Source organism: Oreochromis aureus, linkage group 3 (assembly GCF_013358895.1).
Source record: "Oreochromis aureus strain Israel breed Guangdong linkage group 3, ZZ_aureus, whole genome shotgun sequence".
NCBI classification, from domain to species: domain Eukaryota; kingdom Metazoa; phylum Chordata; class Actinopteri; order Cichliformes; family Cichlidae; genus Oreochromis; species Oreochromis aureus.
Window position 1 is genome coordinate 33,156,196 of NC_052944.1, and position 72,089 is coordinate 33,228,284.

Sequence of the window (72,089 nt, forward strand, 5' to 3'; positions counted from 1 at the left end):
ATATTAATGTTAATAATGACAATTTAAATCATTGGTTGAAACAATAAAGGGAAAGGAGACTCTTCTAGTATGACAATCATTTTATCAATTGTTCATCCAAACACTTTTTTTCTGTTGCCAAAAAACAAACACACTCATCTAAAAAAAATTCATTGGACTAAAGTTTTAATGCTCATGCAACATGTTTATTAAGATTGTCTCATGTCTGCGACGGTATCTTCTCCCACGTCTGCGGACACCGGAGGCCTTGTGGGGTCTCCTGCGAACGGGGCGAGTAGACCTCGCATGTTTGCATCTATACCTGCGTGGTGGCATTGTCCAAAACAGCGGTACCTGCTCCGTCTCATGGGTTCTATTTATGGACACCTGACAACATTAGTGATGTCACTGATGTTGTCACTATTGGTGATGCTATACCTTGCTTATAGCATAATGTCTGAACTGTCATGTCATTGTGAAGTCACCCTGCAATGTGATTTCTCACCCTTGGTCTCAGACTCTCGGGGCTCCACTGCATGTCAGAAAAGATGTCATACCTTTTCCTTTCAGCACACTGATCTGACAAGTTCAGCTGATGTTTCATCAGAAAGAGTCTTTCTACAATAAAAACCTCCAGGAAGTATCAGATCAGTATTTAAAATCAGCTTAACATCATGGAAGCAGTAAAGCAGAGGAATGAGAATGAATGGCACGTGACAAGAGAGGAGATGCTTCATCTGTAAACTATTACAGCCAACAAGGCAGCTTAACACAGCACTGCTTTTCAAATGAAGTGAAAGGCTTTCCAAGAAGGTCAAGGTTCATTCATTACTGAATCATTAAATACTACACATTAGTCAGAATCAAAACACTTTATTAATCCCTAAGAAAATTTGTCATGTAGCCACTTTAAAGTTACTTACACTGGAAACAACATCAGCAAGAAGAGATATAAGACTGTGTGTAACTGTAAAATAAAATTACTGATTTATGTGCAATAAAATATAATATAGGGGTGGCTGTAGCTCAGGTGGCAGAGCAGGTCAGCCAATAATCAGAAGGTCGGTGGTTCGATCCTAGGCTGCCTCCTGGCTGCATACCAAATATCCTCGGGCAAGATACTAACCCCACGTTTGCCTACTGGTGGTGGTCAGAGGGCCCGGTGGCGCCAGTGTCCGGCAGCCTCGCCTCTGTCAGTGCGCGCCAGGGCAGCTGTGGCTACAATGTAGCTTGCCATTGCCAGTGTGTGAATGACTGAATGTAGTGTAAAGCGCTTTGGGGTCCTTAGGGACTGAGTAAAGCGCTATACAAATGCAGGTCATTTACCATTTAAAATAATATAAATCACACACCAAAGTACACACAGGACGTTTTATTAGTAAGTTACAATGCAGACACATGCGCTGCCAAGGACATTTCAAAAATAATGCAGACATTTCATCATGTTTCATTTAAACAAGTTAAGAATCAAGCAGTGAATTGAGAAAACATTTGTTCTGTTTATAACAATTACAAAATGTATGATTGAACACCGATGATGCACTTTACTGCACATAGAAAATGATCCTAGCTGTAGAAAAACACATCCTTTTAATTTGACAAACACTTGATGCTATAAATGTGTTTGCAGTGACTGACTCGCCTGAGTTTGTTCCGGAAGCCACAGGTTAAAAGGTTAAATGAGGTTTATCGTCTCACACAGCATGCTCTTTGGAAACTGTTTCAGCGCAGCAGTTTGAGAAAATGTTTACGTGTTGCTTCCCTTTGCCTTGATGGAGTCACAGCACAGATGATGACAGGGAAGTGTTGCTGTGGGTGAAGACTCAGAGCAAGGGTTTCCCTGTGTGCAGCGTGTAGAGGTCTGTCTGTTGTGGATGTTAAAGACTAAAGCCTCACCGGCTCTTTAATCAGGCTGCCATATTGGAAGCATTGTTTCTACTTCTTCTGCTTTGAGGGATTAATAAAAGCAATACACACACGCACACACACACACACACACACACACGCACACGCTCGCCGCTTTTATTATTAATGAAAACAGAGAAAAAGAAAAACCTTCCATCATTCTGATGGATTTCCACTTGCCTCTTAGTTATCTTTAAGCAGGTTTCACCCGAAGAGCATTTAACCAGCTCCACCAAGCAAACATGGCTCATTAGCATTATATAAACAAACACTACGATTCATATATCTTACATTTTCTTAAATCAGCAGGAATAATGTTTGTTTGTTTGAAACAATGACTTCGCCTAAACTTGACCTTTAAATCAAGCTGAGCTTGATGTGTCCCGTGTTGAGTGGTTGAGTTTAGATTGACTAAGGCTTTGTGATGCCATGAAAAGAACTAAAGAGGGCATCTTTTTAGATTTAGACCATGAAACCGTGTTTCTGATGTTTGGTGGTGTGTGTTTCACTTGATTGAACCCTGCATTATGTTTAAACATCTCTAATTTTCCCCTCTGATCCTGCAGGGCATCATCCTGGGCTGCACCCTGCTCCCCATACGGGTCTTCCTGGCGTGGATCTTGTTAATCTCTGCTTGGATCGTCGCTGTGCTGCGATTGGCCGGCCTGTCTCAGGAGGAACGCTCCAAACCCTTATCAGGCTGGCGGCGCTGGCTGTTCCACCTGATCCTGTGGCTGCTGGGCCGTGCAGTGTTCTTCTGCGTGGGCTTCCATTGGGTTAAGGTGAAAGGTCGTAAGGCGGACGTGAAGGAGGCGCCGATCCTGGTAGTGGCGCCCCACAGCAGCTTCTTGGACATGGTGATCATGTTTCCAGCCGGGATGCCGGCAGTTGTGTCGCGGTCGGAGAACATAAACCTGCCGGTCATAGGAGGTGAAGAGAGAGAGAGAGAGAGAGAGAGAGAGAGAGAGAGAGAGAGAGAGAGGAATTTGTTTACTTTGCCATTGTTTATACACCTGGAAGCACCTGTTGGATCGCTAAAGAGTTTTTTTTTTTTTTTAAAGTATCCTGATGGGAGCTGTTGGTGTTTTTTTTTTTTGCTGACTGAGACAGTTCACATTTTACAGGCTGAGCTATCACTTTAGTCATTTATATCACACCTTAGGCCAGTGGTTCCCAAACTTGTTTTGCTGGGCCCCCCTTTGTTTTACAAGAAAAATGTTCACGCCCCCCTCTCTCGCGCGCGCACACACACGCACGCACGAACACATCCTCCAACCACACACACCCATATTTTGCTCCACTGCAGTTTATTTCACACCTCAAACATTTAGTAAACAATTAAGCAAATACATGTAATCTGCAATAAATTACAGGTAGTAATAAAATACACTACTAACTCTTTTACGCTCGTCCGCACCTACACACGGTATTTTTGAAAACGCAGCTGTTTCTGTGCATTTGGGCTTTTCGTCCAAACGTAAACAGCCACGTTATTGTTTACATGAGATGAATTGCTTTTCATGTTTAAAGAATTCAATCCACCAGAGGCCTCAACACAAAACTCTGGTGTACTGTGAAGTGCAGAGAGACACCTCCTGCTCATAGGCTTAATCATCACAGTAGAATCTCTTTAGTCAAGAGACTAGAAGCATTAACTGTTTATTTTATATGTAAAAATCTGTGATTCAACCCCAACATGAATTCGATCTTAAAGGCTGTAAAAAATTATGCATCTACAGGTTTCAGCTGGCGAACCAGTGCAGCCATAAAAGGTGAATATTTCAGTCAAAGTGCAAGTGGTCAGACCCGGTAATGTAATTGAAGCAGTGCTTAAAAGGATGACCTTAAAGGGAGATCAGCTGGATTTAAATCCAGTATAGCTTGTTTTATTCTCTCTTTCTTTCCTTCTTTCTTGGAAGATCATTTCAGCAAACTTAAAGCTACTTAAGAAGAAATGAGGGAGACGTTCTGGGTTTTTGTGCGTACCATCTCCACTACTTCCACCTCAGCATCGATGCGTAGCTGATAGGTGAAGGTTAACAAATCCTTCTTCATCTGGATGGAATTATCCTCCATCTGGGCCACTGTGAAGATTCGCATTAAACACTTGCGCCACACCTGGGCAGAGACAGAGCAGAGGGTTCAGCGGAAACTTTAAAGGCTTTGTTAGAGTTTAAGATCAACACTTTGTTTTCTTGCCTTGTGTTGTCACAGGAGTCTGGAGCAGATTCTATCTGGACCTGCTGCCTTCCTTTCCTTTGTCCTCTTGGGCTGTCGATGTGGGGCTGGGGTGAGGGATCCCCCCCGCCCCCGCCCCCCACCAGGTGGGATGGTGGGGGGCAGAAATGAAAATCCATGTGAGAGATTATCTAAAGTTTGTTTGGAGTGGGGTGGGGTGAGGGATGGGGCTGACTCTGGTCTTGGTCTCTTTTTAAAGAGATGCATAGTCCTGTAAGAGATCAGGATGTTTGCTCAGCCGTGACACTGATGAGTGACGAGCAGCAGTTTAATGGAAAGGCAGATTATATGGTAATAACAAAATTTTAAGAAATTAGTCAAAATGAAAGGTTGTAACTTAAGCCTGTAAGCACACAAAATGTATTTCTTAACCTTTTTTTGGTACTTTTTGATTTATTTGCAACATATTAAAAAAAAAAAAAAAAAAAAAAAAAAATCTTGCTTCCCTTATAATTCTGTCCAAAAGCTGTGACCACAAAAAAACAAAAAAAAACAACAAAAACTGAACGTGAGTCGATCGCATTCCCGCTGCTAGTGCTGGGCGATATGGAAAAAATATTTATCATGATATGAATTATTTTATATCACGATAACGATATATATCACGATATACCACCTGACCTGTGGTCATCTGGAAAGTACGCAGTTTGTAAACAGCGAGTGGAGAGGGTGCAGTCTTTGTTTTGAGTTACCGTAAAGCATGTCGCAAAAATCCGGGCGCACGATAGCAGCACCAGGTCGCAAAACCACAAGACAGTTTCTTTGCGAAAAATATTTTTTTATACTTTTAACTTTATGCAAGAGAAAATGGAGCATGTATAGTGAGAAGACAACACTAATATATTTGCCACAGGCTATTTAACCCTTTAAGATCTACCATAGAACCAAGTCCGCCAGAGCTTATCTTTACATTTTACATGCTGTAGTGCCATTTGTGGGAGCATTTCAAGTTTCCATACATCAATACAAGTGTTATAGCCCAAATTTTAATAATATGTATGCATTAAGTCCATAGTAACTACATAAATTGCAAAAAAGTGCAATAAACTAGAAAAAAATTGAAAATCGTTTTTGTTTTGTTTTTTTACAAATATTTCTAGTTAGAGAAATTTAAGAGGTGTATCCTTCAAAACTGTAAATACAAAAAAATTGCACAAAATACTTTCCAACCACGAGAAATTTATTTTGAGTGTCTTCATAGTTTTATTTTTGAGATGCACTAATTTTTATATACACTACAGGAAAATGAAAATAAATATTATAATGCAAATTTGCAAAAAAAACAAAACAGCATGTGCATCAAAATAAACTATTTCCAACAGTGTAATTTGACTCCTAAGCATCCCAGAAACGATACAGAAAAGCATAAAGTCAAACATGACTTTTAAAAACACCAATATAGGCTTTGAAGGTAAAAACTACATTTTCTGCGAAAATGACGCGTCTTCCGGTTTCGGACAGGTAATGGCGGACATGCGATAGTTCGCGCTGACTTAGATTCCAAAGTAGGAAGTGTTATGAACAGCTGATCGGATCGGCAAAGCGTGTTTCTGGAATATTTTGTTTTTGTTGCTGGAAGTGCTTCTTATGTAATTTTTGCAAAGCTATATGTGGAAGGAAACTGTGACCTAGGGCAGGCTAATGGCATTAGATGTAAGTACAACTCCTCCGGTTTCATATGCAAAAAAAAATTATTGCGCTACCTTACGTGGTTCCAGTTCTACAGGGATTTAAAAATAGTTAGGCAAAACGGAGTGTGCCTGCTCCGACCGGTTGTAAAGGGTTAGTGATATATTTTATGTAATAATTTATAAAATTAGGGTTAGAAACGATAGAAGACAAATGGCACGATAGACACTTTTCTATCGTCCACACGATATATATCGTCATATCGCCCAGCACTACCCGCTGCAATAGCGCCGCCAACGACATGCTGCAACTCGTTCCATAACAGCATCCTCTGCTGCAATGTACATACGAGTCTAGTTTGACAGGAGGCGAAGACCAGAAATGTAATTTTTCCTCCCACTACCAGGCAGGGTTTGTGAGCTATTTTAGCCCAGATGGCTGCAGTTAAAGGTTACATCTATCTGCAGCTGTTCAGCAAGCACAGCGAAAGAGTCACAGAGCAGACATCAGTGAGCAGATGTGATTTTAGGCCAAATACAGCACAGAAGGAAAAGGAGGAGCTGGAGTGGATGTAGGCTGCCGAGCCCACCACCAATAACTTTTAAATAGTCCTGCTAAAAGGAAGATGAACACACTGGAGCAATCACTTTGAGCACTTTCTACTATATGCATTGTTCACCTAGTCAAAGAGATTCATATAAGCCCTTTTGGGTTCAGTAGCTCCCCATGGATAAGTAAACATGCAGACTGTGGGAGCAGAGGATCGAAACACTGCCCTTCCAGCGACTATGGCTTTCTCTGGCTCTACCTCCTGACCTCCAAGTATCCAAGAAAGTTTCTTTGTCAGAGCGATGAAACTAAACTGCTCTGCAGACACAGAGTACAGGCTGACCAGAGGTCCTTACACAGAGGAGGACAGTAAAGTTACATAATAAAACAACAAAACAGAATGAAGACAATCGTAGTGATAATCTTAATACTGAAGGAGAGTTAATCCTAGACTGAGAGAGCCAAATCAGCATTATTAATGTCATGTGGGAGTCTTTGATATAGTCACTGACTGATGAGTACTTGTGAGGCCTTATAAAAGGAAACTGTTTGTGGTGCCAGGCACCAGCTGTATTGTGTGTTAGCGCTTCCCCAGCAGTAAATACTTTGTTTGCGTCATGTTTATCTGTCCAAAGATCCGTACGTATGCACACTAACCTACATCAGGCTGCGGCTACATCTTCTAAACAAACTGTGGTGTTTGTCCAGGACACTGTTTACATACTGGGTCCTGTCAGCGTGTGCAAAAGGGGGAAATGAAATACTGTTAAAGTCATACATGCTGTGAGAAAATGCGTCACTCAGACTGATGCTAAACAGTTTAATGCAAGCTTTTCTCTGACTCTCCTCAGGATACTATTCGCTGGACATACAAAGGAAGCAACTGGTGAGTCTGTTCACTTCTCCAGCTCAGAATCTGTGTGTTTTATTGATGACATTATGAGGCAGCAGAATGAATCAGGTAGTAGCCTCATGGACTTTGAACTTATTTTTTTGACTTTGAACCTGCTCACGGACCTGAGAAATGCTGCTCATCAGTTTTAACTGTCACCAATACACAGAAAGTGTTAGCTTCATATCAGTGTTATAAATCCTGAATGGTTAGTTATACAGAGGGCTACTTAACAAATAATGAATTTAACAGACAGTTCAGACAGTTGAAACTGAGACTGAATGTAAGCACAGGTTTTTGCACAGGTCCCGTTTTTAACTGGTGTCAAGCCAGCCTCCAATTCCAGCATTGCAGTCAAGCCAGCCTCCACTTTGAATACACAGGGAACCTAAAACAAAGTATTAAGGGAAGGGATGTGGAAACCGGATTTCAAAATAAAAGCTCCCGAAGCATGATTTCAAAATAAATACCAACTTACAGTAAATTAAGAGCACATTCACAAATATCAATTTCTCTTGTTTGCACACTTTAATGTTGGATACAAATGACATACCCTATTATTCTAGTAGCAACATGTCAATATTGAAATGCACAAGGAGATGGCTTTAAAGTAAAAGCCCTCTGAATGTTAATTTTTGAACTACTCTTTCAATTAATTCAGAATGGAAAATTCACGTTTCCACAGACTAGTTGCAGTCTATATTGACAGTATACAACCACAGTGATACCATGTTAATAACAATCATTCTTATTTTGCCTGTCAAAATAATGGCCCTTTCAATTTGACCATATATCGGTGTGCGTTTTCAATGACATCAGAAAGCTCTAAAATGGAAAATTGCTGTTTCCACAGAATAATTACTGTCTATATTGACAGTATTCCATCCCACAGTGATACCATGTTAATCTCAAGTCATTCTGATTTTGCCTTTCAAAATAATAGCCCTTTCAAATTGCCCATATGGGAAATAATCTTTCAATGAATTCTGATTTCTCTAAAAAGAAAAACTCTTGTTTCCACTGCATAATTTCACTCTAGATCAAGAGTATGCAACCCCACAATGATACCATGTCATTATCAAGTCAGTCTGATTTTGCGTTTCAAATGGCCCGTTGAAATTGCCCATTTAAGACCTACCTTTCAGTGATTTCAGAATGCTCTAAAAATGAAAATTTGTTTCCACAGGATAATTCCACTTTAGATCAACAGTATACAGCCCCACAGTGATACCATATCAAAATCAAGTAAGTCTGATTTTGCCTTCCAAATTAAAAGCCTTTTCAAATTGCCCAGAGACGACCTACTCTTTTAACGATTTCAAAATGCTCTTAAATTGAAATTTGCTGTTTCCACAGGATGAATCCATGTTAGATCAATAGTATCCAACCCCACAGTGATACCATATCAATATCAAGTCAGTCTGATTTTGCTTTCCAAAATAAAAGCCTTTCCAAATTGCCAATATCTGATTACTCTTGGAAGAATTTCAAAATTCTCTAAAAAGAAAAATTCTTGTTTCCACAGGATAATTTCACTCTGTATTGACAGTATGCAGCCCCACACAGTATGTCATGTCAATATCAAGTCAGTCTGATTTTGCCTTTCAAATTAATGGCCCGTTGAATTTGCCCATATGTGATATACTCTTTCAATTACTTCAGAATGTTTTAAAAATGAAAATTTCTGTTTCCACAGGATAATTTCACTCTAGATCGACAGTGTGCAGTGTACACTATCACGGGGATACAAAGTCAATTTCAAGTCGCCTTGATTTTGCCTTTCAAAGTAATGTCCCGTTGAAATTGCCAATATATGACCCACTCTTTCACTGACTTCAGAATCCCTTAAACCCTTAAAAGCAAAGTTGCTGTTTACACAAGATCATTTCACTCTACATTGACAGTATACAACCCCACAGTTTTATCACGTCAATGTCTTGATTATAATTGTTTGTGAGGTACCTTTTATAATTAAACGCAGATGCTGTTAACAGGACAATTACTGTTTCCACTAAGTAATTGGAGTTCATGCAAACCATAACACAACTCTACAGTGGTAACATCTCAATCTCAAATCAATCTCATTTTGCATTTCAGAGTAAAAGCCCTTTGACTTTGTTTATAGGGGCTTCTCTTTCCATAACTTCAGAATGGCATTAAATGGAAAGTTCCAGCTTCCACCCATTAATTCCAGTTCCACTGTCTTTATGCTTCAGTGTTTCTCTAATCAGGAGTAGATGGTGATGACTTCTGTGAGATTATTATATTATCTTATGCAACGTTATACCCTAATTAAAGATTGTGAAATTATTATGTAGTTTTAGTTTGCATTATTCTCCTGACTTAGAAGAAGGGATAACTATTACATTTATTAAACTGATTTGTATTGCATTAGACTGCAGATTTATTGTGAATGAATGATATTGTTTTATGACCCATGATACTGCTGCGTTATAAGAAATACTGTTTTCAGAGAATCACTGCCTTATTTGTCTGATTAGAAAAGAACAGAGCATACTGCACAGGAAGCCAAGGTCATAACTTAGGCACCGTAAGAGAGAAACAATGTGAATGCTTAGTTTGGAGGGGCTGAAGCTATAAGAATGTGAGAAACACTCAGACACTTCGAGATCAGGCGGACACCCTCCTGACCTGTAATAATAAACTACAAAAAAATGAAAATCGTTTTTGATTGTTTTTACATAAATTTCTAGTTAGAAAAATTTAAGAGGTGTATCCTTCAAAACTGTAAATACAAAAAAAGTTGCACAAAATAGTTTCCAACCACGAGAAATTTATTTTGAGTGTCTTCATAGTTTTATTTTTGAGATGCACTAATTTTTATATACTACAGGAAAAATGAAAATAAATAGTATAATTTGAGTTCTAAGCATCCCAGAAACGATGCAGAAAAGCATGAAGTCAAACATGACTTTTAAAAACACCAACATAGGCTTATAAGGCCCTTTTCGCGAAAATGACGTCACTTCCGGTTTCTGGCAGGTAATGGCGGACATGCGATAGTTCGCGCGCTGACGATATGCCAACGTAGGAAGTGTTATGAACATCGGCAAAGCGTGTTTCTGGAATATTATCTTTTGTTGCTGCAAGTGCTTCTTATGTAATTTTGCAAAGCTATATGTGGAAGGAAACCGTGACCTAGGGCAGGCTAATGGCATTAGATGTAAGTACAACTCCTCCGGTTTCATATGCAAAAAAACCATTATTGCGCTACCTTACGTGGTTCCAGTTCTACAGGGATTTAAAAATAGTTAGGGTAAAACGGAGTGTGCCTGCTCCGACCGGTTGTAAAGGGTTAATTATATATTTTATGTAATAATTTATATAAAATTGGGTTAAAACGATAGAAGACAAATGGCACGATAGACACTTTTCTATCGCTCACACGATACATATCGTCATATCGCCCAGCGCTACCTGAAACCTTGTAGCAACGCCTGCCTCTGGCCTACCACTGTTGCTGCTACTGCTAGGGCTCTCCTGGTGAAAGTGGTGAACAAATGCTTGTTAAGACCCAGCTTGCATAAAGTTTCAAACACAACTCCTAATCAACCCTACGCAAACCTACAGGCATTTTTCACACCACACAAAACCCCGCTGTAAGCTTTCCACACCTACCTCTCTGTGCCGATTAGATTTAGACAGTCGCATCTGTCTCAGCATCTGAGACCTTTGCTCCATCATCAGCGTCCTCACAGGTATATGATGTCACTGTCGTGCAGAGAAGAGGTACATGGACATGCTCAGAAGAGGTGAGAAAACAGCTGTTGTAGAGATTAGTGGAAAACAGACTGGAATTTATATTTTATTGAGATCTCAGGTCCACATTTAACCTTATCCGGTCTTTAAGTGATGACGTGATTTAATCCTACTTCCGGCCCTAAAGTAGTCTGCGTTTAATATGGCTTTTGTGTTGTTAACGTGTTTAATGTTTTGTATTTTCTTCTATTTAATCTCAAAAGCTCCTAAAACAGTCAGTGATCACTGTTGACCTCCCTCGGCTTTTATTACTGCTAATCATTTAATTAAGCTCAGTTTTTAAACCTTACGATGCAACTACAGCCCAGCCCGTGCAGCAGTATATGAATGACTAATGTGGATGGATTATCTCAGTTGTTCTCCTGGCTGAAGTTTGGTCCGTTTACGGCATCCTGCCATGCGATTACATTTGTTCCTGACCGCCGAGAATCTTCACGTTAACTTTTATCGAGCGGAAAAAAGTTAGCTTGTTTATATTATGCTCACATAGCTGCGTCGCTAGCGGTCACGTAGCACATAGTTATATACCAGCTGGCCAAACTTCAGTACCCTACAAAAGTCACTGCTGTTTAGTTTTCTGTCTTCATTTATGTCAGAAGTGATAGCAGAGCTGTACGTTTGAATTTGTTTCCAAAACCCTGCAGTCAGGACATGCTATATTGTATTTAGATGGAAGCTAGCGAGCTAACTTCCTGCTAACTTCTAACTCCGTTAAATATCATAAATTCCATTTTCATGGATGCCTGGATGTTAAACTCAATTGCTACACCTGGTAGAGCAGAACACTGATCATTTTATTAAAATGAAAGACTTTAGAAAGTTTTTCAACTCTCAGTAATGCCTCAGTGATCGTTTGATATATGGACCTGCAGCGGAGTTTAAGCCCAGACACGGCTAGTGACGTCAGACTTAAAGACCGGATATTCACGCAGTGGTTCAGTTTATGCACTTTAAGAACTTCATCCAGTTCAGAATTAACATTACACGCAATTCTTTGAACTGCCGGAGGAAGTGCGAGTACCCGAAGGGATTTAAAGCAGGTTCCTTCTTTCTGTTTTCATGTTTAAAGAATTCAATCCACCAGAGGCCTCAACACAAAACTCTGGTGTACTCTGAAGTGCAGAGAGAGACACCTCCTGCTCATAGGCTTAATCATCACAGTAGAATCTCTTTAGTCAAGAGACTAGAAGTATTAACTGTTTATTTTATATGTAAAAATCTGTGATTCAACCCCAACATGAATTCGATCTTAAAGGCTGTAAAAATTATGCATCTACATGTTTCAGCTGGCAAACCAGTGCAGCCATAAAGGTGAATATTTCTACAATGTAAATCGTCATGAAGAAGAAAACCATTGAATGAGAAGGCGTGTCCAAACACTCACTCTCTGATATATAAGAACACACACACGCACACACAAACTATGACTATTAGGAAATATTCTTTGGTACTGACACAAGATGAAACATGAGAGAAATATGTAAGATGTACAGGATCACCTGACAAAGCTGTTCTGTACAGTCCTGCAGCAGTCTGGAGCAGATTCTATCCGGACCTGCTGCCTTCCTTGCCTTCGTCCTTTTGGGCTGTCGATGTGGGGTTGGGTTGGGCTGGGCCGGGGTGAGGAATTCCCCCCCCCCACACCACACCACACCACACCCACACCCACACACACACAAGGTGGGATGGTGGGGGGCAGAAATGAAAATTCATGTGAGAGATCATCTAAAGTTTGCTTGGACTGGGGTGGGGTGAGGGATGGGGCTGACTCTGTGCCCCCCCCCTCCAGCTATCAGAACTGTCAGCAGCAGGGCCCACGTAGGTTCCCAGTCATCTTTCCCGTGGCCAAACACCTGCCAGAAACACACAGATTTCAAATATACACACACAAACCCAGCAAATCACACTATGTTTAAGGAAATGGCAAGTACTGCAAATGGAAAAATAAAAAATCTGATAGAGAGTGGAAGGAGACAATAGCCTGAGCACTGAGAATCAAAGAAATAATCAAAAGCTTCAGTGAAAGCAGGAACTGCAGAAAATACAGCATCTCCAGGTAACTACTAATTACACTTAAACTACCTAAATAAATGGGTCACACTGTACATGAGAGAAAACATAAAACACCATCACTTTAAAGCATTTTAAAGCACCATGGTTTAATCAACAGGGTTCATGCGCTTTTTTCAGGGTCAAATTCAAGCACTTTCAGGGTCCCTTTTCAAGCTTTTCCAGCACATCCCCATCCCACCCCCCATCAAAAAAAAAAAAAAAGAAAAAAAGAAAAAAAAAAGTATGCATGTTTCAATTCGCATCACCTCAGTAAGACCATGTAAAAATTAAAACAAATCATCCTAGGTGAACAAACACTTTTGTTCCCCCTTTTTTAAGAAATAGAAAAACGCACCACACAAAAATACTGCAAAAGGAAACGGTCGCCTTATATACATATTGTATAAACTCAAAATGCACATTTCACTTAAAAATTGAGATGTGAAAATGTGAACAAATCAACTAGTTAGAGATATTCTTCTCCTGTTCAAAAAACCCAAAAAGAAATAAGTCTTCTCATCAGATATTGATGCTTTTGTGACAAAAAAAAAAATAGGAGACAGATGTTTGTTTGTTGTTTTTTAAGTTAATTCCCAATAAAACTAACTGTTTTATTGCTAACTACATTGCTGTCTGTATTATTGCTGAAGTCATAAATGATCACCTTTAAAGTGTTTGTGCTAATAACATCATGTACAGTCAGACAGGCATGGAGAACAGCACTGACTGGGAGGCTTTGAACAGATCACATAGTTCAATTCAACATATAAGACTGTAAGAATGCACAAGCATCTACTTAAAATCTATTGAATTTATTTAATGTGGGCGATTGTGGCTCAAGAGTTGGGAGTTCGCCTTGTAATCGGAAGGTTGCCGGTTCGAGCCCGGCTTGACAGTCTCGGTCGTTGTGTCCTTGGGCAAGACACTTCACCCGTTGCTTACTGGTGGTCAGAGGGCCCGATGGCGCCAGTGTCCGGCAGCCTCGCCTCTGTCAGTGCGCCCAGGGTGGCTGTGGCTATACAATGTAGCTTGCCATCACCAGTGTGTGAATGTGTGCGTGAATGGATGAATGACTGGATGTGTAAAGTGCTTTGGGGTCCTTAGGGACTAGTAAAGCGCTATACAAGTACAGGCCATTTACCATTTATTGAATTTATCATCTGTGATGTTATGTACAATTCCAATGTATTTTGTTCATCTCCCTTAAATAAACAGGCAGCCTTAAAGTATGAAATATTCACATACAAATACACAAATGTGTCTACTGTCTCAGTGGCTGATAGTGCCCCACAGGCCTCAGTGTGCGCTTGAAGACATTTATAATGTTTAAGTAGTTTAATGTGCAGGTGCTGACGATAAACACATTTTGAATGAAAGCCAGGGAATTTTGGTAGCACAGAAACAAGTGGCTAGTCTTTGTGACCATATGGATCAGTCCCTCATATCACCATTATTTCACCCAAAGGCACCAAGTTAATACTCAAAAAAGCTGCAGTAATACACACAAATATAAACACAGTACTTGGTGACACTTTGCTTTTAGCCTTTAACCCTCTGGTGTCCAGGGTATAATTGGCCGTTTTTGACTACTTTTGATTTGACCTCTATATTTCACCTTTAAAAACTGTTTATCTTGCCAATCTGTTATTTTCTCATTTTGACATATTGTATCAGCACAATTTATCCAAATTCAGACAAAATTTAAAATACAAGTAGAAAGTGATATTTTTGACTGTAAAAACCACAAGCATGTTTAACGAATCATTTTCATAACTTGAAATGCAAATAGAAATTGTACATTTTTAAAAAAAAATATGCACAAGTTTTGCAAACAACAGAGTCATATGGTACTATTTACCTAAAAAAACGCAGCCAAAGGCTCAGACGTTTTTCATATAACCATTTAAAACTAGTTACAGAACAATCAGGTGTTCTGCCAAAAATAAGAAGGCACACAATTTATTTATGCAACTCCAAAAAATAGTTAGACAGCACAGGGGTAAATCCTGCAGGTCTGACAGCAGGTGTGTCACTCAGCGTTTACACTGCAATCTGCCTTTGGTGGCTTTTTTGCAGCAACTGTGACGTTCACTAGTAGAACTGACACACAAAACAAAACAACAACTACACTACACACTAACTACACAAGACAACACACTAACTTGAGACTCCAAACATGATAAACATCACAAATCTCTCACGTATCAAAACTCTCTCTCTCTTTTTCGCTCACTCGCTCTCTCCCTCTTCCCTACAACCAAATACCACATGTTGCCATATCATTTTTTTGATTGGTCGACATGGTACATTTTTCCACCAATAGGGAAGGAGTGTTTTTTCTTTTTTTCACTCACAAGCAAAGCGTGTTTGCTAGCGCTCTCCATAAAAAACGCCGTTTTTACCGTTTCTTCCCGGAGTAAACGCCACTGTTTTATTCAGAACCCCCCCCCCTCAAAAAAAACATCGGTTTTACGTGACCTATCAACACAATTTAAAAACTGGTATATAGCTTGAAGTCCACACGTTCGACCCAAGTTGAAATGGAGACTCTGGGTCCGTCGACCCCAGAGGGTTAATCAGAAAGCCTTAAGTTAGCTAGTTATGTATCGGGCTAATGTTTAAAGCTTTCACTTGAGTAAATTAACTCATATTACTGCTAAGTAATGTTAGCTAAGTTCACAGCATATTCCGTAATAGCGCTGCCATACTGCATCACACTCAGCGCACTCATCCCCGACTGTCCGAGGGAGGGGCGGGGTCACATATTGAAACAGACGCAAGGCAGCCCAGGCGGGGAAATTTTGCTTTTGCGTCTCATTTTATTTCTCTATCTGATAAGAAAACAATTCAATCAGATAGCTATTTATTGTGAATGAAATACAGTTACATTTTCAAGCACTTTTAAGCACCACATCTGAAATTCAAGCACTTTTCAAACCTTGAAAAGATGACATTAGAATTCAAGCATTTTCAAGGATTTCAAGCACCCGTACGAACCCTGGTCTTTACACCCAGAGAAAAGTCTGGAGAACACAATGCTAACTGGAACAACAACAAAGCAAACAAAGCAACTCACCAGAAGGATCTCGACAGCTCCCAGGATGTACATGGCTCCAGCGAAGGTTGTGCCCAAGTAGAAGCACAGGCCTACCGCCCCCCCAAACTCTGGACCCAAGGAGCGGCTGATCATGAAGTAGGAACCTCCCGCTGGAAGGGGGGGAGAAGCTGGAGGAGGAAGTTGTATGTAAGGGTTGGAGGAAGTGGAAATAAAGTGGGAAAAAGAGGGATGGAAATAAAGTTGGATGAAGACAGACACAGATTGGAGGGGGAAAAGAAGGGTGGACAAAGAAAGAGAGAAAGAGAGGAGGGGGTGGATGGTTAGTAACATTATGATGTTGGGAGGCAAAAGGGGAGAAAAGAGGAGTGCTTGTAGCATCGCTAACTAGCTAGCAACAAGCCTCCAACACAGTGCGTATGCTAGCGGCTAATCTAGCTAACGAATTAACAACAGAGTGATTTTAGAACTATAAGATGATAAGCTGTGTTTCTTTTTTTTATAACAGTGACATGGTTGTATTTACCTTAATTAAACGAGTCGTCAGTCGCGGTAAACAAGCAAAAAACTCGCGCCGCCAGGCTACGTAAAAAGTGTAGGGGCGTGTTTGCGGTCACGTCCAGCGGGTGTGTGGGCGGGAGCGTTACACAGTCGCTCCACCTCAAGTCACTACTGCGCAGACTCTGGCTCCAAATTTGCAAGATGGAGGCCTCCACAAGCGGGTATTTCAAGAGCGGGTATTTTGGCTTCATTTTTGCACAATGGGAGGAGGCGGTGTCGCGTCGTCCATGTTTTCTACAGTCAATGGTTCAAATCCATACGACCGGCGCCGATGTGAAGATGTTGCTAGGCAACGGTCCGTCGCATTCTGTTTAGAGGTGGGCGGGGCTTACAGGGATACTTCAAAGCGGAGACTTCAAGGCGGAGACTTCAAAGCGACTGATGCTGTGACCTCATAGAACACACATCATAACGCAGCACTCTGAAACGCATATAGGCAGGTGTTAGTAGCAGGCACTATCATTCAGTCCAGTCAATGCACCGGAACCAGACACACGAGGTAAGAGCTGACAGTCAAATGTATTCAGACAACATCAACGCAGCCACTGTGAATCTGCTCATAGATGGCTTTTTAAATAAAATTAACATGTTACAGTTGCGATACTTGCTGGCAGGTCGCCCAGATGACTGCACCGTCCAGCTAATGTGCAACATAGCCGCTCAGATGGTGAAGCTCTGCGCGAACTCTGTCAAAACCCCACTGGTGCAATATAAAATCCCACAAGAACGATGCATCGACAGCCTCTTCAGCCAACTGGAGGTGCGCATCGGCTTTCTTGCTTCCGCTCTCTTCACGGAATGGGATCAGAGAGCTGAAGAAGGCTTTATAAAAGATCTTTTCCGGGTGTCGTGTGGGAGATTCGCCCACTGCACGTCCTGCACCCAGCAGGAAATTCAGGCACAGGAAATTCAGACAGACAATTGTTCTGTCCCACAGACAGAACAACCAGACAAAGATCTGGAGTCCTCGCTGTCTGTGGAACTGTCAAAATGTCAAAACTAGAAGAAGCCTCAGAGGTAGAAACAGAGCCTGAAGAAGCAGCCGTGGCCTCTGAGGAGCAGAAACCCTCTGCGTCACCTCGAGGTGAACCAGAGGGAAAAAGGCTCCTCAGCACACTCCTTCAAGCTGTGCTTTCCCAGGCTGCAAAAGAATCCAAAGCCTGCCCCTTAGACTCCCTCCACCAGCACCTGTTAGATCAAATCTGCTCTGAAATAAAAACAGCAGATTTGACTTTATCACCAAAGGCCCTACAAGACCTTGCAAAGGACATTTTCAAAGACCTCTGCAAGGAAATTCCATTGAATTTAAGAGAGCCGACACTGGACAAACTTTTCATCTCTGTGTTTAAGAAACACCTGGCATCTACAGAGAAACTTGTCCGAGAGTCTTCTGAAATCAAGGCTCAGAAGCAGCTTTCAGTTGATGTCTGCATGGACGAACTTGTCATGCGTGCTTTCAAAAAAGCACGCGTTTCCTACACAGATGATACAATTTCTGCAATTAAGAACCGCTTGGTCAAGAAGATCTGGGCTGAGGTCCAAGATATTGATTTTCAACCTTCCTCGAAGACCTTCAAAACCTCACACAAGGTCATTTACAAATCTCTACTTAAGGAGTGGAAGGATCCCGAGTGTGTCATGATTTTAATTTGCCTCAACCAGCAAGCAGCTGAGGAAAAAGTCATCACGACATTTAAAGAACATCTGATGTCGGCAGCGGCGCCAGCAGGTCGTATCAGCAGGTTCATGTCATTTCTGGGTCGGTGTTTCGGCATCACCCGCAGACAACAGTCGGTGTCTCCCCTGTAAAAACTGATATCAAAGTTACTCTTTAAATTGGCTAACAACAGACGATCAAACAAGCCAATTTATTTAACATCCAATGAGTCATTTTAAAAACCCCTGGGCTGGTCGCGGCAGATGGCCATCCCTCCCTGAGCCTGGTTCTGCCGGAAGTTTCTCCCTGTTAAAAGGGAGTTTTTCTTCCCCACTGTCGCCACATGCTTGCTCAGAGGGAATTGTCCAATTATCGGGGTTTTGTTTCTAGTCAGTAAATTAAACTGGCACTTTAAATTAATGATCAAATTTCAGAAAATCGAATAAAATTTTTAAACGAAAAATCACACTCTGATTTCTGCTTGCATTCACTGTCCGTCGGACAAATGTATAAATATTCAGCTTAGACTGAACGCATGTCGAGTAGCTGTCATTCAGTCCAAACTGTTTTAGGTAGAAAATGCAGAGAACATCCTGTTGTAATATTTTTTAGTGAGATTTGATCCATGCAAAGTTGTACATTTAAATGAAATCATACAGTGAACATGAGATACACCTTCCTGTTTCAGCAGCCAAAACATTAAGCACAACTTTAATAGAAATAACTCCATTTAATAAAATAGATTGGAATAAGGTCATTACAAAAACAAAAGGAGCTTAGTTTTAAGCTTCATCTCTATTAAAATAATTTTAAACAGCGAGTGAGTTGTTTTGTTGATTTAAATTGATAAAAGAAAAAATCAATAAAATTTTAAAAGATTATACTTTGATTTCTGGAGGTTTTCTTAAATGAGTGGCCAGTCTGTGGAACAAGAAATCCCCAAGAGAGAAAACATCCCAGCCTGAAGAAGCTGTGACCTCCGAGGAACAGAAACCTTCTGTGTAACATCAAGTTTGCAGAAAGCACAAGCACAGACACAGTCGTTCACACTGCTGCAGCTAAGCACAGTAAAATGTACTCAGACAACATCAACGCAGCCACTGTGGGCCCAGATGACTGCACCGTCCAGCTGCTGGGCAACATGGTCGCTCAGATGGTGCATCTGTGCCATGGCTGATTTTCCAGCATGAAATGTCCACGCTGTTGTGATCATCTCAGCAAGTCCATCAATTGCCTTTCACTCTTCTTTGTCCTTTCACTTGTGTCCTGTTTGTCAGCGTCCCATATAATTTCTTCAAAGTAAGTACCGTATATGATGCCAGTATTTTCCCACATTTTCTAGATGCTGTACCAGTACTGTGTTTAAAATGCCATCAAAAGCTCAATTAAGTGTTATTCTTATTCTTCTTTCTCACCTTTCTTTCTCTGTCTTCTTTCACTTTTAAAGGTTGCCATGTTAAAAAAAAAGATCTTGTGCTACCATGCGGTTTTGTATTGTTTTGGTAAATAAATAGTTTATAAAAATATCACTAAATCTGTCATTTATTAATTTTAATATTGATTAGTGGTCATGTCTCACCTCTAGTCTTCTTGGTCTTAATTTCAGGTTTCTAGCATGTGTTGTATATATTTCAGGAGGTTGACTGGACCAAGCAGTCTTTTGTTCCCGCTATGTACTGTTTAAAATCCAGAATAGGGAGGACTGTGTAGGTTTAAGTTTATTAGATTGATACATATGTACCAACAAGGCAGTGTACATCATAGTGTTTGTTTTCATTCAAAGGCTTTATGGCTTTTCCTATAATGCCTGGTGGGTCGGTCTCTAGTCAAAATGCCCGGGCCGATTTTTTGTCCCAGTCCAGCCCTAACGTTGGTTCTGGCTTACCCTTATACTGACCGCTCTACAATCACGTACAGGTGTGTTCCCAGTTAACCCAGGCACAAAACAACGAGGAGGAGGCGTGAGTAGTAGAGCAAGCGAGAGAGAGAGAAAGGAAAAGTACTGAATATGATGTCACTTATTTATGTGCGAGTAATGAAGACCATTAAAACATTACTGTTGGCCACATGTCGGCAAAGTTATGTGACATTAGTGATGTTTGCACTTTCAGCGTTAACTTGGTTTTAAAGCCTCTACTTCTAAATATATATATAGTTGACCTTAATCTTACAGAGAATGTGATGATTTTATGGATAATTAAAGTCAGTCATATATCCACAAACACAACAAGCTGAAAGTCAGTGATGCTGCTCGGTTTGCAGTCCTGAATATGACGGCACAAGCAGGATTCACTGCACTGTTAATGTTAGCTATGTTATATTGCTGCCTCTGTTCGGTGGTGTCGAGCCAAACGGACTTTAACGTGTGTTTGAACGAGCTGACGGTTCACTCGTTAAGCTGAAAGAAAGATGCTTTCATCACAGGAGTCACACATGTGTCCACTGGACCATCTGGGAACTCTTCTTGTTTAGCACTCGTAATAACACAAACACTAAATCCTCCTTCTCTTGTGCTGTTTTGTAGCAGTGTGTACACCTGAGACTGTCACCTGTCTGTCTGTCCTGCACTCTCTCTCTGTTTCTTTCTCTCTGATTGTGGAATAAAAGTATGAACATGTGTTTATAAGTTACACTTGTGTTTGAATCCTGCAGCTTATCACACATTTGATTTCCATGTTTGACAACTGCAAGTGTCCAGAGTGAGGACAGACTGAGGGACCCACTGCTGCACATCATCTGTGAGGCTTTGCACCCCTGATGATCCACCAGGACAAACTCAGCAGTGTGTGAGGAAGAGGAGGAGGAAGAGCCAGCAGCAGCTGACAGATGGAGAGAATAGACCAGGGGTCTGCAACCTTTAACACCCAAAGAGCCATTTGGAGCCAGTTTCCACGCAAAAGAAAACATTGGGAGCCGCAAATCCTTTTTGAAATCTAAAATGAAGATAACACTGTATATATTGTTTTTTGTGCTTTGTGTGCACAACTAAAGTAAGTAAGTAAAGTTTATTTATTAAGCGCTTTTCACAGACAGGCAGTCACAAAGCGCTGTACACAAATATTAAAATAAACAATACAATCAATAGACATTATACACAATGTAAAAGATCAAATGTAAATAATGTAAAGAATATAAAATACGTAGATCAACAAAAGGCTTGTTTGAACAGAAACGTTTTTAACTGCTTTTTAAAAGAATCCACAGAGCAACTAAGGTGTGTTGCTTATGTAATCCAGGAAGTGCTACAGAGAAAACTACATTTTATTTATGTAATTAACACATTTTGAACTCTTAAAGAAATATAACAAAAGGAAAGACACCCAGCTGAACTAAAATGATCCATGTAGCAAACAAAAACTGTTGTGAGCCGCCACCCTTTTAAAAAGTAATTGGAAAAAAAGCACTATGCCGCTAAAAAAAAAATACATATTTGCAAAATTCTGCCTAAATATCTATTTTACCTTGTTAATGTGTGTGGCGGGGCGTGGTCTGTAGTGCCGCTGCAGGGGAGTCGGACACACCTGAGCGGCACCCGCAATCACGCCTCACCGCCTTAAAGTCTGTGCTCTCTCTGCTGTTGTGTTGTCGGGCTGTGAGCTGAAAAGCTACAGCCGGCTGTATGCGTACAGCAACCGTGTGTGACAAGTGGTCAATAAAGAGATGCTGAAAAGCGTGTTCATGCAAACATCGTCGGGTCTGCCGTGATATGTTTACAATGGGACTTCTGGTCCCAAACCTCGGCGCACAGCGTCTGCAAATCGGGGCTTTCATCGTTACGCAGGACTGTAAGCTGTCATCTGTGAGGCGTGAGCGGTGTTTGTTTTTTAACATAGTTCACAGTGAAGAACAGCTGCTGACATAATGTGGATCCGAAGATCCATAATTGGCCTACCTGGGGTTGAAAGTCTCGATAAATGCACAGCGTTTCGGCGGGTACACCCGCTTCCCCGAGTGTGACGCTTATTTTGAGCGATGAAAAAAATAATAAGATATAATTTTATTTTTATATTTCAAAATCACAATAATCTACCAATTTAGAACTACAAGTTTTTTAAAAAAGAACTAAACACAAATAAAATGCACTTCAGCTAAATACTTCTTCTATTTTCCCAAACCACCCGGAGCCGCAAAATAAGGACTAAAGAGCCGCATGCGGCTCCGGAGCCGCGGGTTGCCGACCCCTGGAATAGACAGACTGTTCCCTGTTTGTGAAGGACTGCTAGAGAAGTTTAAAATAACTAATTGTCTGTCCTGAATCAGTCTTATTAGGTAATGTTCAAATAATGTTATCATTCCAGTGTTTTCAGTGTGGGAGAAAGTACTCAGGGCCTTCAAGTTACACACTATGAAAGGCAACAACAAGTTTAATATTCAGTACGCACCGTACGTAGTACATGTACTGCGCGTACTACGAAGCGTGCAGCCACTAAATTGGGACACAGCCTGTGTGTGTGTGTGTGTGTGTGTGTGTGTGTGTGTGTGTGTGTGTGTGTGTGAGAGAGAGAGAGAGAGAGACCTCTTTTTTTTTCTCGCAGCATCTCATTGTAGGATATAAATTGAATATATTCAGACTGGTTGACTGGCATAGATCCTGTGTGTCTCTGTGCATTTGAGTTTCCATATATGTCCATATTTGTAATTGTGTGTATCTGTTGGCTGGTCTTTCTTGTTTGTTTGTATTTTTTTTAAAATTTCTGCCAATTTTTCTCAGGTGAGCGAGAAGTAGTTTTGAGGGAACTTAACCATGTTCAGCTTTTTTTTTCAGCTGGTCATTTTGCTTTTCCAATATTTCTGCTCAAGTTATTACTTTTCAGCTAAATTATAATATTTCTGTTACTATGTTGCATTTCTACTAAGTTATACCATTATACTACTTTATATTAAGTTGTACTCTTACACCATTTCTTCCAAGTTGTAATGTTGTGCCAAATATTACCATTTCTGTTGTATTACAATACCTCTGCCATGTTGTACTATTTCTGTCAAGTTACTATGTTTCTACTAAGTAACTCAATTTCTGCAAAGTTCTTATATTTTTGCTAAGTTGTTATTCACCTGCAAAGTTATTACAATTTCAACAACTTTTCAAATACTGACTTCAGCTTCTTCAGCTGTTTTCTGCTTTTTCAGCAGTTTCCAGCGAACAGCTTCAGCTTTACAGCATCCACACAGCGTTTTCGCAGGAAATGCAAATTTTTCTAGTTGGTTTTTGAGGCCCTGTCCTAGAAAACTGACTCCTTCTGCTGCCCTCCTGACTCGCTGCCTCCAGCTGTAATTGCATTCGGATGTAACCCTGATGTGGAGCCCAGTCCTTCCTGATAAGGCGCTGGCTGGCCCAGATAAGAACTGCCTGTCTGTTTTGGCGGTTTGAGAGTAATTGCACGCTTGCGGATTGCTCGGACACATTTGCCAACAGACGGCAGGGAAAGTTAAACCAAAACATGTTTAATCCTCCGTCTGGACCCCACCGTGTGTTCAGTACAAGCATCAACATAAGTCTGGTACAGCTTTTTAGAGAACCGGCTCTTTTCGGCTCCGAACCGCTCTTCAGGTTGTTTTTTGCTTTAATTAATTTATTATTAACAATAATATAAATTTATGCACAAAAGGAATTACTAATGTGAAAAACATACGTGGTTCTAATTATATATGTTTATATATAAATATATGCGGTGGCCCCTAGAGACAAAGCACGTACAAACTCCAAAGCACATTTCTAGCGTTAACTGACCTTCCAAAACAGAGCTACCTAGATCACTTAAATTACACAATTGCAAAAAAATATGTATTATTTGTGTATTTATGCACAAGCACTCATATATATTCAAATAATTTTAAAAAAAAAGTTCATTTACCTGTTACTACCACACACCAAATCCGGTTGTTGGTACTTCCTGGCTTGTGTAGCCACTAGGAAACACAGGCTCAACACTGCCCCTAGCATCCTGGAGCACTTCTGTTGTCTTTTGTACGTGTTTTGAGTTTTTATGTGCTTCGGAGTTTGTACATATTTTTTGAGTTTGTTTTTACCAGGGGGGATGTGCTGGAAAAGCTTGAAAAGGGACTCTGAAAGTGCTTAAAAGTGCTTGAATTTGACCCTGAAAAAGGCGCATGAACCCTGTTGATTAAACCATGGTGCTTTAAAAGCTTTAAAGTGATGGTGTTTTATGTTTTCTCTCATGTACAGTGTGACCCATTTATTTAGGTAGTTTAAGTGTAATTAGTAGTTACATGGAGATGCTGTATTTTCTGCAGTTCCTGCTTTCACTGAAGCTTTTGATTATTTCTTTGATTCTCAGTGCTCAGGCTATTGCCTCCTTCCACTCTCTATGTAATAACTATCAGATTTTTATTTTTCCATTTGCAGTACTTGCCATTTCCTTGAACATAGTGTGATTTGCTGGGTCTGTGTGTGTATATTTGAACTCTGTGTGTTTCTGGCAGGTGTTTGGCCACGGAAAGCTAACGGGGAACCTACGTGGGCCCTGCTGCTGACAGCTCTGATAGCTGAGCTGGGGATTCTCATCGCATCTCTGGACATGGTGGCTCCTGTTCTGACAATGTAAGATGCAGTTATGTCACATGCATATGCATGTGTACGTGCACACTTAGTGTCTTCCTCATTAGTGATGTGTCGGTTGTGAACGAAACGGCTCTTACAGCCAAATCTTTGAAGTGAACGACGCGAGCTGGTTCCTTATCGCCAGCCGTGGGGTTTTTCTCCTTTCCTTCTCTCACCCTCTCTCTCGCACTTTTTTTTCCGCTTCACTCCTCACGCGAGCCTTGTGCTTTGCGCTGGGGGAGGGGCGGTAGTTACACTCTCAGTAGCACAGGAACAGGGTGGGAGGAAAGAGAGAGAAAGAGAGCCAGGAACAACACGTCACATTAGAAAGGTATAGTAATCATCCACAGCTATTTTCAGTTGCAGATGATAAAGGGGTCAGAAAGTTTATTCATGCAGGCCCATATGACAGAGAATGTGCATCTTCTTTTTGTTTTCATATTTTAACTTATATTTAATTGTGTTGTGGTTTGCAGTGTTTTGTGTTGTTTCACTTTAAATTTGTTTAAAAGGAAAAAGCTGGAAATTTAAATAGTTAAAAGTTGAAATGTAAATAGTTGGTTTTTGTATTATATGATTTATTTATTACATCTTATGTGGAGTGAATAAATAAAAGTATATTTACTGAACTCCAAAACACGTAAAACTCAGAAACACGTACAGGACACAACAGTAGTGCTCCAGGATGCTAGGGACAGCGTTGAGCTTTTGTTACCTAGTGGCTACACAAGCCAGGAAGTACCAACGACCGGATTTGATGTGTGGTAGTAACAGGTAAATGAACATTTTTTATATATATATGAGTGCTTGTGTAGAAATGATCTAGGTAGCTCTGTTTTGAAGTTCAGTTAACGTTAGAAACGTGCTTTGGAGTTTGTATGTGCTTTGTCTCTAGGGGCCACCGTATGTATTTACATATAAACATATATAAATAAAACCACGGGTTTTTTTTGTTTTGTTTTTTTCCTTTTGTGCATAATTTTATATTGTTGTTAATAATAAATTGATTAAAGCAACAAAACAACCTGAAGAGCCGGTTGGGAGTCGAAAGAGCCGGCTCTTTTTAGTGAGCCGAGCCGAAAGAGCCGGTTCTCTAAAAAGAGCCGGAAATCCCATCACTACTTCAAGTCCTCCTGGTACGACTCAGTTTTCTCTCTCCTCCTGTCTGTGTGAGTGTTTGTAAGTCTGCACACCTCTGCTTGCAGGAGTACGATTCCTTTGTGTTTCCCACCCCTCGTTCCTGTGCACCTGGAGCCTGATGGGCACACTTATGGGTCATCATCCTGCTGCTTCTACTTAAAATGGAAAACCATTAGTCAACGCCTGATCGTGGGCTCACACTGTTAGTGTAGCCGACTCCTTATTTCTCTACATATGACCTGCTTTTGCTTTGTGACTGCAGGTTTCCTGTTTCCTTCTGTGCAGGATAACTTGAGGCGTTTCTGGGAGAGGTTTGTGAGAGAGGATCTGTTGAAGGTAAATCCTCCACATTGTACTTTTCAGCAAATTATTGTTCCCATTCATGTTGTTGATACTCTACAGTAATAGGGTGTGACATAAAACTGTTGCTTCAAATATATACAGTATCTCTATGTGAAGAAATTCATGCAACAAACTCATTTCGGTCAATCTTAATGGCGCACACATGCAGGACAGAACAGAGAAATATTTACAAATTTGGTATTTACACTCTTTTGTAGTTAGTGTTTAACGTTAAAAGTTAATTTATATTAGACTTTTTTTTTTACTTTGTTCAGTCTTCAGTGTCACATAAAAAGCAGTTGTTCAGTTATTGTGAAGGAGAAAAAAACACACTGAAACTGTCTCAGTCTTTATTACCAGAAAGTACAAACTGAAAAATAAACACAAAAAATAAAAAGCTCAAATTAAAACATTTTCCAACTGTTTAAAACATCCTGTGAATTCAATACCAGACTTTAAATTCACCTGCCAGCTGGAGCCTTTCTGTGTAGAGTTTACATGTTCTCTCCACATTTATCTGGTACCTGGAGTATCTTCAGACAGTCCAAAGGAAATTAGGCTGCTGTAAAGGTCCCGGGTCTTTTGTCCTGTGTTTTGTGTTTTTCTTTTGGCCTTACAAGTTCTGTTTTTGTTAAATATCCTCAGTTTGTTTCTGAGGTTGCTCCTGGTTTAGGTTTGCACTGTTGTTTCTTTCTGCTTGGTTTGTTGTTAGTTTAGTGCACTTTGAGTTTTGTCTTGATTCTGTCTCCTTTTGTAATTGTAGTTCATCCCCTGAGTTTGTTTTTCCTGCCCTCTTGTGTTCTTTGGTGTATATTAGAAATATCCTGTCTCAGAGTGACGCTGGAAAACTAGTTCATGCATGTGTTACTTCTAGGCTGGACTACTGTAATTCATTACTATCAGGATGGCCTAAAAACTCTCAGAAAAGCCTTCAGTTAATCCAAAATGCTGCAGCAAGAGTACTGACAGGGACTAGAAAGAGAGAGCATATTTCTCCTATAATGGTCTCACTTCATCATCACTTTGTATTGTCTCTTGTCCTGTCTTTGTGTATCGTACATAGATATAGTTAGTAGTAGCACCTTTTTCTTTCTTTTTAATTTTATTTAAATTTAGTGAGTTATTATTTATTTGCAATTTCTAGTTTCATATCTCTTGGAGACATGTTTTTTATATTCATATAAATGCACCATGGGGGGCTTGGGGTGAAACGGCATTGCGATATGCTGTATACTGTGTATATTGTTGTATTGACAATAAAGACCTTGAATGTTGAATCTTTTCAGGCCCCTCTTCTGTGGAACCAGCTTCCAGTTTGGATTCGGAGACAGACACTATCTCTACTTTTAAGATTAGACTTAAAACTTTCCTTTTGCTAAAGCATATAGTTAGGGCTGGACCAGGTGACCCTGAATCCTCCCTTAGTTATGCTGCAATAGGTGCATGTTTCTGGGGGATTCCCATGATGCAGTGAGTATTTCTTCTTCAGTCACCTTTCTCACTCACTATGTGTTTATACACCTTTCTGCATTGAATCATTACTTATTAGTAAGTAAGTTGTAAAATTTATTTATATAGCACTTTAAGAGTATTACAAAGTGCTTCACATGAGACTATAAAAGCATATGAAATAAAACAACATATTACACATAAACATTACCCAAATGCCTGTCTAAACAGATGTGTTTTAAGTTGTTTTTTAACCTCCTAGGACCTGGCATCCACATATGTGGACATCACATTTTCGGTTGTCTAGACCAAAATACAAAATTTTGCTCTACAAAGGCCTGATATCCACTTACGAGGACATTATACTGCTACTGTTCTATCAAAATTAAAACAAATGTCCTCATATGTGGATCTCATTTTCTCAGAAACAAAAATCAGGCAAAAAAAAAAAAAAAAATCTGCTAATTCTTTGTCCCAATCAGCCCAAATAGCAAAGAAAAATTAAAAAAGCATGCCATGAAAGAGTTCGGGTCTTAGGAGGTTAAAAGAAGCCACAGAGGTGATGCTGGGTAGCGAGGGAGCTAAACTGTTCCACAATATTGGAGCTAGAGTTTGAAAAGCGCAATCCCCTTTGTTTTCAAACAGGTCTGTGGAATAGTAAGAAGACCACTATCAGTGGATCTGGCATATGGCTGGTGCTCCCTCAGCCTGGTTGTACTGGAGGGTTCTTCCTTTTAAAAGGGAGTTTTCCTTCCCACTGTTGCCAAAGCACATGCTCATCAGAGGTCATATGACTGTTGTTTTTTTTTTTTCTGTATTTTTCTCTCTTCCACATCGAAAGGATCCAGTGAAAGTAGTTCTGGCATGTGACAAGGATTCCACCTGGGCGTCTCCCAGGTGAGGTGTACTGGCTGTGTCCAACCAGCGGGAGGCCCTGGATCAGACCCAGGACCTGATGGAGTTCCCCTGGATAAGCTGGAGGAGGTGGCTGTGGAGAGGGAGGTCTGGAGTTCTCTGCTTAGGCTGCTTCTCCCACAACCTGGCCACAGATAAATGAAATAAGTAGACTAAATATAGCTTTTTATTCTAAAGAATGTGGTTGTTTCCTTGCAGGACACCAGGAGAGATGAGCATATCCAGCCCACATCTGCAGCAACTGTACTTAAGGGAAGTTGGGACAATGTTAAAGACTTTCTCCACGCAACTGCACTTGGATTAGCTAAATTCATGACAGGCATTCAAGCAGTAATGTCTGGACTGACAACCAAACATACCAAGCTTCTGTGGTTGAGCCAGAGACTGCACTTGTGGATGAACAATACAAACATATTATATTTATTATATCAGTAATGTAACTTGCAACAAAAAGTTATGGGAAGCTTAAACTTAGTTTCAGAATAATTAAATCTGAGACTGGTACAGTTAGCAAAGTGTGATCCACTGAACAAAGTGAGGAAGCTGATCCACTTTGACATGTCTGTTGTGAAAAGACTTTATTGGATTCCTACATCCAGGTAGGTCTGGATAGCTGCTTGTCCCTTAAAAATAATTCTTCATTTAAAACCTGCATTTTGTATACACTCAGATCTTGGTCTATTATTAAAAGTGTGATATTTAACAACAACAAATATATATTAATATTATATTTATATTTTATAATTTTTTTAAGTCTACGTAAATATCACATCATCATCAACCCGTCCCTTCATCTGGTTTTGTTGACTGTGGAGAACAGTGCACATGGAGACTCTCCTGTTTCCTGACTTCTGTCTCTGAAAACAGAGAAGAAGATTTCATGATTTGGAGGATATAGCATCAACTGAAATCATTTCCATTAATGGTGAAAAAGAACAGTAAAAGCAGTGAGTTTGTTTCTTAGACATGAGAGGACAGTCTCTCTCACCTCTTGGCTGCACTGCCTCTGTTAAATCTAACAGCAGTGTACTCAGTAACTTCCTGTTCCTGCATTTGTCTGTGAGGCTGAGCTGCTCTGATGTTGGAGTAGAGAGGATCTGCCTGGTTATTGGAGAAGTGGATGCTGGTGTACTGAAGATCATCCTGCTCCTCTGGCTGTCTCTGGTCAGGTAAACACTGTATAGGAAAAGAGATCTCAGCTACAAATGTGATCAAATGTATTTGAGTTAAAGAACAACAGCAAAGAAGGATTTGGGAGTCCACCAGGAAGTTTAAAACCACAATGTTGGTTATTTGTACAACACTGATGTGACTGTTTTCACCTGTTCTCTGTTGTTGGCTCTGTCTTCAGATTTAACAGGTTCCTTGGACATCCTCTTTTTTCTGGTTGGGACAATTAATGTTGAACAAAATAATGACATTCATAAACTCATCAAACTTTATCTTGTAAACAATAATGTAACAGATCTGCTCACTGAATCCACAGGAAGACAGAGAAGAATATGACAGGCAGGAGAACAGCAGCAGTTACTCCAGCAGCTTCTAATGTTCCTGCTCCTGTGGAAACAAAGATCAAAATAAAACACTGACAGTTAAGTTAGCATTACAACAACTGAGCACAGAGTCGATTCAGGCACGACATCAAGTCAAGTTAAGCCACAACATTGTAGAATAAATGTTACTGTGCCTGGAATTTTAGATAATTGTACTCTTTGTAAAACTGTACAGGAGCTTGTTCATGCATGAATAGTCAGCAAAATAAGCTACTGTAAGACTTGAGTTCACTGAAACTCATGTAATGCTTTCCTTATTTTATGGCCTCAATTATCTGATTGTAACATAAAGTAGAGTTACTGCAGGTTAGAACAGTTAAAAGCGGTGCTCTGATCACTGATGTACTGGCATATAGTTAGAGTTAGACAACTTAGATTAGTCCTTCAGCACAATGAGTTAACTGGTGCCATCCCAGCATTGAAAATTTGAGCAGTCAATGAACAAAGTTTTAGGAAGACATATCCTCCTCCAGACTCCTGCTACACCACTGCTGATGTCAGAAGTTCATGTGAGAAAAACAGAAACATTACAATTAAATTTGAAGTTAAACCAGCATCACTTCCTGAGTACAGAAAGTAACACTAAGAATGTAGAGTCATATATCATATGTCAACGACTGCTACAAAAGTACAGAACAGTACTGCTGCAGTTTCAGCAGCTTTCAGTTGTAACTTTGTCTACATGTTTAACTTCTACTATTAACCTCTGAGCTCATGCAGTGAGGAGGATACTTTGTGAAGAAAGGCCATCAGTCAAGTGTAAGTTAAAGTCAAACACTGCCAGAAGAACCCAACAATGCAGCCAAAGCTCTTCCTCAGAGCAACAGATGTTCTGTATACAGAAAAGCAACACATCAGATTTATATCACCAACAATGAAGAGGACAAAATTCTAGGATGTAAAAATGTGGAGAGTGTGATCTTTGAAGTGACCGAGCAGCTTCCAGCTGTTGGATGAGCTATCCTCCTCACTGCCATCATCATTAAATCCACATGAGCTGAATGTCATTGATTACCTGCTACAACAGTCAGCTGTAAGGTGGAGTTATGAGTCCCTCTATTGTTGTGGGCCACACAGTAATAACTCCCACTGTGCTCAGGTCTGATGTTGCTGATGGTGAAGTTGTGTCCTGATGTTCTAGAGGAGTCTTCATCCTCCTTGTACCAGGTGTAATTAGCTGCTGGGTTAGCATCACTGCTACAGGTCAGAGTCACTGAACTGCCCTCCACTATCTCAGCAGAGGGACTCACTGACACAGAGGGAAGCTCTGGAGCATCTGGAGGAGGAAACATGAACATATTTACAAACTGTGGTTGGATTTTAGAGCAAAAATATTTTAAATGTACAAGACTTTGTCAGTGGAAAATTGTACTTAGTAGTCAGTATAAACTTTGAATGATATAAGCCTGCGATGATAGAATACTGCATGGTGACTTTTTGATGACTCGGACTGTTGTTTGTTACAAGACTTGTTCTGTGTTCTGTTATCATGCAGGGAAGGAGCAGTTCCTTCCAGCGATAAATAAGAGCTGAACAAGTAGTTTCACTCCCTACCGGGAAGAGGAGCCGCTCCCGCTCACACACCCACACACACACACACATACATCATCATCCACATTCCACTGTCATGAACAAACGCACTTACTGTTGTATGACCCTTGTATATAAATAAAGACCAGAGCAGAAACAGAGTGCGAGTCCTTGAGCCTCACTCTCGGGTGTGAGCGCTCTGTGACTGCCCTTGCAAGTAAAAACTGCAGCGTGTGTGTTTCTACTCTCTGATTCTCAGCTGAAGAAGTGTCTTTAGAATACATCTCTTGACAGACTTCAAACACACAGCGAGAAATGAAGCCTCATTTCCTGCTGAGGCTCCACTTATCACCAAATCAGACGCTGCTAAGTTTTTTTTTCACTTTTCATTTCTCAAACTGCAGGTGATGATAAAAAAAATATGTGAACTGGAGCTGGAAGAATAGTCCTCTCATATGTTTGACTTTCCTTTCCAAATTTTGGAAATTCATCAAACAAGAATATGTCTGGAACGTGTTGGAAAAACTGGAATAATGTCTCTGATTGACCAATCATGATGAGAGCTGAGTCTTTATTGTTATCTTTATGGAAAATAAATAATAAGTGATTAATATACTGCATAGGTTAAGCTAAATGATGAGTGTATTTGATACATTATGTTCTTTATATTTCATGTTTAAAAAGCACAAATTATTATTCCTGACTGATGATGTTGGTAAGCTGAGTGAAATCGATATAAAGAGTAAAGGTTATATTCAATTTAATTCTATATAAATTCAATTCAATTTTATTTATACAGCAACCAAATTCCAACAACAGCTGCCTCAAGGTGCTTTATATTGTAAGGTAGACCCTGCAACCAGGTCTTCCCATTAACACCTGACCTGTCCAGAGGTTCAGTCAATGAGCTCGTCAATAGCTTCAATGCTAAAATGTTAAATGTAATGGACACTATTGCTCCCATTAAGGTGAAGGTTATCTCTGGAAGGAAGAAGTCTCCATGGAGAAACTCCACACTGGTGAAAAATGAAAAAGAGAGTGTAGGAAAGCTGAGCGCAGATGGAGAAAAACAAACCTCCAGGTTCATTATGACATCTATAAAGAGAAACTTCACAATTATAATTTACAACTGAGGAGTGCAAGGAGGTCCTACTTCTCTGACATCATCATCAAAAACAGTCATAATGCTCGGGTCTTATTTTCTACAGTTGACAGGCTAACAAACCCTCCTGTGTCAGTGGCAGCTGAACTTCATTCGACCATGGCCTGCAATGACTTTGCCAAATTCTTCACAGAAAAAATCCAAAAGATTAGACAAGCAATTAATACATCAACAGCAGATTCAGGATATGTACTGTGTCCACTGAAAAACTGTTTAACCACCATCAAACAGTTTCACCCTATTAACAGCAAAGACCTGGAGGACATCTTAGGTCAACTGAACTTGCTGTTTAGATGTCCTGCCAACAAGTTTTTTCAAAAAGGTCTCAAAGACTTTGGAGTCAGACCTGTTACAGATCGTCAACTTTTCTTTAATGTCAGGTGTGTTTCCAGAACCACTAAAAACTGCTGTAATTAAACCTATACTGAAAAAGGACAATCTTGACACGACACAAATGAACAACTACAGGCTGATCTCAAATCTCCCATTTTTAAGTAAGATCATTGAAAAAGCAGTTTCTCAACAGCTCTGTCACGGTCTGTGGAGACAGGCCGTGCGGTGGTGTGTGTGGTGGACCCAGGTGCGAACACAGGTGAGGAGACGGGAGTGAATTTAAACTGAAAGCGAGCCTTTATTATGGCTGATGACATAGAGGTTAAACAAGGCAGAATCACAGTGACTAAACTAAACTATAACTAAACCGGGAAACTGATACTGTGATAAACTATGAAGACCCAGAAAACTAAGAATGCAAAGACTGGCCGTGAAAACATGGAGGTTGGGAACACAGACGACGCGACACAGACTGTGTGAAACACAGAGGCCGTTTATCAATGCCCAAGTACGCGAGCGCGTACTCGCGTTCTCGGTGAGTACGTATCGCTGAGAACGCACGGGAGTACGTACCCGCCCGAGAACGCGAGCACGGACTCGCGATATGTACAATTGGAACACCTGCGTGCGTGATGATGTCACAGGTCCGGAGTTTTTACTGTCGCCCCTCCTAATTTAACTGTGAGTAACATGTTATGAAGCTTAACTGTAATCACAGCCAAACCGATTTACTCAGGAACAAATAAAACACTGAAATAAACCAAACATTAACATTTAGAAGTGATCTAAGTGACTTATATATCATTTTTAACCTCAGTAGTGAAACCTCTATTAATAAAAATAGTGTACATGTACATATGTGTACATACCTTAATAAAAACAAGCAGGTGAGATGTTAGAACGCTTTTATTTCTATTCTAGTGGACACTCAATACTATAGACAGCTAAGACCGTGAGCGGGGGGGGGGTTGAGAACGATGTGCCGGGAGTCCGCTGTTGAGTTTTGGACGAAATGCATTCTGGGATATTTAGCTGTACCAAGTCCACACCGATGCATGCTCGATAAAACGGGCAGGACTTTTTCGCGTTCTCGGCTTGATGCGTACTTCGAATTGGAACAGTACTTGGTCTCCGACTGATGACGTACACGAGTACACGAGAACGCAAGTACGCACAAGTACGCATATTGAGAAACGCCCATGGAATCGATTAGACACTTCCGGAGTACTTCCGATAAGGTCAAAAGGTCAAGGCTGGTGTCATCAATCAAACTCGCATTCTTCAGTGACACAAGCAGGGTACCTTCTTTTTTTTAATCAGGCAGCTGCTGTGACATTTCAGCTGTACCTCGGTACCATCCTGTTGGTGCTGTGATGTGATCAGCTGCACCTGGAGATCTGCATACATGAGGAAACAACACAAATTCAGATTATCTTCTTAAAATATGTGCAAACTGTACCTGGAAGCAAATAATGAATTCAAATAAAATGTTACCTGTGACAGTCAAAGTGACTCCAGGTGAACCAGTATAGCTCCCTCCTAATGGTTTGTTATGAATCTGAACTTGTACACAGCTGAGTCGCTCTCTCAGCTCTGTGATTCTCAGAGTGCAGTCCTTCTGATTAGAACCATACTCCACTCGTCCTGTGTAGTCTGAGTCTGATTTCAGATCCACAGGTTCACAATTAGTTATTTTAGTAAACCACAATTTCTTTTGAACTTTAGTAGTGATATTGTATCCTGGATGGGTATGTGTATCTGCATTTTATCTCCACAGCTGATCCTTTCACAGCCATCCTGACTCTGTACCACTGTAACACAGAGCACATCAGAAACCACAATCACTGTTAAAACTTTCAGTTAACAATGAGTTCAAAGACAAAGAGAATAATTGGACAAAACTCAAACTCATCAATGACAAAATCACTGATTATATTCATTAAAATAAATAGTTATGATATAAATTTTGTTGTTTTATTATTTCTAGATATTTTTTTTTTAATCATTTCTGAATGTTTCAGCTCGGTGTCATGATGTCACTGACTCTCTGGTCATTTCAGCCTCATCCACCTGTCCTGCCAATCAAAGGACTCCATCGTCTCCTCCTTCCTGCTCACCTGTTTACATTCACCTCATTAGTTCCTCTGTATAAACACTACAGTCAGTCTTTGCATGTTTATTTAGTTGCAATAACCTTCTTTCTCATTATCTTTTCTAACAAGTTTTCCTGTTTGTTTGTGTCTTTTTTTTTTTTTGTATCTTGTTTTATGAACTTTTAGTAAAACTATTTCCCAACTTCCTGTCTCTCCATCACACATTTATGTTGTGTGAAATTTTGGTCCACTTAGTTTGGTCATCCTTGTTTTGTTTAACTCCTTGTCTTTGAAGAAGATAACAATGAGAATAAACTCACATACTCACTTTTTAAGGTTGTTTTTAAACCTGTATATCACTAAAACATATGTTTAAAACAACAAACACAAAGCAATATGGCAGATGGCACAAGCATAACAGTGAAGCACTGTCTGTGGATCTTTATGTCCAGTACTGCCTCGACTTTTTCTTGGTGAGGCTGAACTCCTTGAGCTGAGAGTTTGTCTCCCCAAAACACAGTTTCTTGCACTGCAAACCAACATTTGCTCTTGTTGAGCTTAAGTCCATATTTGTGAACCTGCTCAAATACCCTGATCAGTCTCTCCTCATTTGTTCTTGCATTTACAGCCCCAGATAATTATGTCATCCACATGAACTCTGACACCTTTGAGTCCTTCTATTAAATGTTCCATTGGTAGTCTCAGGAAACAGTATCTGCCCAACCTTGAATTGAAGGTGCAGTGTTTGTGGCCCACACAATGTGCTTACACATGGCCCACATACCGCCAAGAATGACGGCCCTTTGAAGGCCCAGATCTGGTTTGCCAAAGGTGGCCCACACATGGGCCAGCACAAGGCCAGTTGCAGACACACTGGTGGTCCTATGCAGGCCCATGTGTGGATTACATCTGTCATCCTTTGGGCCACGTGTAAGTTGTGTGCAGCCATGGGCCAGTTGCTGACATACTGCTAGCCCTGTGCTGGCCCAGAACAGTTTCAGTTCTGGCCCCAGATGTCAGCCTAATGTGTACCTTAATTAAGCCATGTAATAACAACATGTGCACAATAGTGCAAAAGTAACATGCCGAAACTCAGTTCGGACAGTGAATGGACTCATTCGTATATAGCATTTTTTAACTCTCCCAGTGCTCTACACAACACACTCACCCAACCACACACTTCTGCTTAACGGAGTGCTTCCTAACTACATTTATACACATTCACAACATGCAGACTGGAGAAGCCAGGGATCGAACCACTAACCTTCCGAACAATAGGTGACCTGCTCTACTGCCTGAGCTACAGCCACCCATTGGCAAAGATGAGTAAACCCTCACTAGGTTTTGGATAAAGTGTAAACTCACAAACCTGTCAAACCTGCATTTGAAACATTGGCTACCATAGCAGTATAGTATTGCAACAAGGCATTTGGGTCTTCTAACTAAAATAGGAACATAAATAGTGCCTCATTGCCAGACCTGGCCCACATCTGGTTGACATACACTCTGCCGTGACAGTAGTCAGTCAGAAGTGCCAGTTTGATGCTGGATCCAGGCCAGACCTGTTTTCTATGAGCCTGGGCCACATAAACCAAACCACAATCGAGCCAGATGTGGCATGCCATCACGTAGACAGTGCCATATATGCCTGGCCCATATCTGGATGACATACGTCTTATCATGCCAGAAGTCAGCCAGCAGTGCTGGCTTGATACCAGATCCGGGCCAGACCTGCTTGCTATGTGGGCAATAGCTTGAAGTCCAGCAATTCTAATCATTAATGCTACCTTTCTCGCACTGTCTTGGTTTCAAATCGTACAGCTGGACTCATTGCTTGAAGGCACCCCAATTGCTGTTGACGTTTCCCGTCAACTTCAAACTGTCTGGCAGTTTGATAGAACTGATATCGTGTCAATGCGCCTTTGTTTAGACTTTTATTACTGGTACCGTGTTGTGTTTATCTCCTTATCTTTGAAGAATGATTTTTTCAATCTCTGCTACAAGCTGTCATTAAGACTTGTTGGCTAGCAGATAAAACAGTGCCACACAGCCGATTCTCATTGTTGTACATGTTATTTTTTCCCTACCTCTCTCTACCTATTTCCAACACATCATTTACACCTTTAGTCTCCACACAAATATTTAGACACTTTTTTATGTGGCGTGGAATTACAACAATTTTACCACAATAACAGATCTGATCATCACATTTCCTATTGGTGTAAAAAAAACCCCCAAAAAACGTTATACCACTCCGGGTCAGGAGGGGCGATATAGCACGGACCGGCTGGATGACTACGCCGGATGGAAGCATAACCGGAAGCGTGGCAGGGACTTTCCCTTTGACCTTCATCCTGCTCCATGATCAGCTGTTAAAACTTTCCTCAATATTGCTGTAATGTAACAACGTTAGTTTTTTAAGATCAGACAGGTCCCAAAACATTCCTTACACGCAGTCACTGAATTAGCATCTGTGGCACAAATAAGCTTCAGGGACTGACTTGTTTTTTTAGAACTGACCTTTGACACTTGGATGTTGGCTTAATTTTTACACAAAGAGAAATTTGACCCTAATAATAAAAAACATGATACTGTGGTGAATACTTACCTCAACTTTGATGGGTTTTTTCACAGCTATTTATTTAGAAAAAAAAAGTAAACATGTTACAAGGACACAATGTACATTGCAGAGTACATGAATGGGAATTCCTCCTCTCTATACGTACGTCTCTATACCCCTCCCTAACAAATGCTAAGTCATCATCTCCATATTGTGTGTCCCACTTTTCGAGTTTCATTGAAGTGTGCCCAAGTGCACAAGATGTAAAACAATGTAATAGTTTTAAGCCCCCGTTCCCGGTCTAACAAGATGCCATTCATTTAAGAGACTAATAATTTTTTGATTTTAAATTGTGCTAACTTCAACGCAGTAACATTAAAAATAAAACATAGCAGAACTCATTTTTGTTGGACACAAGAACAACTCAAGCATATTTTTCGGGAGCCGGAACTAGCGCTTACAAGTTTGCCGTGCCCCTGGGGACCAGTGCGAGGTTGTGCTGCAGATCCTGGCGTGGAGGGTCCGGACACTCCCACAGCGCAGACTTTGCTATCCGCACAGAGCGTTTCTGGTGTGGCTTATGCAAAAGAGACAAAACAGCTCCTGGTAAGCATGTCTGTTGTAGCCTGCCCTTTGTAAATGTCTCTTTGATTATTTAAACAGTGTTTAAATTGTGACTCGTTTGTTATCCAAAAACATTTTATCTATGTTACTGATTTAAAATATACAGATATACATTTTTCAAGTTTTTAGCTTAAACAGACTCTTGAGCAAATTCCGTAATGGCATAACCAGTGTGCACCCTAATGTACATCTTTTAAGTGTATGTTAATCAGTACATGAAGCGTACCTCTGAAAAGAGTCCATCATTTGTGAATTTACTGATTTGTTTTTTTAACCACAGTTTTCACAAACTGCGGATGATGAAATCCTCTGTATTGTAGAAAATGTCTTTAAACTATCACTGTTCCTACTTATTGAGTTCCCTAGCTACTGCTTTACTATGTGAATAAACAATTTGTCACCAATATCACCACAAGCTTCACACATGGCTTGAAGAAGGGAGACATGCTCATGGGGATGGCGATCATACACCTTCCACCTCCATGTAGAGAAGAATCCTCAATTGGGTTGAGGAAAGGGAATATGGTGGAAGATAGAGGGTCATGAAGCGAGGATGTGTTTGAAACCATTCCTGAACCAGCTGTGCATGGTGGAAGCTGACATTGTCCCACACTCCTCACTCCTCCCCACCCCCAACAACAGCATCCAATACACACTCAACACAAGGCTCCAGCCTGTCTCTCTCAACCACCCAGGTTAGGAGGGAACTGAGGAGGATTAAAGCCAAGAAGGCAGCGGGTCCAGATGGCATCAGCTCGAGGGTCGTCAGGTCCTGCGTGGACCAACTGTGTGGTGTGATGGAGCACCTCTTCAACCTGAGCTTGAGGCTGGGAAGAGTCCCACAGCTCTGAAAAACCCCTGTTGTACCAGTGCCAAAGACTTCACGCCCAAGGACCTCAACAGCTACAGGCTGGTGGCTCTGACATCCCACCTGATGAAGACCCTGGAGCAGTTGGTCCTGGCTCAGCTTCGCACCTTGTGAGCTCATCACTGGACCCACTTCAGTTTGCCTACCAGCCTGGCACTGGAGCGGATGATGCCATCATTCACCTCCCACATCGTTCCCTCGCGCACCTGGAGACCACTGGGAGCACTGTGAGAATCATGTTCTTTGATTTCTCCAGTGCCTTCAACACTATTCTTCCCTCGGTTCTGAAGGACAAGCTGGAGAACTCTGGAGTGGACCATCACCTCACTACCTGGATTTTGGACTACCTCATCGACCGACCACAGTATGTGAGGACTCAGGGCTGTGTGTCGGACAGGGTCGCCTGCAGTACGGGGCCCCACAGGGAACAGTTCTGGCTCCGTTCCTCTTCACCATCTACACTGCAGACTTCTCCCACAACTCCACCCAGTGCTTCCTGCAGAAGTTCTGATGACTCTGCAATAGTCGGCCTCATCACTGATGGGGACGACAAGGAGTACAGAGGACTGACTCAGGACTTTGTGGACTGGTGCCAGCTGAACTACCTCCAGATCAATGCCAGTAAAACCAAGGAGCTGGTGGTAGACTTCCACAGGCACAAACATCCTCCACTGCAACCACTGAACATCCAAGGTATGGACATTGAGGCTGTGGACAGCTACAGGTACCTTGGTGTTCATCTGAACAACAAACTGGACTGGACTCATAACTCAGACGCCCTCTACAGGAAAGGGCAGAGCAGGCTGTACCTGCTGCGGAGACTCAGGTCGCTTTGGGTGGAGGGCCCACCCTGAAGACCTTCTATGACTCTGTGGTGGCCTCAGCCATCTTCTATGGTGTGGTCTGCTGGGGCGGCAGCATCTCTGCTGGGGACAGGAAGAGACTGAACAGGCTGATCCGCAGGGCCAGCTCTGTTCTAGGATGCCCTCTGGACCCAGTGGAGGTGGTGAGTGACAGGAGAATGGTGGCTAAGCTGTCATCCCTGTTGGACAACATCTCCCACCCCATGCAGGAGACTGTGACAGCACTGAGCAGCTCCTTCAGTGGCTGCGGCACCCACGGTGTGGGACGGAGAGATTTTGCAGGTCTTTCCTCCCCACTGCTGTCAGACTCTACAATAAAGACTAACTGATCAAACACACACATCCACAAATGTGCAATAAGACTAATGTGCAATAATCTTTTCTGGCATCGTTGTATTTTTACTCAGTTGTATATAGCATTTGTATTCTATTCTTATCTTATTGTATATTTTATTCTATTTTATTCTACTGTATATAGTATTATATTCTATTCTGTACAGTTGTGTACTGTATTCATTCTTATTTTATTCTAATTTTTGCTTCATAACTTTTGCACTGTCCACTTCCTGCTGTGACAAAACAAATTTCCCACGTGTGGGACTAATAAAGGTTCTTATCTTACAACAACATAGACAATGTCTTCTCCCTGACAGGTGTTGTGGAAGTTTTCCCACTTAAATAAAGCCTGCAGATGAGCGGTAGCTAACATTCTTTAATCAAAACACACAGAACAGAAAACCAAGCTTGTGGAGAGCCTGCATGACCACGGGGGAGGTCAGCAGAGTCTCACTGAGCCTAGCATGGCTCTCAGTTAAATACCTTCCACAGGAACAAAAGGCAGTACCCAGCTGTTTCACACCTTAAGGTTCACACTCCCTTGCTACCTCCCAGAGTCCTCGAAGAGACAAAAGACTCTTCCTGTGGAGTGGTCTGCTTCCCCCCAACTTCCTTCTTACAGTATGGGTGTCAGACATGTTAAAATCAGTGGCACCAAGGCATTATACAATAAAATAATGTGATTAGTACATAAGTAAAAGAAATTCCATTACACAGGCCTGCTCCAGTTCATTTAAAAAAAACAAACAAAAAAAAAACAACTATACTGGTGTACAGCCTACCACACCATCTTCAGATATAGCTGCACACATTGAGATGTTTCCCCCACGTTGTCCAGGGACTTGGATGGTAGCCCTTTGTCCAATAAGGTTACATCCTCTGCGTGTAGTTTTTGCCAGATTGAAACCTGCCTCATCAACAAAAATATACGTGTGATGATTCACAGCAGCGTCCAGCTCCATCACCCTCTACAATGATAATTTAGTTAGTAGTTAAAAAAAAAAAAAAAAACTAATAGTTGTCAGTACTGTTACAGTAATTGCATGCTAGTTTAGTATTGTACCTGAATATATTCTGAACGCAGTTGTTTCACTCGGACATTGTTCCTCTCAAAAGGAACCAAGTAAATTTGTTTCATGGAAACCTGGTGCTTCTTCAAAAGCCGGGACATCGTTGGAAGGCTAATTGATGGCACATTGGCAAAGGTGTCATTGCTGTTCTCAATAGCCTGTTTGATTTCAGACAGCCGTATGTCATTCCTTGCCCTGACCATTTCCTCCACAGCCAACTCCTGCTGGTCAGTCAAAACACGTGGCGACCACCACCAGGTTGTCTCCTGTTAATTCTGAGGATAATCATATACTGTCAATATTGAAGTATTACAAATTACATTACTGTAAACTGACAATTACATGTTGTTCATCTATACAATAGAGTACTATATTTTAGAAGTGAAGTTGCTATAGCAGACATACCGGTTTTCTTGGTGAAAAGTTCTGATGATAGAGCTGACAGTTGACCTTTGTAAATTAGGCTGTACCAACCTGGCAGCCTCAGCCATGGTAAAGCCTCTGTTAACCATATGATCAAGAATGATGGCCCGGACTTCATTAGAGATGATGGTGCGTTGTCTTCTGCCTACACTTCTCTGAAGACCACCTCTCTGTCGAGGAGGAGCACCACCTCTTTCTCTTTGTCTGTGCCCACCTCTCTGTCGAGGAGCAGCACCACCACCACCTCTCCGATGAAGGCTTCCTCTCCCTACGAGTCTATCCTGCTCCATATTTGAACAGTGCAAAGTCTCAAACACAGTTCTACTTATATGGTAACTAATTGTGATCATCAGGGGGAAACAATTAGCAATTAGTATTTCTGGATTGAAAGCTCTTGCAGCAATGTGTAACTTACAAATGACCAGACAACAATCAGTCAAGTTGGAAATCCATGGACATAATGAATGATTCATTGATTAAACATTAAGATCAGCTGAATGAAGTGACAGACAAATGTATTAAACTGACCAATAAGCAGTGTTGGGTAAGTTACTTTAAATTAGTAACTTAGTTACATTACTAGTTACTTCTCTAAAAAAGTAACTCAGTTACTTCAAGTTACTCGTTACTTTCAAAGTAACTAGTTACTAGGGAAAGTAACTTTGGTTTTACTCAGAATTCTCTTGTTAATGTGTTGCTTCCGTAACTGGATACCCAGCCAGATTGCCAGTCTTCTAGCTTGCTTACTTGCCACAAGTGCACTGTGCCACCTACCAACAGAAAGGAAAAAATAATGTGCACATTTCCACGAGAGAAATCCCACGCCTGGACCGTCGTTGACCGCCGCCATGATTCTAGCCTGCTTTTTACATCCAACACAAAAACTGCAGTCGTGATGCTTTTGATTGTACTCAGAACTTGGAAATTCTGCCTTCTGAATAGGAAGATGTAGGTAACACCAGACTGCAGATGAGCTGCATACAGAGCTGGACTGAGACAAAAAAATCATCCTGGGCATTTTGACTAGAGACTGGCCCACCATTATAGGAAAAATCATAAAGCCTTTGAATGAAAACAAACACTGTTGTGACAGTGATGTACACTGTTCTGATGGTATATATGTATCAATCTATCAATTGTTTGTTGCAAGACTCAGATAATTATTTTTTTAAAAGAGAGACATTTTAAATGAGAATAATAAAGAAAAGTATTTCCTTGTGCCCCCCTTTCCCTGTTAATGCCCTACCTGGCCCCCTGGCAAAACTTTGCTAGACCCGCCCCTGCACAGTTACCAGCTGTCAGCTACGTAGAAAAGGATCCTGGTGTTATTTGTCTCTCAGAAACAGTTCATAACTTCCCTTCAACTCATTCATGTCACCTAAAAGGTAAACCTGTTTCTCCATCACCTGTTCAGCTCTGATGATTCAGTAAGGACATCTCCTGGTTTCATCTGCATGTTTCCCTCTCACCAGATAACCAAACCGATATCATGACCAGCAGCTTTACAGCTGTGGCTCCAGCAAACATCAGCTGATACTAGAAATTAATATTAAATAAATTCTAACAACAGCTGATCAAGCTTAAACGTGCTGCTGTTGTTTAACACGACATCCACTGGTTTCTTCTTTCTGGCGCAAAGTGGGCGATAAATAAACAAGAGAGAAAAGCCGATCAGCTGATCATTGATCAGTTTCATGATTGAAGTAGAAACGGGAGAGAATGAGAGAAGAAGAGGCAGCTGTGCAGCTTCAGCTTTGTGTCTTTTTCATTGTAGCTGAAGTCCGGGACAAACTGTGTTCCTTTTCACCTCAGTACGAAACGCGTAATATTTTCTCTGAATACCAGACGATTCTGTTTTTTACGGGACGGTTGGCAACTCTAATAATTAACCGTATGAACAAAATAAAGTTCAACATCAGTAACATAGCACCCACCCAGCTGTATAGAAACTCCGTCATGCTAGCTAGCACGCAGTACGAAAATGTCAGCATACCGAAAATAAACTCCACCTAAACTTGGTTTATATCTGACTCGATAGACTGCAGGTCATAACTTCTTACCTGAAGTTCAGTTCACCTGACACGCGGACCGGCGGCCGCTTGGGTCTCTCCTCTTGCCTCCCTTTTCCTTCATCCACCTGCTGGCCTCCACCACTTGCTAATGTTATTGAATCTGTGGAAGCTCCGCGATATCCACCACACGAAGTAACGAGTAACGAGCCTATCTAAATCCCAGTAACGAGTAACGCGTTCCTGGTTTTGGCATAATAACTAGTTACCGTGCTCGTTACCACAATAATAACGTAGTTACTGTAACGCGTTACTTAATAACGCGTTAGTCCCAACACTGCCAATAAGAGATGCAAATCCAAAATTTTATAGTGATAACATTATGAAAGGCAGTAACTGTGAACGAAACATTTATTTAGATGAAACACTTATTTTGTGTAGTGTCAAGGATATTTTGTCATTATGTGTATTGTACTAACACAATTGAAAATATGCTGAAATGTTTGAAAAAGGTGCACTTTTGATGATCTGTTGTGATATAAGTAATAAGAGTTTTGGAAATGTACCAATTGCTTGTGAAAACTGCGCCAAACCAATAGAAAAAAACTGTAAGATTAAAGTTTTCCATCACATTTTAAGTCAATATTGTCATTTCAGAATAAACTTTGTCAAACTTAATTCAAACCTAAATCAAGAGGTGGTTTCTCACCCTTGGTCTCAGACTCTCGGGGCTCCACTGCATGTCAGAAAAGATGTTATACCTTTTCCTTTCAGCACACTGATCTGACAAGTTCAGCTGATGTTTCATCAGAAAGAGTCTTTCTACAATAAAAACCTCCAGGAAGTATCAGATCAGTATTTAAAATCAGCTTAACATCATGGAAGCAGTAAAGCAGAGGGAATGAGAATGAATGGCACGTGACAAGAGAGGAGATGCTTCATCTGTAAACTATTACAGCCAACAAGGCAGCTTAACACAGCACTGCTTTTCAAATGAAGTGAAAGGCTTTCCAAGAAGGTCAAAGTTCATTCATTACTGAATCATTAAATACTACACATTAATCAGAATCAAAATACTTTATTAATCCCTAAGAAAATTTGTCATGCAGCCACTTTAAAGTTACTTACACTGGAAACAACATCAGCAAGCAGAGATATAAGACTGTGTGTAACTGTAAAATAAAATTACTGATTTATGCGCAATAAAATATAATATAGGGGTGGCTGTAGCTCAGGTGGCAGAGCAGGTCAGCCACTAATCAGAAGGTCGGTGGTTCGATCCCAGGCTGCCTCCTGGCTGCATGCCAAATATCCTCGGGCAAGATACTAACCCCACGTTTGCCTACTGGTGGTGGTCAGAGGGCCCGGTGGCGCCAGTGTCCGGCAGCCTCGCCTCTGTCAGTGCGCCCCAGGGCAGCTGTGGCTACAATGTAGCTTGCCATTGCCAGTGTGTGAATGACTGAATGTAGTGTAAAGCGCTTTGGGGTCCTTAGGGACTGAGTAAAGTGCTATACAAATGCAGGCCATTTACCATTTAAAATAATATAAATCACACACCAAAGTACACACAGGACATTTTATTAGTAAATTACAATGCAGACACATGCGCTGCCAAGGACATTTCAAAAATAATGCAGACATTTCATCATGTTTCATTTAAACAAGTTAAGAATCAAGCAGTGAATTGAGAAAACATTTGTTCTGTTTATAACAATTACAAAATGTATGATTGAACACCGATGATGCACTTTACTGCACATAGAAAATGATCCTAGCTGTAGAAAAACACATCCTTTTAATTTGACAAACACTTGATGCTATAAATGTGTTTGCAGTGACTGACTCGCCTGAGTTTGTTCCGGAAGCCACAGGTTAAAAGGTTAAATGAGGTTTATCGTCTCACACAGCATGCTCTTTGGAAACGGTTTCAGCGCAGCAGTTTGAGAAAATGTTTACGTGTTGCTTCCCTTTGCCTTGATGGAGTCGCAGCACAGATGATGACAGGGAAGTGTTGCTGTGGGTGAAGACTCAGAGCAAGGGTTTCCCTGTGTGCAGCGTGTAGAGGTCTGTCTGTTGTGGATGTTAAAGACTAAAGCCTCACCGGCTCTTTAATCAGGCTGCCATATTGGAAGCATTGTTTCTACTTCTTCTGCTTTGAGGGATTAATAAAAGCAATACACACACGCGCACACACACACACGCACACACACACACGCACACGCTCGCTCGCTTTATTATTAATGAAAAACAGAGAAAAAGAAAAACCTTCCATCATTCTGATGGATTTCCACTTTGCCTCTTAGTTATCTTTAAGCAGGTTTCACCCGAAGAGCATTTAACCAGCTCCACCAAGCAAACATGGCTCATTAGCATTATATAAACAAACACTACGATTCATATATCTTACATTTTCTTAAATCAGCAGGAATAATGTTTGTTTGTTTGAAACAATGACTTCGCCTAAACTTGACCTTTAAATCAAGCTGAGCTTGATGTGTCCCGTGTTGAGTGGTTGAGTTTAGATTGACTAAGGCTTTGTGATGCCATGAAAAGAACTAAAGAGGGCATCTTTTTAGATTTAGACCATGAAACAGTGTTTTGGATGTTTGGTGGTGTGTGTTTCACTTGATTGAACCCTGCATTATGTTTAAACATCTCTAATTTTCCCCTCTGATCCTGCAGGGCATCATCCTGGGCTGCACCCTGCTCCCCATACGGGTCTTCCTGGCGTGGATCTTGTTAATCTCTGCTTGGATCGTCGCTGTGCTGCGATTGGCCGGCCTGTCTCAGGAGGAACGCTCCAAACCCTTATCAGGCTGGCGGCGCTGGCTGTTCCACCCGATCCTGTGGCTGCTGGGCCGTGCAGTGTTCTTCTGCGTGGGCTTCCATTGGGTTAAGGTGAAAGGTCGTAAGGCGGACGTGAAGGAGGCGCCGATCCTGGTAGTGGCGCCCCACAGCAGCTTCTTGGACATGGTGATCATGTTTCCAGCCGGGCTGCCGGCAGTTGTGTCGCGGTCGGAGAACATAAACCTGCCGGTCATAGGAGGTGAAGAGAGAGAGAGAGAGAGAGAGAGAGAGAGAGAGAGGGGGAATTTGTTTACTTTGCCATTGTTTATACACCTGGAAGCACCTGTTGGATCGCTAAAGAGTTTTTTTTTCCTTTTTAAAGTATCCTGATGGGAGCTGTTGGTGTTTCTTTGTTTTGCTGACTGAGACAGTTCACATTTTACAGGCTGAGCTATCACTTTAGTCATTTATATCACACCTTAGGCCAGTGGTTCCCAAACTTGTTTTGCTGGGCCCCCCTTTGTTTTACAAGAAAAATGTTCACGCCCCCCCCTCTCGCGCGCGCACACACACGCACGCACGCACGCACGAACACATCCTCCAACCACACACACCCATATTTTGCTCCACTGCAGTTTATTTCACACCTCAAACATTTAGTAAACAATTAAGCAAATACATGTAATCTGCAATAAATTACAGGTAGTAATAAAATACACTACTAACTCTTTTTACGCTCGTCCGCACCTACACGGTATTTTTGAAAACGCAGCTGTTTCTGTGCATTTGGGCTTTTCGTCCAAACGTAAACAGCCACGTTATTGTTTACATGAGATGAATTGCTTTTCATGTTTAAAGAATTCAATCCACCAGAGGCCTCAACACAAAACTCTGGTGTACTGTGAAGTGCAGAGAGACACCTCCTGCTCATAGGCTTAATCATCACAGTAGAATCTCTTTAGTCAAGAGACTAGAAGCATTAACTGTTTATTTTATATGTAAAAATCTGTGATTCAACCCCAACATGAATTCGATCTTAAAGGCTGTAAAAAATTATGCATCTACAGGTTTCAGCTGGTGAACCAGTGCAGCCATAAAAGGTGAATATTTCAGTCAAAGTGCAAGTGGTCAGACCCGGTAATGTAATTGAAGCAGTGCTTAAAAGGATGACCTTAAAGGGAGATCAGCTGGATTTAAATCTAGTATAGCTTGTTTTATTCTCTCTTTCTTTCCTTCTTTCTTGGAAGATCATTTCAGCAAACTTAAAGCTACTTAAGAAGAAATGAGGGAGACGTTCTGGGTTTTTGTGCGCACCATCTCCACTACTTCCACCTCAGCATCGATGCGTAGCTGATAGGTGAAGGTTAACAAATCCTTCTTCATCTGGATGGAATTATCCTCCATCTGGGCCACTGTGAAGATTCGCATTAAACACTTGCGCCACACCTGGGCAGAGACAGAGCAGAGGGTTCAGCGGAAACTTTAAAGGCTTTGTTAGAGTTTAAGATCAACACTTTGTTTTCTTGCCTTGTGTTGTCATAGGAGTCTGGAGCAGATTCTATCTGGACCTGCTGCCTTCCTTTCCTTTGTCCTCTTGGGCTGTCGATGTGGGGCTGGGCTGGGCTGGGCTGGGTCGGGGTGAGGATCCCCGCCCCCCCCCCACCAGGTGGGATGGTGGGGGCAGAAATGAAAATCCATGTGAGAGATTATCTAAAGTTTGTTTGGAGTGGGGTGGGGTGAGGGATGGGGCTGACTCTGGTCTTGGTCTCTTTTTAAAGAGATGCATAGTCCTGTAAGAGATCAGGATGTTTGCTCAGCCGTGACACTGATGAGTGACGAGCAGCAGTTTAATGGAAAGGCAGATTATATGGTAATAACAAAATTTTAAGAAATTAGTCAAAATGAAAGGTTGTAACTTAAGCCTGTAAGCACACAAAATGTATTTCTTAACCTTTTTGGTACTTTTGATTTATTTGCAACATATTAAAAAAAAAAAAAAAAAAAAAAAAAAAAAATCTTGCTTCCTTATAATTCTGTCCAAAAGCTGTGACCACAAAAAAAAAAAAAACAAAAAAACTGAACGTGAGTCGATCGCATTCCGCTGCTAGTGCTGGGCGATATGGAAAAATATTTATCATGATATGAATTATTTTATATCACGATAACGATATATATCACAATATACCACCTGACCTGTGGTCATCTGGAAAGTACGCAGTTTGTAAACAGCGAGTGGAGAGGGTGCAGTCTTTGTTTTGAGTTACCGTAAAGCATGTCGCAAATCCGGGCGCACGTATAGCAGCACCAGGTCGCAAAACCACAAGACAGTTTCTTTGCGAAAAATATTTTTTATACTTTTAACTTTATGCAAGAGAAAATGGAGCATGTATAGTGAGAAGACAACACTAATATATTTGCCACAGGCTATTTAACCCTTTAAGATCTACCATAGAACCAAGTCCGCCAGAGCTTATCTTTACATTTTACATGCTGTAGTGCCATTTGTGGGAGCATTTCAAGTTTCCATACATCAATACAAGTGTTATAGCCCAAATTTTAATAATATGTATGCATTAAGTCCATAGTAACTACATAAATTGCAAAAAGTGCAATAAACTAGAAAAAATTGAAAATCGTTTTTGTTTTGTTTTTTTACAAATATTTCTAGTTAGAGAAATTTAAGAGGTGTATCCTTCAAAACTGTAAATACAAAAAAATTGCACAAAATACTTTCCAACCACGAGAAATTTATTTTGAGTGTCTTCATAGTTTTATTTTTGAGATGCACTAATTTTTTATATACACTACAGGAAAAATGAAAATAAATATTATAATGCAAATTTGCAAAAAAACAAAACAGCATGTGCATCAAAATAAACTATTTCCAACAGTGTAATTTGACTCCTAAGCATCCCAGAAACGATACAGAAAAGCATAAAGTCAAACATGACTTTTAAAAACACCAATATAGGCTTTGAAGGTAAAAAACTACATTTTCTGCGAAAATGACGTCACTTCCGGTTTCGGACAGGTAATGGCGGACATGCGATAGTTCGCGCTGACTTAGATTCCAAAGTAGGAAGTGTTATGAACAGCTGATCGGATCGGCAAAGCGCGTTTCTGGAATATTTTGTTTTTGTTGCTGGAAGTGCTTCTTATGTAATTTTTGCAAAGCTATATGTGGAAGGAAACCGTGACCTAGGGCAGGCTAATGGAATAAGATGTAAGTACAACTCCTCCGGTTTCATATGCAAAAAAAAATTATTGCGCTACCTTACGTGGTTCCAGTTCTACAGGGATTTAAAAATAGTTAGGCAAAACGGAGTGTGCCTGCTCCGACCGGTTGTAAAGGGTTAGTGATATATTTTATGTAATAATTTATAAAATTAGGGTTAGAAACGATAGAAGACAAATGGCACGATAGACACTTTTCTATCGTCCACACGATATATATCGTCATATCGCCCAGCACTATCCGCTGCAATAGCGCCGCCAACGACATGCTGCAACTCGTTCCATAACAGCATCCTCTGCTGCAATGTACATACGAGTCTAGTTTGACAGGAGGCGAAGACCAGAAATGTAATTTTCCTCCCACTACCAGGCAGGGTTTGTGAGCTATTTTAGCCCAGATGGCTGCAGTTAAAGGTTACATCTATCTGCAGCTGTTCAGCAAGCACAGCGAAAGAGTCACAGAGCAGACATCAGTGAGCAGATGTGATTTTAGGCCAAATACAGCACAGAAGGAAAAGGAGGAGCTGGAGTGGATGTAGGCTGCCGAGCCCACCACCAATAACTTTTAAATAGTCCTGCTAAAAGGAAGATGAACACACTGGAGCAATCACTTTGAGCACTTTCTACTATATGCATTGTTCACCTAGTCAAAGAGATTCATATAAGCCCTTTTTGGGTTCAGTAGCTCCCCATGGATAAGTAAACATGCAGACTGTGGGAGCAGAGGATCGAAACACTGCCCTTCCAGCGACTATGGCTTTCTCTGGCTCTACCTCCTGACCTCCAAGTATCCAAGAAAGTTTCTTTGTCAGAGCGATGAAACTAAACTGCTCTGCAGACACAGAGTACAGGCTGACCAGAGGTCCTTACACAGAGGAGGACAGTAAAGTTACATAATAAAACAACAAAACAGAATGAAGACAATCGTAGTGATAATCTTAATACTGAAGGAGAGTTAATCCTAGACTGAGAGAGCCAAATCAGCATTATTAATGTCATGTGGGAGTCTTTGATATAGTCACTGACTGATGAGTACTTGTGAGGCCTTATAAAAGGAAACTGTTTGTGGTGCCAGGCACCAGCTGTATTGTGTGTTAGCGCTTCCCCAGCAGTAAATACTTTGTTTGCGTCATGTTTATCTGTCCAAAGATCCGTGCGTATGCACACTAACCTACATCAGGCTGCGGCTACATCTTCTAAACAAACTGTGGTGTTTGTCCAGGACACTGTTTACATACTGGGTCCTGTCAGCGTGTGCAAACGGGGAAATGAAATACTGTTAAAGTCATACATGCTGTGAGAAAATGCGTCACTCAGACTGATGCTAAACAGTTTAATGCAAGCTTTTCTCTGACTCTCCCTCAGGATACTATTCGCTGGACATACAAAGGAAGCAACTGGTGAGTCTGTTCACTTCTCCAGCTCAGAATCTGTGTGTTTTATTGATGACATTATGAGGCAGCAGAATGAATCAGGTAGTAGCCTCATGGACTTTGAACTTATTTTTTTGACTTTGAACCTGCTCACGGACCTGAGAAATGCTGCTCATCAGTTTTAACTGTCACCAATACACAGAAAGTGTTAGCTTCGTATCAGTGTTATAAATCCTGAATGGTTAGTTATACAGAGGGCTACTTAACAAATAATGAATTTAACAGACAGTTCAGACAGTTGAAACTGAGACTGAATGTAAGCACAGGTTTTTGCACAGGTCCTGTTTTTAACTGGTGTCAAGCCAGCCTCCAATTCCAGCATTGCAGTCAAGCCAGCCTCCACTTTGAATACACAGGAACCTAAAACAAAGTATTAAGGGAAGGGATGTGGAAACCGGATTTCAAAATAAAAGCTCCCGAAGCATGATTTCAAAATAAATACCAACTTACAGTAAATTAAGAGCACATTCACAAATATCAATTTCTCTTGTTTGCACACTCTAATGTTGGATACAAATGACATACCCTATTATTCTAGTAGCAACATGTCAATATTGAAATGCACAAGGAGATGGCTTTAAAGTAAAAGCCCTCTGAATGTTAATTTTGAACTACTCTTTCAATTAATTCAGAATGGAAAATTCACGCTTCCACAGACTAGTTGCAGTCTATATTGACAGTATACAACCACAGTGATACCATGTTAATAACAATCATTCTTATTTTGCCTGTCAAAATAATGGCCCTTTCAATTTGACCATATATCGGTGTGCGTTTTCAATGACATCAGAAAGCTCTAAAATGGAAAATTGCTGTTTCCACAGAATAATTACTGTCTATATTGACAGTATTCCATCCCACAGTGATACCATGTTAATCTCAAGTCATTCTGATTTTGCCTTTCAAAATAATAGCCCTTTCAAATTGCCCATATGGGAAATAATCTTTCAATGAATTCTGATTTCTCTAAAAGAAAAACTCTTGTTTCCACTGCATAATTTCACTCTAGATCAAGAGTAGTATGCAACCCCACAATGATACCATGTCATTATCAAGTCAGTCTGATTTTGCGTTTCAAATGGCCCGTTGAAATTGCCCATTTAAGACCTACCTTTCAGTGATTTCAGAATGCTCTAAAAATGAAAATTTGTTTCCACAGGATAATTCCACTTTAGATCAACAGTATACAGCCCCACAGTGATACCATATCAAAATCAAGTAAGTCTGATTTTGCCTTCCAAATTAAAAGCCTTTTCAAATTGCCCAGAGACGACCTACTCTTTTAACGATTTCAAAATGCTCTTAAATTGAAATTTGCTGTTTCCACAGGATGAATCCATGTTAGATCAATAGTATCCAACCCCACAGTGATACCATATCAATATCAAGTCAGTCTGATTTTGCTTTCCAAAATAAAAGCCTTTCCAAATTGCCAATATCTGATTACTCTTGGAAGAATTTCAAAATTCTCTAAAAGAAAAATTCTTGTTTCCACAGGATAATTTCACTCTGTATTGACAGTATGCAGCCCCACACAGTATGTCATGTCAATATCAAGTCAGTCTGATTTTGCCTTTCAAATTAATGGCCCGTTGAATTTGCCCATATGTGATATACTCTTTCAATTACTTCAGAATGTTTTAAAAATGAAAATTTCTGTTTCCACAGGATAATTTCACTCTAGATCGACAGTGTGCAGTGTACACTATCACGGGATACAAAGTCAATTTCAAGTCGCCTTGATTTTGCCTTTCAAAGTAATGTCCCGTTGAAATTGCCAATATATGACCCACTCTTTCACTGACTTCAGAATCCCTTAAACCCTTAAAAGCAAAGTTGCTGTTTACACAAGATCATTTCACTCTACATTGACAGTATACAACCCCACAGTTTTATCACGTCAATGTCTTGATTATAATTGTTTGTGAGGTACCTTTTTATAATTAAACGCAGATGCTGTTAACAGGACAATTACTGTTTCCACTAAGTAATTGGAGTTCATGCAAACCATAACACAACTCTACAGTGGTAACATCTCAATCTCAAATCAATCTCATTTTGCATTTCAGAGTAAAAGCCCTTTGACTTTGTTTATAGGGGCTTCTCTTTCCATAACTTCAGAATGGCATTAAATGGAAAGTTCCAGCTTCCACCCATTAATTCCAGTTCCACTGTCTTTATGCTTCAGTGTTTCTCTAATCAGGAGTAGATGGTGATGACTTCTGTGAGATTATTATATTATCTTATGCAACGTTATACCCCTAATTAAAGATTGTGAAATTATTATGTAGTTTTAGTTTGCATTATTCTCCTGACTTAGAAGAAGGGGATAACTATTACATTTATTAAACTGATTTGTATTGCATTAGACTGCAGATTTATTGTGAATGAATGATATTGTTTTATGACCCATGATACTGCTGCGTTATAAGAAATACTGTTTTCAGAGAATCACTGCCTTATTTGTCTGATTAGAAAAGAACAGAGCATACTGCACAGGAAGCCAAGGTCATAACTTAGGCACCGTAAGAGAGAAACAATGTGAATGCTTAGTTTGGAGGGGGGCTGAAGCTATAAGAATGTGAGAAACACTCAGACACTTCGAGATCAGGCGGACACCCTCCTGACCTGTAATAATAAACTACAAAAAATTGAAAATCGTTTTTGATTGTTTTTTACATAAATTTCTAGTTAGAAAAATTTAAGAGGTGTATCCTTCAAAACTGTAAATACAAAAAAGTTGCACAAAATAGTTTCCAACCACGAGAAATTTATTTTGAGTGTCTTCATAGTTTTATTTTTGAGATGCACTAATTTTTATATACTACAGGAAAAATGAAAATAAATAGTATAATTTGAGTTCTAAGCATCCCAGAAACGATGCAGAAAAGCATGAAGTCAAACATGACTTTTAAAAACACCAACATAGGCTTATAAGGCCCTTTCGCGAAAATGACGTCACTTCCGGTTTCTGGCAGGTAATGGCGGACATGCGATAGTTCGCGCTGACGTATATGCCAACGTAGGAAGTGTTATGAACATCGGCAAAGCGTGTTTCTGGAATATTATCTTTTTGTTGCTGCAAGTGCTTCTTATGTAATTTTTGCAAAGCTATATGTGGAAGGAAACCGTGACCTAGGGCAGGCTAATGGCATTAGATGTAAGTACAACTCCTCCGGTTTCATATGCAAAAAAACCATTATTGCGCTACCTTACGTGGTTCCAGTTCTACAGGGATTTAAAAATAGTTAGGGTAAAACGGAGTGTGCCTGCTCCGACCGGTTGTAAAGGGTTAATTATATATTTTATGTAATAATTTATAAAAATTGGGTTAAAAACGATAGAAGACAAATGGCACGATAGACACTTTTCTATCGCTCACACGATACATATCGTCATATCGCCCAGCGCTACCTGAAACCTTGTAGCAACGCCTGCCTCTGGCCTACCACTGTTGCTGCTACTGCTAGGGCTCTCCTGGTGAAAGTGGTGAACAAATGCTTGTTAAGACCCAGCTTGCATAAAGTTTCAAACACAACTCCTAATCAACCCTACGCAAACCTACAGGCATTTTTCACACCACACAAAACCCCGCTGTAAGCTTTCCACACCTACCTCTCTGTGCCGATTAGATTTAGACAGTCGCATCTGTCTCAGCATCTGAGACCTTTGCTCCATCATCAGCGTCCTCACAGGTATATGATGTCACTGTCGTGCAGAGAAGAGGTACATGGACATGCTCAGAAGAGGTGAGAAAACAGCTGTTGTAGAGATTAGTGGAAAACAGACTGGAATTTATATTTTATTGAGATCTCAGGTCCACATTTAACCTTATCCGGTCTTTAAGTGATGACGTGACGAATCCTACTTCCGGGCCTAAAGTAGTCTGCGTTTAATATGGCTTTTGTGTTGTTAACGTGTTTAATGTTTTGTATTTTCTTCTATTTAATCTCAAAAAGCTCCTAAAACAGTCAGTGATCACTGTTGACCTCCCTCGGCTTTTATTACTGCTAATCATTTAATTAAGCTCAGTTTTTAAAACCTTAAGATGCAACTACAGCCCAGCCCGTGCAGCAGTATATGAATGACTAATGTGGATGGATTATCTCAGTTGTTCTCCTGGCTGAAGTTTGGTCCGTTTACGGCATCCTGCCATGCGATTACATTTGTTCCTGACCGCCGAGAATCTTCACGTTAACTTTTATCGAGCGGAAAAAAGTTAGCTTGTTTATATTATGCTCACATAGCTGCGTCGCTAGCGGTCACGTAGCACATAGTTATATACCAGCTGGCCAAACTTCAGTACCCCTACAAAAGTCACTGCTGTTTAGTTTTCTGTCTTCATTTATGTCAGAAGTGATAGCAGAGCTGTACGTTTGAATTTGTTTCCAAAACCCCTGCAGTCAGGACATGCTATATTGTATTTAGATGGAAGCTAGCGAGCTAACTTCCTGCTAACTTCTAACTCCGTTAAATATCATAAATTCCATTTTCATGGATGCCTGGATGTTAAACTCAATTGCTACACCTGGTAGAGCAGAACACTGATCATTTTATTAAAAATGAAAGACTTTAGAAAGTTTTTCAACTCTCAGTAATGCCTCAGTGATCGTTTGATATATGGACCTGCAGCGGAGTTTAAGCCCAGACACGGCTAGTGACGTCAGACTTAAAGACCGGATATTCACGCAGTGGTTCAGTTTATGCACTTTAAGAACTTCATCCAGTTCAGAATTAACATTACACGCAATTCTTTGAACTGCCGGAGGAAGTGCGAGTACCGAAGGATTTTAAAGCAGGTTCCTTCTTTCTGTTTTCATGTTTAAAGAATTCAATCCACCAGAGGCCTCAACACAAAACTCTGGTGTACTCTGAAGTGCAGAGAGAGACACCTCCTGCTCATAGGCTTAATCATCACAGTAGAATCTCTTTAGTCAAGAGACTAGAAGTATTAACTGTTTATTTTATATGTAAAAATCTGTGATTCAACCCCAACATGAATTCGATCTTAAAGGCTGTAAAAATTATGCATCTACATGTTTCAGCTGGCAAACCAGTGCAGCCATAAAAGGTGAATATTTCTACAATGTAAATCGTCATGAAGAAGAAAACCATTGAATGAGAAGGCGTGTCCAAACACTCACTCTCTGATATATAAGAACACACACACGCACACACAAACTATGACTATTAGGAAATATTCTTTGGTACTGACACAAGATGAAACATGAGAGAAATATGTAAGATGTACAGGATCACCTGACAAAGCTGTTCTGTACAGTCCTGCAGCAGTCTGGAGCAGATTCTATCCGGACCTGCTGCCTTCCTTGCCTTCGTCCTTTTGGGCTGTCGACCACACCACACCACACCACACCCACACCACACCCACACACACAAGGTGGGATGGTGGGGGGCAGAAATGAAAATTCATGTGAGAGATCATCTAAAGTTTGCTTGGACTGGGGTGGGGTGAGGGATGGGGCTGACTCTGTGCCCCCCCCCTCCAGCTATCAGAACTGTCAGCAGCAGGGCCCACGTAGGTTCCCAGTCATCTTTCCCGTGGCCAAACACCTGCCAGAAACACACAGATTTCAAATATACACACACAGACCCAGCAAATCACACTATGTTTAAGGAAATGGCAAGTACTGCAAATGGAAAAATAAAAATCTGATAGAGAGTGGAAGGAGACAATAGCCTGAGCACTGAGAATCAAAGAAATAATCAAAAGCTTCAGTGAAAGCAGGAACTGCAGAAAATACAGCATCTCCAGGTAACTACAAATTACACTTAAACTACCTAAATAAATGGGTCACACTGTACATGAGAGAAAACATAAAACACCATCACTTTAAAGCATTTTAAAGCACCATGGTTTAATCAACAGGGTTCATGCGCCTTTTTCAGGGTCAAATTCAAGCACTTTTAAGCACTTTCAGGGTCCCTTTTCAAGCTTTTCCAGCACATCCCCATCCCACCCCCATCAAAAAAAAAAAAAAAAAAAAAAAGTATGCATGTTTCAATTCGCATCACCTCAGTAAGACCATGTAAAAATTAAAACAAATCATCCTAGGTGAACAAACACTTTTGTTCCCCTTTTTAAGAAATAGAAAACGCACCACACAAAAAAATACTGCAAAAGGAAACGGTCGCCTTATATACATATTTGTATAAACTCAAAATGCACATTTCACTTAAAAATTGAGATGTGAAAATGTGAACAAATCAACTAGTTAGAGATATTCTTCTCCTGTTCAAAAACCCAAAAGAAATAAGTCTTCTCATCAGATATTGATGCTTTTGTGACAAAAAAAAATAGGAGAGACAGATGTTTGTTTGTTGTTTTTAAGTTAATTCCCAATAAAACTAACTGTTTTATTGCTAACTACATTGCTGTCTGTATTATTGCTGAAGTCATAAATGATCACCTTTAAAGTGTTTGTGCTAATAACATCATGTACAGTCAGACAGGCATGGAGAACAGCACTGACTGGGAGGCTTTGAACAGATCACATAGTTCAATTCAACATATAAGACTGTAAGAATGCACAAGCATCTACTTAAAATCTATTGAATTTATTTAATGTGGGCGATTGTGGCTCAAGAGTTGGGAGTTCGCCTTGTAATCGGAAGGTTGCCGGTTCGAGCCCCGGCTTGACAGTCTCGGTCGTTGTGTCCTTGGGCAAGACACTTCACCCGTTGCTTACTGGTGGTCAGAGGGCCCGATGGCGCCAGTGTCCGGCAGCCTCGCCTCTGTCAGTGCGCCCCAGGGTGGCTGTGGCTACAATGTAGCTTGCCATCACCAGTGTGTGAATGTGTGCGTGAATGGATGAATGACTGGATGTGTAAAGTGCTTTGGGGTCCTTAGGGACTAGTAAAGCGCTATACAAGTACAGGCCATTTACCATTTATTGAATTTATCATCTGTGATGTTATGTACAATTCCAATGTATTTTGTTCATCTCCCTTAAATAAACAGGCAGCCTTAAAGTATGAAATATTCACATACAAATACACAAATGTGTCTACTGTCTCAGTGGCTGATAGTGCCCCACAGGCCTCAGTGTGCGCTTGAAGACATTTATAATGTTTAAGTAGTTTAATGTGCAGGTGCTGACGATAAACACATTTTGAATGAAAGCCAGGGAACTTTGGTAGCACAGAAACAAGTGGCTAGTCTTTGTGACCATATGGATCAGTCCCTCATATCACCATTATTTCACCCAAAGGCACCAAGTTAATACTCAAAAAAAGCTGCAGTAATACACACAAATATAAACAGTACTTGGTGACACTTTGCTTTTAGCCTTTAACCCTCTGGTGTCCAGGGTATAATTGGCCGTTTTTGACTACTTTTGATTTGACCTCTATATTTCACCTTTAAAAACTGTTTATCTTGCCAATCTGTTATTTTCTCATTTTGACATATTGTATCAGCACAATTTATCCAAATTCAGACAAAATTTAAAATACAAGTAGAAAGTGATATTTTTGACTGTAAAAACCACAAGCATGTTTAACGAATCATTTTCATAACTTGAAATGCAAATAGAAATTGTACATTTTTAAAAAAAAATATGCACAAGTTTTGCAAACAACAGAGTCATATGGTACTATTTACCTAAAAACGCAGCCAAGGCTCAGACGTTTTTCATATAACCATTTAAAACTAGTTACAGAACAATCAGGTGTTCTGCCAAAAATAAGAAGGCACACAATTTATTTATGCAACTCCAAAAAATAGTTAGACAGCACAGGGGTAAATCCTGCAGGTCTGACAGCAGGTGTGTCACTCAGCGTTTACACTGCAATCTGCCTTTGGTGGCTTTTTTGCAGCAACTGTGACATTCACTAGTAGAACTGACACACAAAACAAAACAACAACTACACTACACACTAACTACACAAGACAACACACTAACTTGAGACTCCAAACATGATAAACATCACAAATCTCTCACGTATCAAAACTCTCTCTCTCTTTTTCGCTCACTCGCTCTCTCCCTCTTCCCTACAACCAAATACCACATGTTGCCATATCATTTTTTTGATTGGTCGACATGGTACATTTTTCCACCAATAGGAAGGAGTGTTTTTCTTTTTTCACTCACAAGCAAAGCGTGTTTGCTAGCGCTCTCCATAAAAAACGCCGTTTTACCGTTTCTTCCCGGAGTAAACGCCACTGTTTTATTCAGAACCCCCTCAAAAAAAACATCGGTTTTACGTGACCTATCAACACAATTTAAAAACTGGTATATAGCTTGAAGTCCACACGTTCGACCCAAGTTGAAATGGAGACTCTGGGTCCGTCGACCCCAGAGGGTTAATCAGAAAGCCTTAAGTTAGCTAGTTATGTATCGGGCTAATGTTTAAAGCTTTCACTTGAGTAAATTAACTCATATTACTGCTAAGTAATGTTAGCTAAGTTCACAGCATATTCCGTAATAGCGCTGCCATACTGCATCACACTCAGCGCACTCATCCCCGACTGTCCGAGGGAGGGCGGTCACATATTGAAACAGACGCAAGGCAGCCCAGGCGGGAAATTTTGCTTTTATGTCTCATTTTATTTCTCTATCTGATAAGAAAACAATTCAATCAGATAGCTATTTATTGTGAATGAAATACAGTTACATTTTCAAGCACTTTTAAGCACCACATCTGAAATTCAAGCACTTTTCAAACCTTGAAAAGATGACATTAGAATTCAAGCATTTTCAAGGATTTCAAGCACCCGTACGAACCCTGGTCTTTACACCCAGAGAAAAGTCTGGAGAACACAATGCTAACTGGAACAACAACAAAGCAAACAAAGCAACTCACCAGAAGGATCTCGACAGCTCCCAGGATGTACATGGCTCCAGCGAAGGTTGTGCCCAAGTAGAAGCACAGGCCTACCGCCCCCAAACTCTGGACCCAAGGAGCGGCTGATCATGAAGTAGGAACCTCCCGCTGGAAGGGGGGAGAAGCTGGAGGAGGAAGTTGTATGTAAGGGTTGGAGGAAGTGGAAATAAAGTGGGAAAAAGAGGATGGAAATAAAGTTGGATGAAGACAGACACAGATTGGAGGGGGAAAAGAAGGGTGGACAAAGAAAGAGAGAAAGAGAGGAGGGGGTGGATGGTTAGTAACATTATGATGTTGGGAGGCAAAAGGGGAGAAAAGAGGAGTGCTTGTAGCATCGCTAACTAGCTAGCAACAAGCCTCCAACACAGTGCGTATGCTAGCGGCTAATCTAGCTAACGAATTAACAACAGAGTGATTTTAGAACTATAAGATGATAAGCTGTGTTTCTTTTTTTTATAACAGTGACATGGTTGTATTTACCTTAATTAAACGAGTCGTCAGTCGCGGTAAACAAGCAAAAAAAACTCGCGCCGCCAGGCTACGTAAAAAGTGTAGGGGGCGTGTTTGCGGTCACGTCCAGCGGGTGTGTGGGCGGGAGCGTTACACAGTCGCTCCACCTCAAGTCACTACTGCGCAGACTCTGGCTCCAAATTTGCAAGATGGAGGCCTCCACAAGCGGGGTATTTCAAGAGCGGGTATTTTGGCTTCATTTTTGCACAATGGGAGGAGGCGGTGTCGCGTCGTCCATGTTTTCTACAGTCAATGGTTCAAATCCATACGACCGGCGCCGATGTGAAGATGTTGCTAGGCAACGGTCCGTCGCATTCTGTTTAGAGGTGGGCGGGGCTTACAGGGATACTTCAAAGCGGAGACTTCAAGGCGGAGACTTCAAAGCGACTGATGCTGTGACCTCATAGAACACACATCATAACGCAGCACTCTGAAACGCATATAGGCAGGTGTTAGTAGCAGGCACTATCATTCAGTCCAGTCAATGCACCGGAACCAGACACACGAGGTAAGAGCTGACAGTCAAATGTATTCAGACAACATCAACGCAGCCACTGTGAATCTGCTCATAGATGGCTTTTTAAATAAAATTAACATGTTACAGTTGCGATACTTGCTGGCAGGTCGCCCAGATGACTGCACCGTCCAGCTAATGTGCAACATAGCCGCTCAGATGGTGAAATCTGCGCGAACTCTGTCAAAACCCCACTGGTGCAATATAAAATCCCACAAGAACGATGCATCGACAGCCTCTTCAGCCAACTGGAGGTGCGCATCGGCTTTCTTGCTTCCGCTCTCTTCACGGAATGGGATCAGAGAGCTGAAGAAGGCTTTATAAAAGATCTTTTCCGGGTGTCGTGTGGGAGATTCGCCCACTGCACGTCCTGCACCCAGCAGGAAATTCAGGCACAGGAAATTCAGACAGACAATTGTTCTGTCCCACAGACAGAACAACCAGACAAAGATCTGGAGTCCTCGCTGTCTGTGGAACTGTCAAAAATGTCAAAACTAGAAGAAGCCTCAGAGGTAGAAACAGAGCCTGAAGAAGCAGCCGTGGCCTCTGAGGAGCAGAAACCCTCTGCGTCACCTCGAGGTGAACCAGAGGGAAAAAGGCTCCTCAGCACACTCCTTCAAGCTGTGCTTTCCCAGGCTGCAAAAGAATCCAAAGCCTGCCCCTTAGACTCCCTCCACCAGCACCTGTTAGATCAAATCTGCTCTGAAATAAAAACAGCAGATTTGACTTTATCACCAAAGGCCCTACAAGACCTTGCAAAGGACATTTTCAAAGACCTCTGCAAGGAAATTCCATTGAATTTAAGAGAGCCGACACTGGACAAACTTTTCATCTCTGTGTTTAAGAAACACCTGGCATCTACAGAGAAACTTGTCCGAGAGTCTTCTGAAATCAAGGCTCAGAAGCAGCTTTCAGTTGATGTCTGCGTGGAGGAACTTGTCATGCGTGCTTTCAAAAAAGCACGCGTTTCCTACACAGATGATACAATTTCTGCAATTAAGAACCGCTTGGTCAAGAAGATCTGGGCTGAGGTCCAAGATATTGATTTTCAACCTTCCTCGAAGACCTTCAAAACCTCACACAAGGTCATTTACAAATCTCTACTTAAGGAGTGGAAGGATCCCGAGTGTGTCATGATTTTAATTTGCCTCAACCAGCAAGCAGCTGAGGAAAAAGTCATCACGACATTTAAAGAACATCTGATGTCGGCAGCGGCGCCAGCAGGTCGTATCAGCAGGTTCATGTCATTTCTGGGTCGGTGTTTCGGCATCACCCGCAGACAACAGTCGGTGTCTCCCCTGTAAAACTGATATCAAAGTTACTCTTTAAATTGGCTAACAACAGACGATCAAACAAGCCAATTTATTTAACATCCAATGAGTCATTTTAAAAACCCTGGGCTGGTCGCGGCAGATGGCCATCCCTCCCTGAGCCTGGTTCTGCCGGAAGTTTCTCCCTGTTAAAGGGAGTTTTTCTTCCCACTGTCGCCACATGCTTGCTCAGAGGGAATTGTCCAATTATCGGGTTTTGTTTCTAGTCAGTAAATTAAACTGGCACTTTAAATTAATGATCAAATTTCAGAAAATCGAATAAAATTTTAAACGAAAAATCACACTCTGATTTCTGCTTGCATTCACTGTCCGTCGGACAAATGTATAAATATTCAGCTTAGACTGAACGCATGTCGAGTAGCTGTCATTCAGTCCAAACTGTTTTAGGTAGAAAATGCAGAGAACATCCTGTTGTAATATTTTTAGTGAGATTTGATCCATGCAAAGTTGTACATTTAAATGAAATCATACAGTGAACATGAGATACACCTTCCTGTTTCAGCAGCCAAAACATTAAGCACAACTTTAATAGAAATAACTCCATTTAATAAAATAGATTGGAATAAGGTCATTACAAAAACAAAAGGAGCTTAGTTTTAAGCTTCATCTCTATTAAAATAATTTTAAACAGCGAGTGAGTTGTTTTGTTGATTGAAATTGATAAAAGAAAAAATCAATAAAATTTTAAAAGATTATACTTTGATTTCTGGAGGTTTTCTTAAATGAGTGGCCAGTCTGTGGAACAAGAAATCCCCAAGAGAGAAAACATCCCAGCCTGAAGAAGCTGTGACCTCCGAGGAACAGAAACCTTCTGTGTAACATCAAGTTTGCAGAAAGCACAAGCACAGACACAGTCGTTCACACTGCTGCAGCTAAGCACAGTAAAATGTACTCAGACAACATCAACGCAGCCACTGTGGGCCCAGATGACTGCACCGTCCAGCTGCTGGGCAACATGGTCGCTCAGATGGTGCATCTGTGCCATGGCTGATTTTCCAGCATGAAATGTCCACGCTGTTGTGATCATCTCAGCAAGTCCATCAATTGCCTTTCACTCTTCTTTGTCCTTTCACTTGTGTCCTGTTTGTCAGCGTCCCATATAATTTCTTCAAAGTAAGTACCGTATATGATGCCAGTATTTTCCCACATTTTCTAGATGCTGTACCAGTACTGTGTTTAAAATGCCATCAAAAGCTCAATTAAGTGTTATTCTTATTCTTCTTTCTCACCTTTCTTTCTCTGTCTTCTTTCACTTTTTAAAGGTTGCCATGTTAAAAAAAAGATCTTGTGCTACCATGCGGTTTTGTATTGTTTTGGTAAATAAATAGTTTATAAAAATATCACTAAATCTGTCATTTATTAATTTTAATATTGATTAGTGGTCATGTCTCACCTCTAGTCTTCTTGGTCTTAATTTCAGGTTTCTAGCATGTGTTGTATATATTTCAGGAGGTTGACTGGACCAAGCAGTCTTTTGTTCCCGCTATGTACTGTTTAAAATCCAGAATAGGGAGGACTGTGTAGGTTTAAGTTTATTAGATTGATACATATGTACCAACAAGGCAGTGTACATCATAGTGTTTGTTTTCATTCAAAGGCTTTATGGCTTTTCCTATAATGCCTGGTGGGTCGGTCTCTAGTCAAAATGCCCGGGCCGATTTTTTTTGTCCCAGTCCAGCCCTAACGTTGGTTCTGGCTTACCCTTATACTGACTGCTCTACAATCACGTACAGGTGTGTTCCCAGTTAACCCAGGCACAAAACAACGAGGAGGAGGCGTGAGTAGTAGAGCAAGCGAGAGAGAGAGAAAGGAAAAGTACTGAATATGATGTCACTTATTTATGTGCGAGTAATGAAGACCATTAAAACATTACTGTTGGCCACATGTCGGCAAAGTTATGTGACATTAGTGATGTTTGCACTTTCAGCGTTAACTTGGTTTTAAAGCCTCTACTTCTAAATATATATATAGTTGACCTTAATCTTACAGAGAATGTGATGATTTTATGGATAATTAAAGTCAGTCATATATCCACAAACACAACAAGCTGAAAGTCAGTGATGCTGCTCGGTTTGCAGTCCTGAATATCACGGCACAAGCAGGATTCACTGCACTGTTAATGTTAGCTATGTTATATTGCTGCCTCTGTTCGGTGGTGTCGAGCCAAACGGACTTTAACGTGTGTTTGAACGAGCTGACGGTTCACTCGTTAAGCTGAAAGAAAGATGCTTTAATCACAGGAGTCACACATGTGTCCACTGGACCATCTGGGAACTCTTCTTGTTTAGCACTCGTAATAACACAAACACTAAATCCTCCTTCTCTTGTGCTGTTTTGTAGCAGTGTGTACACCTGAGACTGTCACCTGTCTGTCTGTCCTGCACTCTCTCTCTGTTTCTTTCTCTCTGATTGTGGAATAATTGATTGTGCGGGACCCACTGCTGCACATCATCTGTGAGGCTTTGCACCCCTGATGATCCACCAGGACAAACTCAGCAGTGTGTGAGGAAGAGGAGGAGGAAGAGCCAGCAGCAGCTGACAGATGGAGAGAATAGACCAGGGGTCTGCAACCTTTAACACCCAAAGAGCCATTTGGAGCCGGTTTCCACGCAAAAGAAAACACTGGGAGCCGCAAATCCTTTTTGAAATCTAAAATGAAGATAACACTGTATATATTGTTTTTTGTGCTTTGTGTGCACAACTAAAGTAAGTAAGTAAAGTTTATTTATTAAGCGCTTTTCACAGACAGGCAGTCACAAAGCGCTGTACACAAATATTAAAATAAACAATACAATCAATAGACATTATACACAATGTAAAAGATCAAATGTAAATAATGTAAAGAATATAAAATACGTAGATCAACAAAAGGCTTGTTTGAACAGAAACGTTTTTAACTGCTTTTTAAAAGAATCCACAGAGCAACTAAGGTGTGTTGCTTATGTAATCCAGGAAGTGCTACAGAGAAAACTACATTTTATTTATGTAATTAACACATTTTGAACTCTTAAAGAAATATAACAAAAGGAAAGACACCCAGCTGAACTAAAATGATCCATGTAGCAAACAAAAACTGTTGTGAGCCGCCACCCTTTTAAAAAGTAATTGGAAAAAAAGCACTATGTCATTAAAAAAAAAAAAAATACATATTTGCAAAATTCTGCCTAAATATCTATTTTACCTTGTTAATGTGTGTGGCGGGCGTGGTCTGTAGTGCCGCTGCAGGGGAGTCGGACACACCTGAGCGGCACCCGCAATCACGCCTCACCGCCTTAAAGTCTGTGCTCTCTCTGTTGTTGTGTTGTCGGGCTGTGAGCTGAAAAGCTACAGCCGGCTGTATGCGCGTGCAGCAACCGTGTGTGACAAGTGGTCAATAAAGAGATGCTGAAAAGCGTGTTCATGCAAACATCGTCGGGTCTGCCGTGATATGTTTACAATGAGACTTCTGGTCCCAAACCTCGGCGCACAGCGTCTGCAAATCGGGGCTTTCATCGTTACGCAGGACTGTAAGCTGTCATCTGTGAGGCGTGAGCGGTGTTTGTTTTTTAACATAGTTCACGGTGAAGAACAGCTGCTGACATAATGTGGATCCGAAGATCCATAATTGGCCTACCTGGGGTTGAAAGTCTCGATAAATGCACAGCGTTTGGTAGGTACACCCGCTTCCCGAGTGTGGCGCTTATTTTGAGCGATGAAAAAATAATAAGATATAATTTTATTTTTATATTTCAAAATCACAATAATCTACCAATTTAGAACTACAAGTTTTTTAAAAAAGAACTAAACACAAATAAAATGCACTTCAGCTAAATACTTCTTCTATTTTCCCAAACCACCCGGAGCCGCAAAATAAGGACTAAAGAGCCGCATGCGGCTCCGAGCCAGCAAGTTGCCGACCCCTGGAATAGACAGACTGTTCCCTGTTTGTGAAGGACTGCTAGAGAAGTTTAAAATAACTAATTGTCTGTCCTGAATCAGTCTTATTAGGTAATGTTCAAATAATGTTATCATTCCAGTGTTTTCAGTGTGGGAGAAAGTACTCAGGGCCTTCAAGTTACACACTATGAAAGACAACAACAAGTTTAATATTCAGTACGCACCGTCGTAGTACATGTACTACTGCGCGTACTACTGGCGTGCAGCCACTAAATTGGGACACAGCCTGTGTGTGTGTGTGTGTGTGTGTGTGTGAGAGAGAGAGAGACCTCTTTTTTTTTCTCGCAGCATCTCATTGTAGGATATAAATTGAATATATTCAGACTGGTTGACTGGCATAGATCCTGTGTGTCTCTGTGCATTTGAGTTTCCATATATGTCCATATTTGTAATTGTGTGTATCTGTTGGCTGGTCTTTCTTGTTTGTTTGTATTTTTTTTAAAATTTCTGCCAATTTTTCTCAGGTGAGCGAGAAGTAGTTTTGAGGGAACTTAACCATGTTCAGCTTTTTTTTTCAGCTGGTCATTTTGCTTTTCCAATATTTCTGCTCAAGTTATTACTTTTCAGCTAAATTATAATATTTCTGTTACTATGTTGCATTTCTACTAAGTTATACCATTATACTACTTTATATTAAGTTGTACTCTTACACCATTTCTTCCAAGTTGTAATGTTGTGCCAAATATTACCATTTCTGTTGTATTACAATACCTCTGCCATGTTGTACTATTTCTGTCAAGTTACTATGTTTCTACCTAAGTAACTCAATTTCTGCAAAGTTCTTATATTTTTGCTAAGTTGTTATTCACCTGCAAAGTTATTACAATTTCAACAACTTTTCAAATACTGACTTCAGCTTCTTCAGCTGTTTTCTGCTTTTTTCAGCAGTTTCCAGCGAACAGCTTCAGCTTTACAGCATCCACACAGCGTTTTCGCAGGAAATGCAAATTTTTCTAGTTGGTTTTTGAGGCCCTGTCCTAGAAAACTGACTCCTTCTGCTGCCCTCCTGACTCGCTGCCTCCAGCTGTAATTGCATTCGGATGTAACCCTGATGTGGAGCCCAATCCTTACTGATAAGGCGCTGGCTGGCCCAGATAAGAACTGCCTGTCTGTTTTGGCGGTTTGAGAGTAATTGCACGCTTGCCGGATTGCTCGGACACATTTGCCAACAGACGGCAGGGAAAGTTAAACCAAAACATGTTTAATCCTCCCGTCTGGACCCCACCGTGTGTTCAGTACAAGCATCAACATAAGTCTGGTACAGCTTTTTAGAGAACCGGCTCTTTCGGCTCCGAACCGGCTCTTCAGGTTGTTTTTTGCTTTAATTAATTTATTATTAACAATAATATAAATTTATGCACAAAAGGAATTACTAATGTGAAAAACATACGTGGTTCTAATTATATATGTTTATATATAAATATATGCGGTGGCCCCTAGAGACAAAGCACGTACAAACTCCAAAGCACATTTCTAGCGTTAACTGACCTTCCAAAACAGAGCTACCTAGATCACTTAAATTACACAATTGCAAAAATATGTGTATTATTTGTGTATTTATGCACAAGCACTCATATATATTCAAATAATTTTAAAAAAATGTTCATTTACCTGTTACTACCACACACCAAATCCGGTTGTTGGTACTTCCTGGCTTGTGTAGCCACTAGGAAACACAGGCTCAACACTGCCCCTAGCATCCTGGAGCACTTCTGTTGTCTTTTGTACGTGTTTTGAGTTTTTATGTGCTTCGGAGTTTGTACATATTTTCGAGTTTGTTTTTACCAGGGGGATGTGCTGGAAAAGCTTGAAAAGGGACTCTGAAAGTGCTTAAAAAGTGCTTGAATTTGACCCTGAAAAAGGCGCATGAACCCTGTTGATTAAACCATGGTGCTTTAAAAAGCTTTAAAGTGATGGTGTTTTATGTTTTCTCTCATGTACAGTGTGACCCATTTATTTAGGTAGTTTAAGTGTAATTAGTAGTTACATGGAGATGCTGTATTTTCTGCAGTTCCTGCTTTCACTGAAGCTTTTGATTATTTCTTTGATTCTCAGTGCTCAGGCTATTGCCTCCTTCCACTCTCTATGTAATAACTATCAGATTTTTATTTTTCCATTTGCAGTACTTGCCATTTCCTTGAACATAGTGTGATTTGCTGGGTCTGTGTGTGTATATTTGAACTCTGTGTGTTTCTGGCAGGTGTTTGGCCACGGGAAAGCTAACGGGGAACCTACGTGGGCCCTGCTGCTGACAGCTCTGATAGCTGAGCTGGGGATTCTCATCGCATCTCTGGACATGGTGGCTCCTGTTCTGACAATGTAAGATGCAGTTATGTCACATGCATATGCATGTGTGCGTGCACACTTAGTGTCTTCCCTCATTAGTGATGTGTCGGTTGTGAACGAAACGGCTCTTACAGCCAACTCTTTGAAGTGAACGACGCGAGCTGGTTCCTTATCGCCAGCCGTGGGGTTTTTTCTCCTTTCCTTCTCTCACCCTCTCTCTCGCACTTTTTTTCCGCTTCACTCCTCACGCGAGCCTTGTGCTTTGCGCTGGGGGGAGGGGCAGTAGTTACACTCTCAGTAGCACAGGAACAGAGTCGGAGGGAAAGAGAGAGAAAGAGAGCCAGGAACAACACGTCACATTAGAAAGGTATAGTAATCATCCACAGCTATTTTCAGTTGCGGATGATAAAGGGGTCAGAAAGTTTATTCATGCAGGCCCATATGACAGAGAATGTGCATCTTCTTTTTGTTTTCATATTTTAACTTATATTTAATTGTGTTTTGGTTTGCAGTGTTTTGTGTTGTTTCACTTTAAATTTGTTTAAAAGGAAAAAGCTGGAAATTTAAATAGTTAAAAGTTGAAATGTAAATAGTTGGTTTTTGTATTATATGATTTATTTATTACATCTTATGTGGAGTGAATAAATAAAAGTATATTTACGAACTCCAAAACACGTAAAAACTCAGAAACACGTACAGGACACAACAGTAGTGCTCCAGGATGCTAGGGACAGCGTTGAGCTTTTGTTACCTAGTGGCTACACAAGCCAGGAAGTACCAACGACCGGATTTGATGTGTGGTAGTAACAGGTAAATGAACATTTTTTTATATATATATGAGTGCTTGTGTAGAAATGATCTAGGTAGCTCTGTTTTGGAAGTTCAGTTAACGTTAGAAACGTGCTTTGGAGTTTGTATGTGCTTTGTCTCTAGGGGCCACCGTATGTATTTACATATAAACATATATAAATAAAACCACAGGTTTTTTTGTTTTGTTTTTTTTCCTTTTGTGCATAATTTTATATTGTTGTTAATAATAAATTGATTAAAGCAACAAAACAACCTGAAGAGCCGGTTGGGAGCCGAAAGAGCCGGCTCTTTTTAGTGAGCCGAGCCGAAAGAGCCGGTTCTCTAAAAAGAGCCGGAAATCCCATCACTATTTCAAGTCCTCCTGGTACGACTCAGTTTTCTCTCTCCTCCTGTCTGTGTGAGTGTTTGTGAGTCTGCACACCTCTGCTTGCAGGAGTACGATTCCTTTGTGTTTCCCACCCCTCGTTCCTGTGCACCTGGAGCCTGATGGGCACACTTATGGGTCATCATCCTGCTGCTTCTACTTAAAATGGAAAACCATTAGTCAACGCCTGATCGTTGGGCTCACACTGTTAGTGTAGCCGACTCCTTATTTCTCTACATATGACCTGCTTTTGCTTTGTGACTGCAGGTTTCCTGTTTCCTTCTGTGCAGGATAACTTGAGGCGTTTCTGGGAGAGGTTTGTGAGAGAGGATCTGTTGAAGGTAAATCCTCCACATTGTACTTTTCAGCAAATTATTGTTCCCATTCATGTTGTTGATACTCTACAGTAATAGGGTGTGACATAAAACTGTTGCTTCAAATATATACAGTATCTCTATGTGAAGAAATTCATGCAACAAACTCATTTCGGTCAATCTTAATGGCGCACACATGCAGGACAGAACAGAGAAATATTTACAAATTTGATATTTACACTCTTTTGTAGTTAGTGTTTAACGTTAAAAGTTAATTTATATTAGACTTTTTTTTTTACTTTGTTCAGTCTTCAGTGTCACATAAAAAGCAGTTGTTCAGTTATTGTGAAGGAGAAAAAAACACACTGAAACTGTCTCAGTCTTTATTACCAGAAAGTACAAACTGAAAAATAAACACAAAAATAAAAAGCTCAAATTAAAACATTTTCCAACTGTTTAAAACATCCTGTGAATTCAATACCAGAATTTAAATTCACCTGCCAGCTGGAGCCTTTCTGTGTAGAGTTTACATGTTCTCTCCACATTTATCTGGTACCTGGAGTATCTTCAGACAGTCCAAAGGAAATTAGGCTGCTGTAAAGGTCCCGGTCTTTTGTCCTGTGTTTTGTGTTTTTCTTTTGGCCTTACAAGTTCTGTTTTTGTAAATATCCTCAGTTTGTTTCTGAGGTTGCTCCTGGTTTAGGTTTGCACTGTTGTTTCTTTCTGCTTGGTTTGTTGTTAGTTTAGTGCACTTTGAGTTTTGTCTTGATTCTGTCTCCTTTTGTAATTGTAGTTCATCCACTGAGTTTGTTTTTCCTGCCCTCTTGTGTTCTTTGGTGTATATTAGAAATATCCTGTCTCAGAGTGACGCTGGAAAACTAGTTCATGCATGTGTTACTTCTAGGCTGGACTACTGTAATTCATTACTATCAGGATGGCCTAAAAACTCTCAGAAAAGCCTTCAGTTAATCCAAAATGCTGCAGCAAGAGTACTGACAGGGACTAGAAAGAGAGAGCATATTTCTCCTATAATGGTCTCACTTCATCATCACTTTGTATTGTCTCTTGTCCTGTCTTTGTGTATCGTACATAGATATAGTTAGTAGTAGCACCTTTTTATCTTTTTAATTTTATTTAAATTTTATTTAAATTTAGTGAGTTATTATTTATTTGCAATTTCTAGTTTCATATCTCTTGGAGACATGTTTTTTATATTCATATAAATGCACCATGGGGGGCTTGGGGTGAAACGGCATTGCGATATGCTGTATACTGTGTATATTGTTGTATTGACAATAAAGACCTTGAATGTTGAATCTTTTCAGGCCCCTCTTCTGTGGAACCAGCTTCCAGTTTGGATTCGGGAGACAGACACTATCTCTACTTTTAAGATTAGACTTAAAACTTTCCTTTTTGCTAAAGCATATAGTTAGGGCTGGACCAGGTGACCCTGAATCCTCCCTTAGTTATGCTGCAATAGGTGCATGTTTCTGGGGGATTCCCATGATGCAGTGAGTATTTCTTCTTCAGTCACCTTTCTCACTCACTATGTGTTTGTACACCTTTCTGCATTGAATCATTACTTATTAGTAAGTAA

The 72,089-nt window shown here is 40.7% G+C and overlaps 1 protein-coding gene and 3 long non-coding RNA genes across 4 annotated transcripts; 1 reads left to right on the plus strand and 3 right to left on the minus strand.

Annotated features, from left to right (window-relative positions):
- Positions 1–4,088: 4,088 nt before the first annotated feature.
- Positions 4,089–16,743, minus strand: LOC120439237. The gene is made up of 5 exons (XR_005612485.1): positions 16,606–16,743; positions 16,101–16,249; positions 12,472–12,825; positions 10,832–10,924; positions 4,089–4,333 (listed from the first exon to the last, which is right to left on the minus strand). It is a non-coding gene; the product is annotated as an uncharacterized LOC120439237 (long non-coding RNA).
- An 11,031-nt stretch (positions 16,744–27,774) lies between these two features.
- Positions 27,775–29,982, plus strand: LOC120439236. The gene is made up of 2 exons (XR_005612484.1): positions 27,775–27,811; positions 28,632–29,982. It is a non-coding gene; the product is annotated as an uncharacterized LOC120439236 (long non-coding RNA).
- LOC116316544 (limbic system-associated membrane protein-like) lies at positions 29,450–32,129 on the minus strand. The gene is made up of 6 exons (XM_039610037.1): positions 31,904–32,129; positions 31,274–31,534; positions 30,181–30,262; positions 30,028–30,088; positions 29,694–29,881; positions 29,450–29,562 (listed from the first exon to the last, which is right to left on the minus strand). Exons 1-6 carry the CDS (start codon positions 32,070–32,072, stop codon positions 29,496–29,498), a joined length of 828 nt encoding a protein of 275 aa, XP_039465971.1. The 5' UTR covers positions 32,073–32,129; the 3' UTR covers positions 29,450–29,495.
- Positions 32,130–48,497: 16,368 nt separating this feature from the next.
- Positions 48,498–60,486, minus strand: LOC120439241. Its single transcript, XR_005612489.1, has 4 exons — positions 60,407–60,486; positions 56,843–57,154; positions 55,199–55,291; positions 48,498–48,706 (listed from the first exon to the last, which is right to left on the minus strand). It is a non-coding gene; the product is annotated as an uncharacterized LOC120439241 (long non-coding RNA).
- Positions 60,487–72,089: the final 11,603 nt, after the last annotated feature.

What these genes read in the sequence shown, in the direction of transcription:
- LOC116316544 (XM_039610037.1), bottom strand. Translation starts at nt 32,072, where the DNA reads ATGTATTCTAAAGACACTTCTTCAGCTGAGAATCAGAGAGTAGAAACA. An exon ending in ACAGCTGACTGTTGTAGCAG is followed by an intron (nt 30,263 to 31,273) that starts GTAATCAATGAC and finishes TTGTTTCCACAG; the next exon opens with GAGCAGGAACATTAGAAGCT. An exon ending in AGAGGCAGTGCAGCCAAGAG is followed by an intron (nt 29,563 to 29,693) that starts GTGAGAGAGACT and finishes CTCTGTTTTCAG; the next exon opens with AGACAGAAGTCAGGAAACAG.